We start from the raw sequence: 72,089 nt of genomic DNA on the forward strand, positions 1-72,089 counted from the left end.
ACCAAAGGCTGACAAGTGGTGCAATGTGTTCATGCTGCTGTACAGAACTGCTACATAATAAAGAGGGAGGGAAAGTTGCATTCACTGGAACAACAAAACAGAACCACGAATGGTAAATTCAACTCCAGGTTCCCTCTGATCTAGACAGCATAAAATGCAGTCAGTTCTTACCACATATATATGGAGAAAGTAGAGTTGATTTTTAAAAGAATGCTCCTGAAGCTGTGAATAAAGGTCTTGCTGTCACTAGTTTGTGGTATAACAGTAGGGTGGCCTGCGAAGGGAACACGTTGTATAGGAAGAAACATGTTGCTGTTGTTTTCAACAACAGAGGTTTCCCTCTGTATAACTCTTGATATTTAATAAAATCTCATGTCATAATGGAATAAATCTTCCAACAAAAAGCTTTACTAGTGCGTGAGAAAAACAAGCCAAAGAAAGTAGTTGCTCAGTCCCCCAGAAAAGTCCCACCATGTTGCAGCCTAGATTCCCATTCAAAACATCAAATAGGAAACATGATGACAGAGCTTATGGAAAAGTTCCAGCTTTATATTTTACCTTTTTACCTCTGAAACAACACAGACAGCCTCAAAGGAACAGAAAATATTACCTATTATTTTCAATAAAGTGAGGAATGCGCATGCCTTGAAAAAGATTATTGGACAAAGCCTGTTTTCAGTTATAACAACTTAAGACCCGAGTAACTTATCTTGTATCTTATAGAGGTGTTCAAATTTACATAGCTGTCACAACAAAGAATTTTTATATCACAGGAATTCCAACAATAGGTTAAAGTAGCATCCGGAGAGCTGTATTTAAGTTAGTTGCTGGCCATTTCATCAGTCTCAGATGTTATTTGCATGTCATACATCTCCTCTCCACACCTTTGACTCATGTTTTGGCAAAATGATTGGAAAAGTGTTCTTTAAAGTTGGTTCCCATCGTGGTCAACACTACAATTTTTCTGGGATGTTACTGAGCAAGACCCAGGTCTTTAGCATTATTATTTTACAGAGTTTGTCATGAGGAAAGATCATCCAGTTAGTGAATAAAATCTGTTCCTCAGTGGCAATTAACAAGTAATCCCACTTTTTAATCTCTTTTCTCCTCCATTACTTTGGTTTGCTCTGAAGTGCCATGGAAACTTACCACCCGCATGGAGCGGTATTTGTGAGCACCCACAGAATTAATGGGAAAATTGGACAATTAAGGGGAATCTATGAACCTTGCTGTGTTTTTCTGATATGTGAGTTTTATTATTATTTCTGACTCATTAAGCAATTAACCTATTCTTCCCGTTTTAAGTGAGGAAATGACTAACGATTTATCTAGTTTCAGAAGCAGGAGGGGAGGCTATTTTTAATGGCTGAAGAAAGCTGACAGCTGGGGATGGATAAGGCAAGGACAAAGAGTTCATTGGATCCTGGTGGCTCAGCAAGCTCGTACAACAAAATCTCCCGTTTCTCAAGTCAATAACAACCAAAGTGGCACGTGCCACTGGTAAAGCGACGAGATGTATTTAATTCTCTAGGTCCACAAGTTAATGCTCACACGGATTTAGATGGAATGGAAAATAGCCCAACTCCTAAGGGGAATGTGAATTAACACCTCTGGACCTAGGCCACCATAAAGCAGCTGCTATTTCCCACTAAACAATAAAACTCTGCAGCTCATGACTGTTCTACCAAACAGGGACAGTTCTGCCAGGCCAAGGCAAGGGCAATTACTTCCCCAGTGACCAGCACAGCCTGAATCCTAGGTATCCGAGAGGTCAGAATCTGAATTCGAGAGGTCAGAGTCAAGTATGAATTGACCAAAAATATTGAGTACAGCAGGAAAATGCAAACACTTCTTGGCACAGTGTCAATCCGTGGGAAAAATTACATTCAAAAGGACCTGGAATATTGCCACATTCTTATCAATTCTCTCCAGGAGAATCGCAACCTCTGGCTTTAATTTTAATTGCTAAAAGCCTTCCTGCCAACTGTGTGATTTGGGGAACTGAAAATCCACTTGTGATCACAAAATGTCACATGATGATTATCTGTGAACATATAGCCTCATCATAAACAGAAAGTCACATACAGCAAACTCCTTTCACCTGGGAAAGGCAAGGAAAACCACTTTCACTGTGTGAGATAGTAGCAACAATTATTATCGTTAAAAAGAATAAGTAAAACCTGATACAAAGAATAAGAATTCTGGTCCCTCCTTATGGTCTTCATTTCAATATTGTAATTCCAGCATCTTAGTAGTTATCCAATAGTGCAATATATGTCTGTTCAGCAACACCCGCATCTGAACAATTCCAAGTCCCAGTTTCAGAATGCCCTTCACCAGAAGCACTGGTAAATGTCCCCTGTGGGCAAACACTACCTCAATGCCCTCTGCAGCCCACAGCAAAAATATGGCTAGCCCTCAAAAAAACTATAGGAAGAAAAATCTGGGTGCAAGTTTCAGGATTTATTTTTAAGAGAGAATTTATTTTTTAATTGCTAGTAGAGATATATTGTTAACAGAAATTTTACTCAAAGAGCACAAAAGAGATTTCTAACAATATAGCTGAAATCAGTTTCCTGATTTGATTTATTTATATAGTACAAGGCCCTTTTTTTTCCAGTCTACTTCCATCTGCATTGGGATATTGGCAGCAAATTTACTATTTTTGTGTACGTATTTCCTACACTGCACTAGTAACAGTTTAGCATAGACAAAGACAAATGCCACCTTATACTGCTTTGATAGCACGAAGATGATCTGAGTGCAGTTTGTACCATCTTCAAGGCAAGATAAGCTTGCCATGGCAGGAGAGTAAATGAGACGAGCCAACTCCGGCAAAGGGAGGAAGAAAAAAATAAACAACAATACCAAAAAAAAAAACAGAATTGGATGGTCTGATAGGTCTGAAAAATTTGCACTATGCATACAAGAAATCATGTCTAATGGTTTTCCTTTTCCAAGCTCATGTCAGTCAGACCCAAAATTTGGAAACCAATGTTCGAAATACACAAATAGCAATAGCTATTTTGAGAATTAAAACTGTCTGCAGTACATTTTGAACACTCAACTAATGCCACATCTATTAAAAAAGATTAACAAATACAAATTTCTTTTATCTAGCTATGAAATATACCACCCAAACTATTGCAAATAAAATGACAACATTCATCACCTAAATGAAAAACCAATAAGTAGTCAGATCTGAGTTTGAAGATGCTTTCATTGCTCTCTCCCTTATCCATTTTCTACATTATTACACAATTGCCTTGTCATTCAGGCTTCCAATGTAGATAGATACAATTTAAATTAGCAGAGTTCACAGTATTCCTACAATTGCGTTTTTCAGAATACTGATTAATTACAAATAACACACATAAATTAAAACCCAACAGCAATGGTGCACTACTCCACCTTTATCAAGTCTTTTAGAGTACAATATAACTAATGAGGTATTTTTCTGAAACATAATGCAGACTACCATGTAGCAGATTGATTTTACTCTAATTCCCTATTTATTGCAAAGTGGTATTTCACAGTGACAGGCAAGGAAAAGCTCAACCCGGCACTCTAAAATGTACTTCACAGCACTGGGAGAACATGTGCATCTCCTTTCACTTAGAAAAGACTCCATTTGGGTCAGAGGGACCCAAGTGAAGAAAAAGTCCTCTCTTATTGACTTACTGCATATTGATTTTAGGAAAGGTGTATATCCTATTTCTGCAGGACAGAAAAGTGGCACTGCACACCTTTGGTTCAGTTCCTAGCTCTTCATGAACTTCTTTCACTGACTTTATGCATGGAACTGGCATCAGTTGCTTAGATTCCTGAATTTTTCTTACAATTCCAAATCTTCATTTTTATCCAGTCTTCCTAAAAGATAAGTGTGCTACACAGTCATGCTCCATAAACCTCTCTGCTCAGTCTTCTTCTCCCACCTCCATAACAACTGCTGGATTTGTCTATCAATTTAGATCGAGTCTGACAGAGTGCAAGGGTCTCAGAAATGTGATGTTACACTAAGATTCTCCCTCACACTCCCCCAAAAGCCCCAAAACAACCAAGCACAACAAAGAGCTCCAAATAATTGCTCCCTCAAGGAAAATGGCTCGCAAACTTGGACAATAAAGAATCAAAACAGGACTGATTTATTATGAACTCTTCAGAAGTTGCACTCTACCAGAAAAGGGGAAAAAAAAATGGAAAAAAAGGAAATTATTTCCTGTGGTTCACAAATGACTTGGTCTTTACGGTTTACTTTTTATTACTAATGCATTCTTTGAATGCAAATACAGAAATCTTAATTAATTGGTATTAACTTTATTGCTGCTACTTCAGTTCGTCTTTTCGGGTGTCTTCCTGTGTTTCTAATAGATTCGTCAACCTGTTTAGTGATTTCAGGAAAGAGAGTGTGTATAGTACACAGATAGAAAGTCTTTGCAGCATGTCACCAACATGTAATATCAAAGTGACAAGTTCCTTCTCCTTTTTTTGCAGAAATCTGTAAATGGAGACTTGTTTTAAGCAAAAGCTCCAGAGTATTCTCTTTAATCACTCTTAAAAAAATTACATAACGGTGCAAAAAGATGAAGAACGGAGCACTGACTTTCATTCTTCCCCCTCCATTTACAAAACAATGTTAAAATTACACAACCAAAGCTCTTCAAAGAGGAAGGTGCTCCCTCACAGAGAACTTGTAGCACAGCAGAGTGTTCCCTATCCTCAACCAAAAACAAATCTAACCCCGGACATCTCTTTTTAGGTCATCTAAATAGGCTCTGTGAAATCCTAGCCTGTGCAGCAAGAGATGTGCTGCACCTCTGACATTTCCTCAGGTATACATCAGTGCTCTACAGATTTATGTGAGTATTTCCATTCCTCTAGAGTAAACACCACATTCTTATTGATTTCAACTTACCTAAATGAAGATTAAAAACAGCAGCTTCATAGTATCTTCATAGCTTAGTGGCTGGCTGGGTGCTCTTACAGACCTTCCTTACAGTCCTGACAATGAACCTAATAAAAAAAAGTAACACCACCGACCTAAGTATTCCCCTCCCCAGGAACATTCCTGAGTGCAGATTTCTAAAACAGCCTAACAATGAAACACAGAAGATGCTAACATCATACTGGTTTCTTCTCACTTGAATTCTCATGTTTACTTCTTCTTGCCACATATTTTTATTAAAGTACAGGAATCAAGAATGACTGAAAAAAGTCTAAGATGGCAAGAGGCAAAGCAAAACCAATGTATTTCAAATAGAAATATAGATGGGATAAAGCATTTGTAAGCATTATTGAAATCTCTATGATTGCGCTTCTGCTGTTGTTTTGTTGTTTTTAAGAACGGCAAAGAGTAGAGTGATATGACAGATAGATAATCACTGCTCTCAGTTGTTGAGTATCTGGAAGAAATACTCCATGGGAAAAAATGTCTAATACAGTTTAAAAACTTTCTCATCTAGTGGTATGTTTATCATAGAACATATGCAGAATCATACCAACAAACAATCCCAATAAATTTGGGGTAGAAGGATTTTTTTTTTTTTTTTAGTAACACGGACTTCAATTGAGGTTCTCAGGCAAATCTCCTATGGAATGTGTTCTGTGATGCTTGAGGCGCAAGATCATGATGAGCTGCTCTACTCTAAAAGATCCATATCTACTGTGATTCCATTAAATTATGGCACCCACCAGATGCCTAAAAGAGAGCAGAGTTTTTCTGGAATCCTAATTTAGGAAAGAGTAATCTCTGAAAAGCCATTCACATCATCTTGAGATTCTGGATAATCTTTTCTGTTTGATTTTTAAAGGACAGGCCAGTACTTCTGCTTGACATTGTGAGCATTTTACATGAACACACCTCCAGCCTCACAGATTTAGGGAAGACTAAACTGCATTTTTAACACAGTTCATAGATGTTAAACATTTCAAAAATTCAGATTACTCCAGATACAGTAGCAGCACCTGCATTTCTTTGGGAGGAAATGCAGAAGTGCCTTTCTCTCTGCTTAAGCTCTGCAGTCTCATTTCACTGCATTACTTACTTACTTTAAAGGGCTAAGGAAGAAAATTTAAATTTTACTTTTAAAAACTTTAACTATACACCCAGCCACATAATCACCAACTTTCACAACACTGAACAGAGTGATTACATACAATACGGGTGCGATTCATGAGCTGAAGTGTCATCACACCCATAACGGGGGTCATTTAGAAGAGAGAGTTTTCCGTAGCAGTCAGAAGCCTCCAGGCCCCGAGGCTGTGATGAGCAAGGATGTGATCCAGCTCACACAGAAGTCACTGTGGATGTGTCCATTTCCTTAAAAACCCTCTCCTGGAGTAATAGTAACTACAAAAACGCTCAGCTGGCAATGACGGTTGTTTTGCTGCCGAAGTGATTTTGTAATAAGGTTTGGATAATCTTGTGAACCAACTCAAACTCTTGTGAACTAACTCCTTATCAGAGCTCTAAGGAAAACCAGAAAAAAAGATTAACACTTATCTCCAGCTGCTTAATCACCAACACTTGATATACAAGAACAGGGTGTCAAATTAACGTTTTCTCATTAGAGGAAATTGGGCATGGAAAAGTAAGTGGTGACAAGGATGCCACTGGTTTTACAGCATTCCACCGACTGCAGATAAAAAACTCAGCAGGATTTGAGGACACTGCATCCAGCTTCCTTCCCATGAGGCAGGGACCTCTCGGAAGCTAAGGAGCTACCAGCGTTGCAGGGAAATCACACCGGCTGTAACGAGGATGGAGACACTGCCAGTGATGCTGCCCATTTACAGCTCCACTCACAGATGCAGATGAGACAGCTGTGCAAATCGGGTCATCTGCCGGGAGGAGATCAGATCAAAGCAGTGCCAGGAGATGCTGTTCTCCTGGGCTTGCAAGTTTGTGCATTTTGTCCTTCCATACCTCAGAGAAGAGGAAATCCCTAAACTTGGCATATGGGAACGCAGGAGTGAAAGGACAATAATTCTGTAATTCATCGAGTGAGAGAGCGGAGAGATTCGCTCCATTTTCGCAACTTCGGCATCTAGTTAGAAAGTTTCTTCTAACGCACCGAAATAGTATCCCTGATTTATAAGACGAAGCAGAGAATGTTTTAAAACAACTATAAGGAACAGGAATTGGAAAGAAAAAAGCAAGCCTTGTGTTGTCCATATTTAGTGCAAGGAAATTCTCTTATCCAAAATGAAATGGATAAGAGACTCTTATCCAAGAGTCCCCAAATAAGAAAGTAAAACCCATGAAAGCAAAATGGTGAAAAAACTTAGATAAGGAAATATTGTCTCAAAAATAGGGTTTTTTACCCGACAAACAGAAGACACCTGGAGAGACGGATACAGAAAAATGATATTGCAATGACAAAACCACCCAATTTTTCATTTGTGGATTCATATTTCTTGGCTTTGTACATGAGACTTCTTTTGCAGGACACTATATTTAAATGGAACCTAAAGGACATGAAATGGAATCTACTTCATCTCACATCTGATGCTGTTGTGTTATCAATGGTGTACCAGTAGAATTAAAAGAAAAGGAAAAAAAAAGGGATGTGTAACGTACAAAAGAAAGTACTAATTTGGCTCTCTAATTACATGATAGCATGATTATAACAAGCCATATTAAGGGCAAATTCAAGAAAACGCATGCAAATACGTTTTAATAGGATGTAATAGGATGTGTAATAGGATGTGTAATAGGATGTGTAATAGGATGCAAACATGTAAAGAGAATTTGCTGGTCTGGGATCCTGTTTCTATCAGGAGCAAGTCCATGTGTTTCAGAAGGCATCAGAAAACTGGAAGTATTAGTATGCATACTTTTGTATGAAAAGCTTCTTTTTAGCTTCAGAGGTTGGCTGAAGGTTTTGACTTTCTACCTCTTCTGAGATTTTTAATCCTTTCTAAAATAACTGTGATGCTAGGCACAGAAACAAGTAATCCAATCTGCACATTTACTCCAAATTACTTTGATCAGAAAATCATAGAAATACAAGGCTGACAGAAACCCCCAGAGATTATCTAAGTCTAGTCCCTTTTACTGAGAAAGACTAAATCATCCTCAGACAGTGTTTGGCTAACTTGTCTTTAAATTTTTTCTAGTTATCTGTTCCAATAGTTCTCCACTCTTACAGATAGGAGGAAAAAAAAAAAAAGCTAATATCTAAAATAACATTTGTTGCTGTTTAAGCTGGCTTCTTCTGCTATAAGTCATGTTTAAAGGAGAAACTAGAATGACATCTCAGGAACATTTCAGGAACATCATCAGCTACAAACTTCTCTATCAACTCCAACAGCATGCCACATCTTAAAAAAGTCATACAGCCTATCATGTAGATAAAGTGATGCACAGGCCAAACCCCTGTGACTCTGTGCAGCCACTCACCACACTCACGAGCTCCACACATCCTGGCCTGACTTTGAGACAAGAGTTTGGACTGAGATTCCTGGGCAGAACTTCAAAAATTAAAACCATGTCATTATGTAAATGTTGCCCAAAATCTCACTAGCATTCAGCTTCATAAGTCTTACTTATGATTATGAGAGTCCTTCAAATAATATTTCAAGGCTGAAAAAATTCCACTAGATGATATTTGCTTAAAATCATGCCTAGAGACATTAAAAATCATTCCCCATTATTGCACAAAGTAAAAGCCAGTCTACTTGCCAAATGCCTACTTAAGGAGAGAAGATAAATGTTGGGAAGGAAAGAGGCAGAGGGGAGAGGACCGTGCTCCAGGTTGCAAGGCAAACTAATGGCAAAATTATGGCACCAAACCCCTTCCACTGCTACCCATTGGCACGTACCGCTCACATGCACTACAGCACAGCAATTTTCCTAAGACCAAACATTATTTAAACTATATAGCTAATTATACACTATCACAGCCCACTTCCCAGTATTAGCAAATACATCTTCACCTCCCAGTGCATGCTATTAAGACACAGAAATGAAGACAATTACTTTTTACTGTGCAGATAAAGAGTAAGCAGAGGTCAGGAAGAATCCTCCAAATTCGTTAAAAGTAGGAAAGTGCTCAGTTCAAGAGAAACAAAATATTTATTCTACATAAATAAAAAAAATCTAACTTATATTATAAAAATAATTTCACTTTAAATTTTAGATCAAACTCGTAATAGTCATAAAAATAAAATAATAATAATAATAATAATAAGGGTTTTTAAAGGCATCTGGAACGAGTGTCTGTACATACAGGAAAGAGAGGAGATTTACTTCATCACTGCCATCATATCAATTTCTATGCTATGTGTTCATAAGAGTAATTGTACATAAAGAAAAACATTTTGAACTTTAGGAATCTCTCCTGAAATCACTAAATAGTTTGATAAATCTTTAGGAAACCGAGGAATCTAAAGCACTTATTTTAAATCTCTTAATGATATCCTGGCTCCCCAGGATTGAAACCATCATGCTAACTAGCTGGCAAACTTTCATGAGCTTTGCATTTAATGGAAGGAGAGCAAGAGTATTTTAATTACACAAATGCAAATAAGAAAACAATGCTCATCTTTTATCCCAGCCTTTTCAAATCAACAGATCTATCAGGTATCTTTTAACACATTGGGAGGAACACCTGAAAGGAATTCTGTACAAAAGCGTCACTTTTCAGGACAGGATTATACATTTTTAAGAGTATTTATTCTTTATTTATATTACTATAATTGGGATATTTAACATTTGCTTTTCCTAGAGCCAACATCACTTCCTTTCTCAGCACCTACCCTCCAGGAAACCCAATAATCTTCTCTAAATCTACAGAAGGAAAATGGTCTATAAAAATCAAATGGCAATAAAAATCAAAAATTCAGAATAAAAATCAAAATGAAAATCAAAAGGGAAGGTTGTCTGCAGCGAAAAGTAGAGGAAGGAAAAACATCTAGAAACATGTTTGGAAGAATCAAAAAAATCAAATTAAAACAGGATTAGATATTTATTTAATGTGACTATATTACTTTGATCCAAATATAAAGTTTTCTTACACCTCTGGATGTTGAATAAAACAAAAAATGCAGGCAATTGTGCTTTAAAATCATTAAATATATATTAAGACACTGATTTTAATTAAAATGCAATGAGTAAGAGTATTAGGACGTGCCTGAGGAATTAAGGCCATATTGATACCGCACATCATTACTAATGTGGTGCCTGTTGATTCTGCACCTGCCTTTACCAACTTCCTCTATTCCCCAGCTGACAAAACCTGTTCTTCAGGTCTGAAGAACATTTTTGTTTATTGTTTGAGGAAGATAAACTCCTGCTATCCATTATTTCCACACACAGATTTTTGTAGATATCAGTAACTGTGGAAAATTAAAGGCTGAGTGTAGATCTTATGCAAAACACTCCCAGAATACGTGTCCATTTATAACCCAGCCTTTGCCAAAATTGCCTGTATTGTCCCTTAAATCTTTGCCAAGAGGGGTGCCTGATAGATAAAATACTGCTTAATAAGCAAATTAGGGTGAGAACTATATTAGAACAGAAGTTGCTCCATTTGCCACCGGTTTTGCTGGAGATGAAAATCCTCATAACATCGCCAGAGGAAAAATGAAACTCTGATGTCGATTACCTAGTTAATATAGGTAGGAGGCACCTGAGAATGGTTTTCTTGGTAAGTGCACCTTGTCCACAGGTCCACCACTTGTGCAGAATTTATCAGGGTGCCATGAATTTCCCTGTACTCAAGCCTCCTTTAAGCATCCCTAAGAGTTGACAGTCCATATAACCTGACCAGCTACTTCAAGACAGCCCCCAGCTTCCTGTGAACAGCAGCTGAATCAGCTTGCCCTGTGGTTCTTCTATGTGACATTTAGCAATGGGTGAAATCAGGAACAAAAGAGGGAAATATTACAACAGAATGAATCAAGTATTTAATCCCTTTTTCTTCTTCTGTTCTCCAATTTCTATTTTCCTATTCTCTTAACTGCTTTCCTTTGGCACCTCCAGTACGTTTCACACCATTTTTGTTTCACAGCCATCCTACCTTTATCCTTCATAAATGTTATTTGTTCTACAACAGCACCTAGATCTCTGCCTTTATGGTACACGCAGTGAATGAGAGAGTTGAGTCCCTGACTCAAGAGGGTCACAACAGCAGGGAAAGGAGGTTATGGACACGACCTAAGCTCACTGATTGAGTAGGACAAGCGCTGGTCCTCCATGGGCCAACCGCCCCTCCGCGCGGTCATGGCTACAAGACTGATCTCCAAAGTCCAGAACTTTATACACTAGCAGTCTAAGTGATGCGTATATAATTTCAATTCTATCCTTTTAAAACTCTATCATCAGATTTTCTGGTTAAAGAATGCAAACATTTCAGGCAATTAAACATGAATGTTATTTTTAATAACAGAGGCAGATGTGATACTGAAATATAATTTTAATGTCTGGAGTACAGCAAGCAAGTTGGACTCAATCTGCCACAACAAGTAACTTTATTGTTGCCTAAAGGCTTTTAGGATCTTAATATACAGCAGACGTCGTGGACTTCCCTCATAATTATGAGAAGAACTAATTCCCTCCTCCCTTGCACATATGCCTTTATGTGACCTGCTTTACTGCACTTGTGGTTACTTGGCCCATTTATCCACACAGTTCCTGAAGTTGTCACATTCTGAACCTTTTAAAATAGTTGTTGTACAGACAGTATTTAATCTATATTTTAGCTATAATGATTATTCATGTGCCTAAAGTGAAGCATTGGAGGAAGAATTTGGTATTTATGCTCATTGCATCTCACCAATGGATAGAACTACAGTCAGTGCCTATAGAAAGAATGTGCTTGCTCATACTAATCTTCCTGGCTGCAGGACAGACTCACCACCTGCAAAAGGAAAAAAACATGAAAAGAAAATGGAAAACCGAATATAAAAAAAATTATAAAGGCATCTCAGTTGAGAATGAGGATTTATTAGGGATATGGGGCTGTCTTAGAAGGAAGCATTAAAATAATCAGAAATAGTGAAAGCAACAGTGTAGCAAACTACAGTTGGCCAGAATCAGTCAAATTAACACAGAAAATTCAAAATCTGCCCAGCAAGCTCCATTAACAGGAAAAGAGGATTGCAGGGAAGATGATGATATCACATTGGACTTGGCAACAGAACTGTACCTACTTCAGATATCTGCAAGACAGAAAGCTCTAGAGTTTCTACCAAAACACTCAGGAGAAAGAAATATCAGCTAGTTTATATTTGCACAGCCTATGTTAATTAAAATGAAACCAAATCTAAAATTCTGAAGACAAAGAATTTTTAGAAAATGGATTCTGAGCTTTGTAACACTGCAACTGATCTCATTTCACTAAAAAGAAGCAATTTGTTTTACTTTAAAGTGTAGGGATATTAGGTTAGGTTTAAAATCAGATGAAGTAGCGTATCTTAGAGGCCTAACACTTAAAAGTCATACAGTGAGAGCAGGTAGGGGCACGTCCTCATTGCTTAATGACATCCATCAGCATCCTGCCAGCATTTAGCAAGACCTGACACAGAATTCCCTTTCCCCTTATCTGTAATAAATGACACACACGAACACACACACACACAAAACAAACAAACAAACAAAAAACACATAGACTTGCAAGAAGGAAATATGGATCAAGGAGACCATTTATCTCCATTTAAAGGGTTTTCATATTCATTGCTACTTATACTATTTTGGCAGCAAGAAGATGATATCCTTGTGAAGTATAGGTAGTCTGCAAGTATTTTTAGTTAATATAGACTGGAGAGCAGAGAAAGTGGATCCTGTTACTTACCTGTTAAATAAACCAATGTGCCCAGACAAATGAAAGACTAATGTGTATCAAATTAAAGCTCATTTGACTTGCATACTCTGTGGTTGCTCTCTTTGGTAGCAGGCAACTCAAGTCATAAAATATGAAGTGTATTTTAACGAGGCTTTGTGGGTGAAAAGTTATTTGGCTCTCAATTCTTTCAAGAAATTTTTATCTGTAGACAATAAGCAGCAAAAGATTAATAAAATATTGGTCATTTGAATACCCTGAGTAACACATTTTAAAAACAATCTCAAACTGATTACTTCTATTATATTTGGAAACATGTACATATATTGTAGAGCAAGGCAGGAAACTCTAGCTGTAAAGTTTCCATCTCAGTCACAATATCAAAAAACTGTTCTTTTTTGCATTACATGTAAAGATGCATTAATTTTTTCTCACCAACAATGATCACACTATATAAAACCTGGCAAAATTTAATGCCAGGTAACTAAGTGTCCATCGCCTGGCATCACTGTTCAGCATTTCCAATGAAGCACTAGAGCCAGCTCATCTTCAATAGGTATTGGTAGCAATGAAGAGCAATGCAACATAGCAGCATGACCACATCCATTACAGGCTTCACAACTGTGATCCAGGGCTCAGAAAAGCCCTGTAAGTAAAAATGGGAAAAAAAAAATGGTGAACACTAGTGTCATGTCAAATTTGCTCCTGGGAAATTGAGAGATACAACTTCTAAGGGAAGATAAACCTAGAACATTCCCTGCTGGTTTTGTTCACGCTGTGAAATTCCCCTCAGAGAAGCAATGCTCCAAAGTTGGTATGAAAAAAATACAGCAATGTTTCTGGGAACCCCAAAACCATGATTTAACTGCAGCACTCAGTATAAGAACTTCATATATGTACATTTACATGATATATATTTTAACTTGTTTACCTGTGGCTTGCTTGAAATTCTGTTCCATAAAAGCTTCTCAAATGAATAAATACAAGGTCATTTCAAGTGTTTCATCTCAGGGATGTTCCTGATTCCGAAAGCCTTGGCAGCCAACCCCACTCACGTTGTAATCACCCCTTTCTGCAAACGGACCCTGAATCCTTTTTGCTCTTTTCCCCCTGTATCCATTTTTCTACAACTAAACACCACAATTCACACACTTGATCAAATTCAGCATTATTTGGTTTTAGCTTAGCGTGATCATTTAATAAAGCTCTTTGCCAACATCGGGAGCTGTAATCATCAACCTGGCAAGGCTGTGAGACCAATCTGAAACCTGGAGGTAGCACGGGGCAGCATTTTTGGCATAAAAAAAGTGTTTCCTGGCACCCGTTGGGGAGGACCACGCCAGCTTGCTGGCTGCAGCACGGCTCTACATGCCCCCGCTTACCATGGTTCTCAGCTCACTTCTACATCCTGGTGCCAGCACTGAATTACGGGGACCCGCTCTCTTCTCTATTAACTATTTCATCTCTAGCTCACGGGGAAAATCCCTCCTGACCTCTGAAGCACAGAGATAACTGCAGCTTCCTCCGGCCTGCTTTGCTGCCTCAACTTGCTGCCCAAACAGTGAGCCCTAGGGACCATCCACTGCCCTGCTGAGAGGCAGGTCGCCCAGATCCAGATCCAAATGCACCCAACTCCAGCTCTGCTCTGGAAAGCAAGGCCGGGCTGCCAGGCAGAGATGAGCATGCTCAGGGTTTGGCTTTTTAAAGAGAGTCCAGACATCAACTACGACTAGCAGCATTCCACACATGCTATCCATGTATTTCACATGTGAACGGCAGGTTCTTATCTGCATTTTGGGTAGTCAAAACGCACTGAATTTATGAAGAATGCTTTACCCTGGCAAAATATGCATATAACAGTAACAGTATAATATTAGAGATCTGAGATTATATCTGAGATCAAAAGCAGGCACTCCAAGGCTTTTGTATTATCGTTAAAGGGAAGTGAGTTCTTTCTCTGTAGGCTGCTTAAAGACAGAAAAAAAATTATATCCATTAAGGCAATTTTATCAGGGGATAGAAGATCCTAAATTGTAATAGAACCTTAACTCTGCTATGTCACCAAATCCTGCTAAATTCCCAAGCTATTTTACAAATTGACAGTAGGTGAGGAAGCACGTGTAAGACCAACAGCTAGGGAAAAGAATCATAAGCTCATTAATATTTATAACAGCATACTGAAACGTATTAGAAGTATTTTAAAATATACACTGATATTACACAAGTACAGAATATTTTATAGAAAGGATTATGATATGGAGTTATCCACCTGCTACGCATGAAGTATTTGTTCGGCTAAATTAATTTGCAGATCAAAAAAGCCCAAAACCACAGGTAGACTGTTTATCTTATGCTGTCCATCATTTTAAAACAGCTGAATCATTGTTTTTTAACTTTCCTGACCATAAAGGAAACACTGTAAAATGTATTATTGTCCTGTTGAAATTTAACCCTCCGAAAGAGGAACCCAAGATTCAATTTATTTCATAGCCCTTTTACTTTATTGCATGGGTGGGCTCAGGAAGTTAGAAGGCTAATTAAAATGAATCGCCCTTGTGGCACCATTAAGCTTCAGGCTTCCAGCCAAGTTCTACCCCTTGTAAATGCTCTCCAGGAGCTCTGGTTTTAGCAGACGTGTGCATAGCTCAGAGCATGGTTGGGCTTCATGTGTTACTGCTACTTGTGCTTTTTCTCTCATATACACGTACATCTGTACATAGAGTTTCATGGAGCTGGAGTGAATATCTGATAAACTCCTTTCAAATTTGTGTTTTGACATAGAAGTTTCTTTGTCTTCTATTTATTACACCAAATGAGCTTTCAGTTGGGACTATACAAAAAGAACTGGGAAAATTATTTCTTTATTGGCACCAGCAAATTTGCTTTTGGCTCAGTTACCTGATTACTGAATTGATTTTGTAGCAGAACCAGGTATTACATTGTGTCCACCTCTGAATGGTATTTCTTTTTTTTTTCTTCCTCCACCTGTTTGGTCAGTCAATACATGTAGGAAAGTGTTCTGATGTTAACTATTAGATTAATGGTTTTCAATTATTAACCTTGTGACTCTAATCACCTTCAGAACGACTGCACTGGGAAAAACTTCACTCCAAAAAATCAACACAGAAACCACTGTGAGATCCCTGGCAAATGCCTGCATGCTCATGTGGCTCACTACTCAGGAGGGAAATAGTAAATTTTAGGAAAAAACAATAAAGCACGAGGCAACAGAAACTGGATTGGCTTTGTCTTCTATAAATATCCAGGTTTTTATCCAGCCTTTTTACCATCCAGACTCACTGTCCACATTAACAGAGGTCTTTCCAAAGATTTAGATGTGCTTTGGATCCATGTCATAAACCGACAAATTAAACTGCTTACATAAATCAACACCTTATATATAGTAGAGACCATAAAAAATAAGACAGTTAATTCATGCTACTATTCAGAGAATCTTTTATTCTGCTCTGTAAACTAATGATTCAATTACATGATGTTCCAGGTACTGTTTCTTTTTTATTTATTTATTTATTTTAATTAAGCTCCTACTCTGGATTTTGTTGTATTGGAATTTCTTAAGCTTAAAAAAAAAAAAAAATTCTTTGCAGGAATTAGTAATTACTAGTTAGCACAGAATGTGATTGGCAAAAAGCTGGCCTTCATGGTTGGTAATATAAATACTTCAGTGTAAAAAAAATATCATTAATTTTTAAATGCTTTCCAATTCTTTTAACATTATTAGCACAGCACAATTTCAGTTCATGTTTTCCTTTTAGAAAACTGTTCCTACAAGCATTCTTATACTGCATTAAATGTCCTTTCCATTACAATAACTTTCACTTGATTTCAACTTCCATATGCATAAAGTCACTGCAGGAATAAAAGCTGGCTGTCAGCGCTTCCACATTTTCATTTCAACTTTTTAATGAATAGCTCAATAAATATGTAGATGCCTGGTGTATTATTTACACTTAGAGCAAACATACCAATCCTACTTGAACTCCAGCCTTTTATTTAAAACTTATTCAGTCATGTGAGAAAACTCCTCTTACAGAGTGATGACAATTCTGGCTGCTTAACCAATATACAGAAGAAAATTGTTCCCTTTTACATTTGGGTGCAAACCCACTTGCATCAAGTTACTAAAGTAGTTCATGATGTGTTGCATTTCCTATCAATAATTATAGGTAAGCTCCAGGTTTTGAGGGAAATAAATTATCTGGATGTTGCTGAAAATTATTCAGTAATAATTTCATTTACTGTTTGATCTAATATTGCATTGAGACACTTTCATTTGCCAAAATGCAGAAATACCAGTAATGTGCATGGAATTGCATTCATGACATCAAGCTGGTCATGAGTTAGGGACATTTATGAGGATTCCAGTTATTGAACAGCACCGTATAAAATACGGAAAAGTAAAATACACAGTTGCCATTCTCTAATAGTTTGACTTATTATACACGTAGGATGTCTATATATGCTGGTGAAAATAGACTGAGATTTTCATCTGCTCTGAAAAGGAAAATGCCATGAAAGGCAAAATCTCTCACCTCGTGCTTAAGTAAAACCTAGATAGGTGGATTTTATAGTTATGGATATTCAAATCCATTCATTCTGACAGTGCTTGTTGCCCAGATAACATGACATTCAAGATTCAACATTCATAGCTCCCTGAGAACACAATATTTCATTCTGAACCACATAATAAACATTTATCCTTCCTTAGTCGCAGATGCGATTGGAATAGTATTTTCAAAAAAAAAAAAAAATACAACCTGATGTTTTGAAGGGCAACTAAAATCTATAATGTCATCTGAAAAAGCCTAGAAATTAGAAAGCCATTTACCTTATTCATGAAAATCATCACACTCTCAGAAAGAGAAGAATCAGACTTGTGCAAGAAGTACATTACATAAGACATATTAGACATATTTGCCAGATGTCAAATCATCTCTAAGCTGTTAAGGGGCACTATTTGTATTTATTAATAACATTGTAACATCCTTTTCACTGTAAGTCACATTACCTCATGTTAAGCGTTTCTGCACAAACACAGGTCATACACTTTGTTATGTTAACATCTGTTGCCAGTTTTATTTGCAGTTTTATGGGTGCTGTTTTAAAAGGTGGGTACACTTCTATTTTTGCAAAGGATTGTTTTTACATGGTAGTGCACTTGCTGGAACAACTTGTATTCTAAAAATGGGCATTTATTCCACGTGATTTATGCCAGTCCAATGTGACTGATGGAGGCTCTAATGACAGGTAATATTTCATATGATGCAGTGCATCCCGTATAAACACAGTGCACATTGCCTACACATTATGTGCTGTCGAAAGTGCAAAATAAAATTTGCTAGACTTGTCAGTGAAGAATGAAATAAAATTCCTCAGTGATGGCAGCTCAAACATTCTATTTAGTAAGTAAGCATTACTTATTTGGGAGCTATTTAGCAACACTTGTGTGCAGTATCAACAGGAATCAAGCTTTGAAGTTATTTGTTAGCTGCAGGGCAGGATACACAAAGGAGGCCAGAGTGCCTGCTCAGCAAAGCCTTACAGGGAGGGGAATAGCTAAATATCCTCAAGCATTCAGGCTGCACTGCTCCCATTTGTTACTGATCAATAGCTACTCTCCATATGCAGCAGTAGTTAAGAATTGGCAAGAGCTACACCTTTATTTATAAAGGCTTCACTCTTCTTCATTATGCAGCTAATGAACTGAGTAAGAGCTGGGAACCTTGAGACCGTGAGCCCAAACACTTGCCATGACTCTTAGAGAAGGTTATCCAACATTATACAACCTTTCAGTACTTGAATGACACAGATTTTTTCCCCACCTCAACAGACAATCGTCCTGATTATGGTTTTGCATCAGGGCCTCTATCAGTACTGATGGTTATCTTATAGCATTTTAAAATTATAATTGTTCAAACAAAGCTGTGCTTAAAAGCGAGAAAGCTTTGACTAACAGGACCAAACTTGAAAGATGTTAAAAAGGGGTTAAATAAAGGCAGGAAAGCATTCATCGATGGTACAAAAGTATCCAGGGTATTAAAAATAATTGCTGAGACAAACTGCAAAAGGGCCCTAAAGTACTGAGCAAGCAAGGAACAAAACAGCAGGTGAACCTGAATGTCAATAAACACCACAGGAAACATCTAGGGGAGAGGGAGCCCTAACTGCACACAGGGTGTGATAAGCTCGGAGAAAGGGGAAATACATGCATCTCGGAAAACACTTGGCAGTGCTCAAAAAGCCAAAGAATACACTATTTCTGCAAAGGAAGAGAAAACCAAGCAGAACCCTTATGACAATTCTGCACAAATCCACAGCATTTCTGATACTAGGCTCAGTTCTTTTCAAAATGACCTACTGAAACAAGAAAATACTGAGGAAATGGCAGCAAGGACAGTTAAATCAGACTAGGGCTGTAGCTTGAAAAAGAAATTTCTGTAGGAGTATATGATAGATACCTTCATGAGTAATATAATGTGAGTAGGGAATTTTAAATGACATGCTCAGATAGCAGATACAAAATAAACAAATAGAACTTAATCTCACCCATGGTAGATAAATATTGGAATTAATTGCCTCAACAAGTGGTGAAGATATTAACAGTTTACCTAGCTTTGAAGAGTGATTAGACAAACTGATGGAACAAAAATTCCACAAGGATCTATTAAACCCCGAGATAACACATTTGGATCAGAAAGTTTATATCAGACTCCCATTAGACCAAGGAATATGGATAAGATGATATGAGTCATTGGCAGGGGGGACATAGTGGGGGTAAAAATCTACGCAAAATAAAAAAAAAATCTTGACGTCAAAAGAAACTCAAGAAAAAAAAATCAAGGGCATCATATAGGAAAATACACTGAACACATCATAACAGAGAGACATATTAAGACTTAGTTTGCATCTGCTTTCAAAATGTCAGCTACGTGGGAACAGGTTCCTTTTTCTCTGAAGAAAGTTCTGAACAGTCTTCTAAGAGATCCCATCCTCTGGGATTGACACGACAATCACTACCTTAATTTGCTGTGCTTTGAATTGTGAATGTAGCAACAATATAATGAAGTATAGATTACTTAATCTAATTTTATGAGATGAGTAATTATAGTTGAAAGTCACCAAAATTTAAGAGAAATCTGTCTAAAGAATAGATCGTTTTATCGATCTCTACCGATTTGAACTGAGCCACTGGGTTTTCTAGGAAAAGCTACAATCTGTGTTTATCCGTCCATGAAGGTTATCTGAACACTCAGACGAATAAGTTACAGTAGTCAGTGAAAACAAAACATCACCTCCTTAAAGCCTTAAGCTATTAAAGGCAATGAACCCTCCCATTGGAATTCAGTGCATTAAGAGCTGGCACCTAAATAACCCTTGGTTGATATTTTCTCCTTTTTTAAGCATACAACCCTTATACTGTACTAGAGACAGCGCAGCACAAGTGTCTTGACACATCTAAATGATAAACCACCATCTGGCTAGTGGTACCCTACCCTTTTACATTTAAAAGTTGTAACACCTTTCTCCTTTGCAGTTCAAGTAAAGCAATGACAATCAATGCACATTAGGGCGAGCATAACTCTCCCCTTAGTATTTACCAGTGGTATTATGCTCTTCTAGAGCCAGGTACTAGAATATTACAGTAGATTATGAACATACATTAATTTGAATATACTGGGTTGTCCTCCATCTCACAAGCAGAACATGTTGTCAGTCACATGGCATTTGTTGGCTATCAAGAATCTATTTTTTTTCCCAGATAATGGTCAGAAGCCACTAAGGTTACAAAAATCTTGTTACTGCTACCTTGTTCCTTAGTTTTAAGCAGCTACCAAATTGCTTTAATTATTCACTTGGAAGAGCGTATCTAGGCAAGTTAATCATTTCTCCTCTCTTCTGTTACGGACCTGCTGTGTGTAGGTTCTCATTAGCAGATTTCACAGAACAATTTACAGCTTCTGGATTGTCCAGGAAATGGTTGACATTATTAATCACTTACATTTGAGAGGAATGATTTAGGACCAAAAATAGTATGGCATGCTTCCTGTTCTCAGATTATTTGACAGGAGCACTATAAAAAGAGGGCATTCTGAATGAACTGTAGATTTCTTTTTTTTTAATGGACAAAACTTAAAATAAATGTAGTTTTGAAGGGAATTATTTTTTGTTTCCACTTAACATTTAGTATATTGATTGAAGAATAACAGTATTAATTCCTTCTAGGTTGCAAAATCCAAGTTATTTTCTAAGGAAAAAACTGGTCTCATTGAAAATAAATGACAAATTACCTACTGATAATAAAATTACCGTGCTATTAAAGAAACAGTTGGGAAGGAACTTGAGCAAATTATTGCAATGCCTTCCCCTGTATAATGCATCTTTTCAGGCATCTACTTTAGATCACTCTCAAAAGGCAGGACACAACTAGGCCAATGTTTGGTTTGATCCAGCACACACAGCACCATCCTGATGGCCACTGTCCCATCTTATATAACCTTCCCTCAGAGTCCACGTGGATAATTTTTAGACCTTACATTAACAAAAAAAACCTCCACACAACTAATAATCCATAAACTAATAAAACCTTCTTTTACATCTCCCAGTGCTCTATGAAGTGAAATAAAGAATATGATGTGGGGATACAAAGAACTGGGATTCTGTACACGCTATACCAGCAACAATACCATATAATCCACAGCTGAGAAATGGTCAGGCCCTTAAAGTGAGGGTGATTCCCGTATAAAACATAAAAATGGAGAAAGATTAATCAGTGTCATGACATGAATGCAGATGAATTAATTAGTAACATTGATAAACACTTTAGAAATCTGATAAAAGTCTGAAGGGAGCACAGCAGTCTCTACAAGGGATACCAGGAGTCTGTGAGACTGACACCCAGGCATGCTGGATATCACACCCATGAGTTCAAGACTACCCCCAAGATCACTACAATGTCTAGGTGACACCTTTGCTTTGCAGTAGCTCTTGCAGGTACCCATACCACATAATAACAGGAGGGAAAAAAAAAAAGAAAAAAGAAAAAAGAAAAAAAAGAGCTAAAGAGTTTAATAGTCCCATTCTACTATTTTTCACACATATGTGTGCATTACAACCTGGGAATCAAGCAGCCACCTCATATGGGTTTCCTGAAAGGTAGGGTGCAATGGTATAGATGATCTTTGCAAAGATAATACAGTTACATATTCTGGTGGCCCGTGTCAAGTCCAGACACACACACTCATTGAAATTAAAGTCATTCATCACATTGATACAGCTCTGCCACTTAGATCAAAGAAAAAAATCTTTATATCTTCCTGGAAGAGGTAACAAGGCAAAACAGATAGAGCATTACCCAGAGAAATCTGTAGGAGGCTAATACATCTTACCTCTCCAGTCTAGGTTTCCATATGTATTAAAAAGGCATTTTTTGTGGCTGCAAGTATGCATGTAATTACCAGCAAGGAGCTGCCATCATCCTTCTTAGAGCAAAGACTGTTAATATTCCAGTAGTTTCTAAAGTGGAAAGAATGTTTACATTTTACTGTATTTCCAATAATCTGCATATATTACAGCCAGTATTGTAGCCAAGTAAAGCTCAATTTGAACTACACTATCTCATGGCAAATGACTGCTTGTTAAAAGCAGAAAAGTTACCACCCGGCCTGAGTGACAGGGTAATCTATATCTTTAATTGTTTTGCTCCACATATTAAACACATGGTGACAAGAACTTTAAAAACAGCTTTCGGGTTACTCCCTGGGGTGCTAATCACCTCTTCAGCATGATCAGGCAGGCCTCAGGCCACTCTATCCATCACCTAAGAGCCAATAAGTGTTGCTCATCCTTCATATTCACATGATATTCTTGACATTTCAAAAACCTGCCTGTGAGCAATCTGGTCACCCTCCTCCTCCGACGGAGGCAGCGGAGAGCAATATGTAAAATTTTGATCCAAGACATCTAAGTTCCATCAATGCATGATGCATTTTTTTGATGAGTTTTATTCTTCTTAAAAATCTTAATTTCTGTTCATATGTGCATGTGAGATATGCCAGTTTAGATGCCTTTGCACCAACAGTACTGCAGTATAGACTGCAATACATCAATTGATCACTATTGTAGGAATGATGTATGTCAATGCTGTATGGCTGTGGTCACATCACAGAGAGAAAGCCATAATCAGCAGCTGACCATATATTTTCATCACATTCTGTGGTGTAAACAGCATTCTCTCAAAGTCCCACTTCTTAAATTAAAAAAAGGCACTTACTAATTCTGTGTTTTGGGGAAGATAATTTTATATGTAGCTGACATATCTAAGGAAATATTCATTTCTTCTGCCCAACCCAAACAATGCAAACACAGAAGAATCTAACTAAATCCAATGGAAAATCATTGCATTTAAAGAGTGAAGGAAAATAATGTCTTCTGTATTGTGAATGAAATTTCATTAAAACTGTTTACATTCAGGAACTACATAAATAACTTATTCATATTTATAAAGCTCATGATGCAGATGCATCACTGTACCAAGATGATGGTAACGTAAATGGCACAAAGGTTTAAAGAACCTTATTCAAATGCATGTTAGACACTTTGACATTTTAAGCAGTTCACAGACATACTACTGGGAGCTCTCTAATTGACACAAATAGAATGTAGACATCAAGGAACATCTGTGCTTATGAAAATCTCCTCTTTTAGAGGAGTCCTCCACAAAACATCTTCCATAAAATGTTTGCAGTGCAAGACACAAAAAGAAGCTTTGTTTTTTAAGGTCTTGACTTTCATACATTACGTGGTTTATTCACATATCTGACCTGATTTCAGGTGTATGGTAACACTGCAAGTATTTAATATCTAAACAGGAATCTCCAGTCTTGCTGCAATGTACAGTCTTAGTAACAAGTAGGTAGTTCCAGTCACATCTACTTCCCATCTAAAGTATATTTAATATTTTTAAATCTCCTGTTAGAATTTTGATACAGGTTTACCTAAGAGTTCCCAAGTTTTGAAGAGTTTTACCAGTCTCTACAATACTTCCTTACAGAAAAAGTAGTCTAGTGGAGTATTTTTCAACAAAAAAACATCATTTCCTTTTTGATTTGACATGAACAATGTGAGTCAATCTCAAAATATCACAGTTTTTACATTGCAAATAGCTTAATAGCTAGAAGGAAAAATGCATGTGTGATGTCTATGAAAACGATGCTGAATATTAAAGGTCCTTGCTTCTAACCCAGGTATAATGTATTGGTTTCAGATGTGCCTAGGCACATTGCTACTGTCCCTTGTCCCTCAAAATTAACTTGTCTGTATTGCTAGCTAGGAAAGCAAGACTTAAATCAAGTAGTTAAACAAATAAGATACCTTTTATTTTTCAGATCAGGAACATCTTAATTGCTTGTTCAGTAGGTCACAAAGAGTCATCTCACAATAACATAGAAAAATCAGAATTTTGTTAGAACTTGGCAACTTGAGTGAGATTTGAGGCTTCCTGCAATCTCTTTGGGATCTGTATCTTGGCTGGTAAGCAGCTGATATTTTATTCTCTGTGTCATCTGAAGAGTTCCTGTGTGTGCTTTCCCCCTTTTCAATATTTATGCATATATTTCTTCTTTAAAACTTGGAATATTTTTATCAATGACAGCCATGGGACTACAGACATATGGATAGAGAACGGATGCCTACTTTCACAGCTCAGTGAACTGGCTAGTCAGCAGGCACTAAGTAGTAGAGCAGTAGTGCACTCATCTCCTGAGGACATCCTCAATGCGGACACTCATACACCCTGCAGGCTCTGATGGGATCCAGAAGCCTTATGCCATCAATAGTACCAAGAACTGATGGTTTTTCCTGCAAATTCCCAGAAGTGCGGCAATTGGAGTAGGCCAAAGGGAAGTAGAGAGATGACCTTCTCCTGCCTTTCAGCTCCTGTAGAGAAGGATCTGTCAAGAGGAGAACTCCTCTTTGCAAGGCTTGAGTGATACACTGTGAAAATGCCGAATTCAGCTGAAATGCTGAATACCCAGTTCTCGCTGATTTGCCAATCCATTAAAAGACTCATCTACCAAGGTCCTCCTTCACGTTGAGATTGTTTGACATGTATTCCTCAAAACCATGCGCTGCCGTTAGTGAGGAAAAGACCCTGTCACCTTTGTAATGCAACACAGAAGATATTCAGATATTCCTTAGTATTATTCTTTTCCAGACAGCAATTAACAGCTATGTTTCACAGTCCAAATTTCAAAAACACCCTGCAAAAGCAAACATTCAAGCACGACCTTTATTTCTCCTTATACCACTAGTAAACGACCTTTCCAGAAGTACTTACCCCAAAGGCATTCATTTTGTATCAGTCCTTGCTCATTTCAGCTTTTGAACACGTCTGAAGGGGTCCTTAAACAAATTTTTCAGCACTATTGACAGAACCTTTCTGACAGCTCATTAGGCCATGCCAGAGAACTCGCGAGCTTTTCCAAACAGCACCAGATTTCGGTGCCTCCGAGTTCAGCTCTAGCTAACAGATTGCTGCAGCTCTAATTAAAATGTAAAGGAATTCTAAGCACACAACCCTTGGCAAAGCAAATGCACCAAATGACTAAAAAAAAAAAAAAAAAACTTGCTTCTCTCGTAGTAACAGTTTATTAAAAGGGAATATGATGTTTGCACTTAATGAAAGGGAGGAACAATTTTATATCACAAGGTATCTAACAGCCCAATTTTTAAAAGGCATCCTAAGCAAATGACAGTATATGAAAGAGACTCCTTGTTGTGATGAAGAGATTATTAAGACACAGTTTTAATGCTAACTGCCATGACCTCTGTAGCACAGAAAAATGGAATTTCTAATGAGGTGCACATTATATCCTTCTGAGGGCATTATTGCTATTAACTGTATTTCAATAAAAACCCATAGAATACTAATAATTACATCACTTTACTAGGAAGTAATTTCCAAATCTGGATACTCAAATCAAGGTCAAAGGCCCACAGCATTCCCATTTATACCAGAAGCTCCTCTCAATATGATTTTCATGTTGCTGTGCACTTCCTATCCAATAGAAGCAGAGAGTATAAATTTAATAGACATTAACTTACGTGGAGATAGTTGTTCTATAAAAGTTTGTTGCACCTAAGATGTCGAAGAAAGCAGACAGAATACCAATACAGAGCTTTTAGGCAAGGTTTATGAAGTGTGGAATAGGGAAATGCTGTAAGTTTTCAGAGCAATAGCGGACTGACACACTTTGAATACTGTGAATCCTGAGTACTTGCAGTCCCCAGACTACGCATGCTGATAGACTAACTCAGCAGTAGTGGAGGACAGTACAGAGAGCTGTACAGATGCTTTTCTATAATATAAATACCACAAAAACTTGCCCCAAAGGATTAACCAACATAAAACACACACACACAAGGGGTATAAAGACAACGGCTAACACAAATATTGGAACCGATTTAAAGGTGCTGTGCAAAGGCAGAGCAGCGAATCTACCTCTCCTACAAGCACACAGTCAAAACTGCACGTGCCTGAATTTGTCTCATATCCTGAGCCAGTCACTCTGGAAGTAGATGCACAATATTTATTCGTTCTTGGAAAGTGCTGGTTATATGCAATCTCCCACTTTTACTAGACACGGTGCAAAAATATGCCACATATTTCAAAATACTCCAAAGTTTATTTCCAACACAAAAATACCTATAGTTCCTTCGGTGCTTATTTTTTTCTTCTCTGACAGCAGAGCACTCGATTGGTGATGCCAAACAAGCAGCAGAATTTAGTTGCTTTCTGCACCAGTGGCTCCTTCTCTCTCACAGGCTGGATGAATTAGGGCCTCATCAGCTCACAAGTATGAAGATGTAGAGGATGTCCAATAATGCATCACCTAAGAGCCAGTAGTACCATTTATTAGCAGCTGATGTGGAGAAGAGTTTGGACTTATCACAGCAGTAATAAAGTCTACAGGATTAGACCTCTGCAAGCGTCCCGTGCAAAGCTCCAGAGCTGAAGTTCTCTCATACGTATGTGTCAATGAACACAATGTAAAGCATATGTTTCCCTCCAAAAGCTTGAGATACAGCAGCCTACAGATAGAGAACTCCTTGTGTGCTGCTAACGTATGGCACAAGTACCAGCTGCTTGGCAGTGCACGCTTGAAGCAAGCAGTGGGAATCCCTGTCCTTAGTCCTACAACTAGCAAACAAGCTGACAAAGAAATTAAGGCTGATCTAAGGCCCTCACTCTCTTGGGATTGATGGCTAGAAACACATTGATCCTAGAACATTTAAGCACATGGTTAACTTTCAATGTGGTACTAAAATCCATAACCTTCAATGGGGCATGACCAAGAGCGTGGCCATGAAGTCTGCCTTGCTGCTAGATGTCTCTGTTTAGACGGTATCAGTCTTGGAAGTGATCAGTGCAACAAGCTTCACCTGCAAGAAAACTTCACAGAAAGTTTATTCCTAACCACACTCTGGCTACTAACTTCCTCTCTAACTAGATTGTAAAAAGATGAGGAAGTGTCTGTTTGTAACACACAAATTCTGTATGGAGAAAAATAGAACCAGCAAGAGGTTGCAAATGTCAGCCTTCACTATGGAAAGCAGCTAGAAACTTCAAATGAAATTTGTGCCTCGCTGAATTAGCAATCACCGTCTGGCTGACCTTAGCAGAGCCAGGGGATTTTGTGCACAATAGTAGAAGGAAGTTTCCAGTATCAGGAATACTGGCAGTACATTTTTACTGGGCCACGAAGGGCAGGGAAAGGTACTGTTCTGATGACACAGTCTCAGGAAGAAGCATAGAAATGTACAGGAATTCTCTTTCCAGTGACCAGAGAATAAAGGCTAAAGATGACCATGGAGAAAAATTCTTAGACTTCAAGATTTAAAGAGATGACTTCCTGCATCCAGAACCAACAGATTTTTTTTTTTCCTCCCTCTTCCATCTTTTATCACTTAGCCTGGTCCCTTCGCATTAAACCACAAAACTATGTTGCAGCTCCAGCACTGACCCCAGTCAGGCTCCTCCTGCAGTGGGGCTTCGGTTCTAACACCATTACCACCTTTCAACCCCTAAATGGGTGAATGAGGGTCTGTCCCAGCTCTAGCTGCCATTAGCAACCCTGACAGACAGACACTACTTACTCTTTTGTGTCAAATTCAAAAGATTCATTCCTGAAAGAAAGAAAGAAAGAAAGAAAGAAAGAAAGAAAGAAAGAAAGAAAGAAAGAAAGAAAGAAAGAAAGATTCCTTAAGTTTTCCCTCCCTTTTAAAGGTCTCCCATAAAAATGCCAGTCCTACACACCCAGGCAATATTCAAAGTGAATTTAGATAACACAGCGTCTTTCATCACCTGCTGATGATCTTCATCAATTTTTCACTATGAGGAATTTTTTTGTCCACCCCTAACAACACAGTTTTTCCTCTACTGCCAAATATGCTTTATCAAAACCCATGAACAACCTTGTACTCTGAAACACTCCACTGGATGTGTTACTCCACCATGATACATTTCTGCTCTCTTCTGCTATGAAAAGGCTTTATTTGCACCTCACATGTGTAGAAGGAGGAAAACAGAATTTCAGCGTGTGCCCCTGAGTATTCAGCTGTGGAAGAAGCTGTAAAAGCTCTCTAGGCACCAAAGCAGAGGTCAATTTGAGGGAAAGGTTGAATAATACAAGAGAGCAGAGACTAGATATCTATGCATGTCTTTTTAGATCCTTGTTGCTCTGCCTTCAACACCTACAACAGAAGAGAGAAAATACCCAGAACATGCCCAAAATTCAGCACTCCCCTGCCAGTACCGAGCTCTAGCCTTCAGAGCAGAGCATAGACTCCCATGTGGGGTGAGAACTGGGGCAGGGAATCCAGTACACCCAGTGTGGCAGAGAGCCTGACCCTTACAGCTGCATAGGCTCTCATTCCTTTTCCTTCCTCCTTTTATTTTCAAAAAGTTCACGGGAACATTCATTCCAGCCTCTGAACATAATCACTGAGTTTCATAAAGAACAAGATTCCCACAAGGCCTCATAAAAGTTATTCTCGGTGCTACAGCTCTACTTCAAAGGGCAAAAAAAGACATTTTACAATAACCTTACCGTCATAGAGTGCTTACAGCTTCAGTATTCATTGGGAATAATCCATAATAAAAAAAGATCCCTCTGGGATTATCTGTCCAATTGCCAGGGATAAAACAAAGCACAAAATAAAGTCCTGGATGCTTATCTGTACATTAAGCTACCTACATCCATAGCACCAAAAACCAAGGAAGAAAGCAAAGGGAATAAAAAGGATGGGCTAATTAGATAGCAATATCTAAATGCCTTTTAAAAAGTTTTTATTTTGTTTTGCATCACATCTTTTAGGTCTTTTTATTCTTTTTAGCTCAAGCTAGTATTACCCTACGTATTTCACACGAGTTTGCCACTGATAGAGATCCTTTGAACTCCATGTTAATTTGGCATGTGTAAACGCATCGTTTTTAAAACCATCAGAGTGATGCGCCCCAGACTGTTAGACCTATAGGATTTAGTCTCAAAAGTTTTAGGTGTATCCCTAAAGAGAAGGATCGTAACATCTGACACACATCTTATGCAGGTATCTCAAAGCAGGTAGGTATCTAAAGACCTACATGACCAAGACATGCATCTACAAAAGCTAGATCTACAGGGGGGTACAAAATGAAAAGTGATTAAAGCAACAATACTTTTCTCCCTGTCAGCTGGCAATTTCTTCTTAAATCTACCTTGTCCTGACTCCACATAATCCTCTCGAAAGCAGATATTTTGGTTATTTACCTAATAGGAAGCCTCCATCCTGCTGGCTCCCACCAAGGCAGCCTGCACGGCCTGACCTCTTGCACCTCTGCAAGGGCTTCCACAGCAAAAGCTCCCGTCGGACCAGGCTAAACCACATTCTGCCCATCAACACAGTCCGTGTTGCTCCTACCCTGTCAGATGTCTTTTGGGCACACAGTCAGACAGCTCTGAGCTCCAGCAACTTGGCAGCCAGCAGATGCACAGAGCATCCATCTAACACCGGTATAAGCAACATCAGAACCACCTTCACTCCCTTCTTCACATAGCCTGGGTTATGCATTGTGACTATCTAGGGTTTTTTTTTTTTTTAAAAAAAAAAAAAGATATCAGTATCTATGTACTATCTATCTATATAACACCTACATGGGATAAGAAGAAATAGGAACATAAATGGAATATATGGAAAGATGAAAATTGTACATCTTTCCAAATACAAACATATTTATATTCCATTTCATTTCCTCATTGTGAAAAGGCCATTTCTGAGAGATACCTTGCACAGCTCATCACTTAAATGAGATTGTTTTCCACTTTTGAAGACTTGCATTAGGACAAATACCATATATCTAATTTAGACTCCTAATTTTAGTCAGTTTATGTGCATTTTCTAAGCTGTTTCAGTTAAGAAGATTTATTGCTCCTGTCTTATTCTTACTTTTTCTTAAAATTAATAACCTAGATTGGAAGTATTTATCTCTTAGCACCTTACATCTAAGAGCATTCAGCTCTTTTATAAAGGAAGAAAATTTATATAAGAAGCTAACATGTACCAGAAAAAAAACTTTTGATCAAAGTCATACACCACAGATGAATTTCTCAAGTATTCTTGACCAAAATACAAATCTCCTGCTTCAAGAATTCCTGTTCTAGCCTCTTTTATCTAACTTTCTTTCATCATCTCTTTCTTTCTTTTTTGGTGGGAGTTCCTTAAGAGTACAAAAAATCTTACCACTTTATTAAATATGTAATTTTTAAGGATTAGTACAACTCCCTTAGTACTTTTTCTTTTTCCTCTCCCTCCTCCTACACAGAAAGTAGGATGCTTTCTGCTTCAATACGAGTTCCCTAACATAATCCAGAAAGAAACAGAAACCAGAATGAAAAAAACAGAATGAAAAAATAGACAGTCTGCTTTTAGGAATTTTCTTCTTCATGTTCTACTGGTCTCAGAGGGATGAGGAACAGACCACCACCTTTGATCTCACAGAAGAATCAATGCAGTGCAGCAGATGTCGTAGCCTCAGTTATTTTTAAGCAAAATCTATAGGTTCTGTTTCAGTCATTGACACGGGTAGTATAGTTGAGAATGATGTGAATGGGAACTGTCTATTTTCTCAACCCAGCAAATGAGACAGCTACTCCCAGAACAACTCTAGTGAGATCCACTAAAGCACTTTTAACCAGGTGCTCATCTATTCCCTTACGCATTCATAGTTCTAAAGAAAGGATCATCTGTCCCAAACAAAGATGTCAGACTATAGGTAAAAATATTTTCTCAACAATACCAAAAATAAATCAATAATAAAGCTCACAATGTTCTACCCGGTGACAGATGTCAGGGGAAAAATGAGATCTAAAGTACTTGATGAAAACTAAAACACTTGAGTCCTGCTCAAAATGGAACTTAGACTCCTGACGCTTGACACTAAACCCCCAGCCACACACACCTTTCTACAATTTAACATTTCTCTTTACCTGCTATGGTGATGAACGGCTACCTGCTACAGTCCCACAGTTATATTTCTGTGCAACCACAAATAAAACTGTGGGGCCTCGATAACTGATACAGATGAAATCTGCAACCTGACTGACTGCAAGATTGGCAATGAGAAGTGAGTTATCTAATTTAGCAGTGCCAGCCTCATTCAAATGGAGCAAATGAAGAGCTAAGACCTCCACGCTATCATCTGCATCTCAGTACCTACCATGAAGCCATGCCACAGCTCCAGCTCAGGTGGCTCCCAAGGAGATTCCAAATCCCACAAACAGTTAGAACAGTTACTTATCATATAGGATTTTAAGAAATATTAATTAGTTTTAGCTGTCAAATAAAATAATACATTATGAGTTTATAGTCTAGAATCTGTATAAAGTATATTATGGCAAAGGCATTCTTAAAGTAGCAGTCAATTGACAAATGAAGCCTACACATTGATCAGAGCTTGAGGATTACATTAAGGTATATAAGATGAATCATAATTAACTTAATCCATAGTATGTTTATTTCTATATAAGGTGATTATTACAAAAATACATAAGGATTATAGGCGGTTAAAGTCTCCTAGATTTTCTCTTGGCATATAAAGAGCAAGTATGTTTTTGGTCAAGATTATCCTGTAGATTCAAAGACCTCAAGGTAGAAATAGGTATACATAGCATGACTCTACTCTTTTTATCTTTATTACTGACTTCCTGTTCCATTTTAAACATTTTTTCTGACTTGGTTATATGCATATAGTACACTTTGTTGAACAAAAGACAGATTCATTATTTAAAAGTTGCTGAGTTTTGCTTAATGCAAAAATCATTTTAAAAGACCTAACAGACAAATCAGTTGGTAGGTTTTGGAAATATACACAATCTGTAACAACAGTTTTCACTGATAACCTTTTTCTCAATCAAAAGGAAAAAAAGTGACACTTTCAATCACTTCTATTGCTCATCGTGTAATGACACATTTCAATATTCAACTCATGCCATTTTCCTCTGAAGAAGGGAGCACTTGTAAAGTGTCCAGGGATTTGTTTCTGGGACACTTTAAAATAGAAGTTCTCTTAAAAATCTGACGCATCCCATAAGGATGAAATTATATAAGGACTAATAATTCCTTTTTAGCAAAGACCCAGCACCACAAGACAAGCCCCAGGGCTTAAGTGTATCATGTCCTGAACAAAGCAGTATGAAGCCAGACAAGTTGTCCTTGGAGATGCAAGATCACAAGTAACACACGTGCAGTTTTCATCAGACTTCAAAGCATTTTAACAGTCAGTGTGATTTTACATTTAAGGAAACTGAGGCACAGTGAGCAGAAAGGACTCACCCAAGGTCATCGAGCAGGACAGCGGCAAAGCCGGGAAAAGCACCCAAGCTTCTCCCTTTCTTCTCCTAACCCCCAAGAACTCTTCCTTTTTTTTTTTTTTTGGAGAGTCGGGAATGTTCTCTTATCCTATCTAGCCCTTCGGGAAGGAAACAGGTAATGGGAATCTTCCTCCCATCTAATATTGACGCATATGGTTCTGGCACAAAGTAATTTGGAAAGCTGAGGCAAGCACAGTTAGCAGCACCAAAAACATGCTAGAAGTGTAATCAGTGAGCCTTTTTCCAACCACCATTGGCCTTTGTAAGCTGCTCTGAATGCTTCCTGGGTATTTAAGCACCTGCAGCAGAGCTTCATGTGGATTATCAAAACAGTTGGGGAAGGCAAAAGGCAGGAGCACCAATCACACAGAAAAGAGGCGTGTGAAAAAGGGCAGCCTCTGACAGAGCCTAAGGTTTCTAAGAGCAGTTAGTTTCATTTTCCTTAAGTGGCTACTAGATTGTAAAACTTCAGGAAACACAGTTTGGTGTTAATGGTGCTAATGATGATTTCTGCACTCAAAACTATAATTTTTGTTTTGCGGGTGAATCTAGGACCAGAAATATCAAAATACTTTCCGGTAACATGCAATAGAAAATACACAGAAGTTATTTCAGAGTTTGAATGAAGATGTAATAATTCAAACAGTACTATTAGCACAACTTTGCTTTTGGCATCATTCTTAATCATGTTAGCTATAAATTGTTGTCTTACAATTCATGGCGCTTAAGAGATGATTAGAGCTTAATACCTGCAAGGCTTTTATTCAACTAGCTAAATATTTTCAGCACACTCTAGATTAATGCTTGGATTAAAAAGAATGAAGATAGGTACTTAAGAATTTTGGATAACGTAACTACCATTGCCGCCTTAACAGATCAGAGAACTGTAGAACAGAATGGGATTTACATTAAAAAAAACAAAACTCATCACTATTTAGCTTATCCATTTCTGAACAAGTGAATAAACAACATCTAAAAGACTACATGTAATAGTCTGTTGAGGCCTATTATAGAAATATTTTTCTAGTGGTTGGTAAGTGAAGCCTGCCAAAAAGCAGTTAACTTCACAGTCTGCCTGACTACAATATTCAAAACAAGAAAGTAAGTTAGAGAAGCCATCAAAACTCAGTTGGGCTGACCAGCATTAACTGAACTATTCCAAATTATAATCAGCAGAGCTTTTATGCTTGTGAGACTGTCACCAGTCTAAGGTCTTTCCAAAAGTTTTGGCTATTTGCTATTTGGTAAAAAATTAGCCTGAAAACAATGTTTCAAGGGTAAGCGGGTACATCCAGCAGGCTACAGAAATACAAGAAACAAAATTTGTATTTTTTGAAATAAGCTCAATTAAACCTTTCCTGGTGTAATTTAGGAATTGTACTGCTCGTCCCCTAAAGGGATGAGGAGCCTTCATGAATTATGTGCAGCCAGGAGGCTGTTGCTTATTATTTCTCATTGGTTCATGTCAGGAAACATCTCTAAGAACACAGCACAAAACTCAAGGAGGTCTACAAGCTGGAAACGACTGCAGTCTGCTAAAAATATTCTTTTAATTGAAGTTAGCACTTCTGTCAGGACCTGATCCAATTCTCAATGAAGCAATCCCACAGGCATTAAATCAAGCTACCTATGAGCGTTTTGAATAAAGGTGAAAAAGGAGAATTTCAATCAGGAGAGCAAGGCCTCTTGTTGGTTGTATACCATATTTATACAGTTACCTTAGGGCTGTATGAAGAGTCCTGCTTTCTCTTGAAGACTTCAGAAAGGACAAAAAAATCATAAGCACACTAAAAAATAAAATACAAATCACTATTTTCAATATTGAAGCACATTGCCACCAACCCAAATGACATGCTTCCGCTGAAAGACCTGCCCCCCATAGTTACAAGTGAGCAACGTACTTGCTGTAGTATTGTATTTAGAACCTTCAAGACAGCATAGGCTTTAAATACAAAATCTTTACCATTTGGCTGTAACAGGGCGCCCCGTATTTTAAACATGAGAAGAGGATGCCAAATAGGACACACAGGATCTTCTCAAGCCCTTGATGGCCAAATCACTCTGTCCTCCTTGGCCTGCTCCTTTGGGAATTCAGCACAAAGACTAGCAGGTTGTCTTAAAACTTCAGACTGCTTTTCCACCTAGAAGATATAATCCTGCCCTGTGAACTTTGGTTTTTGATAGCTTGTCCTCTTTCCTTTCTCCTTTGTCATGGGTTAAAAGTGTTTATTAACATTTCAGACTGTCTGTAAAATCTCTTTTTTTCTTTATTTACAATACCAAATTATTCTGCATTCTGCACTCAGGTGTAGGGCCTGTAGAACAAGGCACCATGTCCAAGCTGCAGGACATCTGGATTCATGACACCCTTGCTCCAACTCAGAACTGGAATCGAACCTAATCAAAAATCAAGCACTAAAAATTCAATATTAAATGAAGCTGCATAAAAGCGTCTATCAAAGGAAGCTGTGCTGTATTGGTGGTGAGAACAAGTTCCAAGTCTGAACTAATTCTTTACAAAACACCAGAATTTCAGCAAATTAACAAAGATCAGAGGAACGCGGCACACACGGAAGAAGTTTCTGCATTGGTCCTAGAATAATCACAAACTTGCCCTTAACAAGTGCTCTTAACAAGTATAATAGGTGTCATTCCAAGCCTTGTGTAGGACTTTTTATACTTACGACTTTCACTGCTATTCCTTACAGCATTGAGATGTCACTAAGTAGAATAACTAGGAAACCAAATGTCTTTTAAGGATTATTTTCAAAATTGAATTTAATCAAAATTGTCTGAAATGGTAAAAGAGAAAACAATGTCAAATTCTCATAAAGCAATCAAGCATCTTTTCTTTCTATCACAAAATTTTTCTTTTTTTTTCAATTTCTTTCATGTTAGGTTAAGAGAATTTAAATGGAAGATATCTATATAGAGGATATGTAAAAGTATAATTAATGTAACTAGGCTTATGATAATGTTCCGTGTCTCAAACTATGATACATTGAATAAATTCCTGTTATTCCAGCCTCATTTGTTATTCTACAGAAAGTTGTGTCTTCATTAATCATGCTGAAGTGCAGCAATTATTTTTTAAATGTTTCCTGTGCAATAAAATTGTTTTTACAGTTCATGATATTTCCTTCTTACATTTAACCTATTTTTTATCACTACAGCCACAACCTTTGCTCACAATTGCAAACAGTCAAATAATTTCCCAGTCACGGCTATGGCACCGAGTCATCATTTGTGTCATAGTGTATTGAGCTTATTTTCAAATAATTGAATCATATTGAGCCTCCCATTATAGTGTACTCGTGGTCTCATTTGAATTGCCTGCACTTGAGATTTTCTTGATAACTCTCTAGTGAGAATTTCCCCCCTATTTCACAACGCAAGTTCCTTTTCGCAACATTCTGCAACTATTCAAGGCAATATCAAGGTTTTTGCCTCACACGCATGTAGAGCCTTAGCTCATCTAATCAAAATATGAAAGAAAACTCTGTCCACACAATCCACCACCATGCAGAGCTGGCTACTGACTCACAAGACAACATGCTGGAAATACAGTATTAATATATATACAGAAATACAGTATTTTACTTTACTTGGAAATGGCAGCTATCAGGTGATCCTCAAGGTATGACTTGCACCAGGAGTCCTTTCTCCCATGTTACTCCCCTGGCTTTTGCTCCTATTCGCTCATATTCACCTAATACAATGGTAAGAGGTGACTCACAGAACTACTGGAAATGGTCTAAACTGAACGGCACCTCCGTATCCGAAGAAATTCGGCACTCTCATGGCTGCAGAAGGGTGTGCTAGCAGCGTAGGGGAATACAGGATTCCCAGCAGAGACCAGCACATGACAACAGCAGTATGACAGTATCAACACTGGGTAAAAATACCTCCACTTGGTGTTAAATACACCCAAAGAAACAGGATTTATCGATAAACCAAACATCAAAAGGTCTGGCATGATTTAAAAACACTAAACAGATCCAAAAAAAATAGGTATGTTAAAGAGTAAATGAATGCTACTTACATTCTACATCATAACTCTCTCCTTCCCTGCTCTGATAGCTCTGCTGTATGTCTTTTTTTCGCTGTAGAAGTACACATTGCCAAAGAAACCAGAATTCACAATTGCAGCTGACTTACAAAGTTACAGCAGCGGTTTGGAGCATTGTATTTGTGACATTATTTCCAAGGCCACTGACCCAGCAATCCTCTGCCCCCTTTTTTTTTCTGCTTATCTACCTTCCAGAGTGCAGATTAAGCCAAGTTCTTCATCTTCTGTGACCAAAGTGCAATAAAAAGCAACAACTGAATTTAAAATATTTATTAGAAGTGCAGAAAATGAGAAGAGAAAAGCAACCAAGGGAAAAGGAGCAGCAAGAGAGCATTGGACAAGGTTATTTTAACTGCCAATTAATGTTCAAAAATAACTGCAGCAACAAGCGCAAACATGACAGTCGTGAAAAAGAAAGAGGCTGCAGTATTAATAAATGCTTGCTATGAACTGCTGCATCTAGAAAGGAAGTTTTTCCTCTGAATTTCCTGTATTGAACGATGTATTTGCCCTCACTTTCCCCAAACAGACACTAAACATCCAAGGTGCAAAGCTCCAAGGAACCATCCATGCTCGAGCGCTGGGCGGGGTGGCATGAGCCCTACGAGGGCTGCTTACTTGCCCACTGCTGGGCTACCAAAAAGGACCTAGGTCCTACAAATGCTGTAAAAACAACAGAAACATCAATTTCCCTGCACCCTGGGATCTCTACAGTTACTCTGGTGAACTACACTGAAAAGACTGACATGCCCTGTGATTTCCGCAGGCCAAACTGCTGCAGAAATAGAGTAGGAAGAACCCAGCGCTCCCTCTGCCAAACCTTTACGTATTTTACTTGAAATTTGAGTTTAATTAAATCTGCTTTCTCCTATGTAACCTGATTAATTATATGCCTTTCTCCCTCCTCCCCTCATCAGCGCCTTGTGTTTAAATGCTGGGTTTAATCGTGACTTTATCTAATGAGCCATAAACACTGTCTTTTATAATATATCAGCTTCTGCCTTTGGGCTTCTGTTACCCAACACAAACTTGTCCCATTGATCTCCCGGTGAAGTCCTTCACAGTTTACAGCATTCTTCCAACCTTTCAGTAGCGTTTCTGTATTTTCAATGGCTTATAGTCATAGTTATGATTCAACTTGTATTTTAAAACATGCTTCAAGTTCCAAGTTCCATTCTAGTGTTTTTTTTTTTTTTATAAACATTTAAACAGTAAAATCACGTAAGTGGCAGATATTTGTGCTGAATTTTAAAACAAAAAAAATAGACTTGGAACATTAAAAAATCCCTGTGCTTCAGACAAGCATCAAGCAATTCACGAGCTGTATATTATTTTTTGTGTTAATAAATGTTTCACAAGTACTTTTTCACCTAAAGATACAGCAGAATTTTCAACCTGCTGCCCCAAACACTTGTCTCTCTGGAATTGGCATCTGAATCTTGCCCGAGGGCTCCAATTCACTCTTTATAGTATCACAGTATTGAAGAGAATATCAATAGCTTATTAGGGAGCTTTAAGTTGCAGAGTGTATATAAGTTGCAATTAAAGACAAAGAGGTTAACGACATTTAATCTGTGTTTATGAGGTTGTCGCTTGGCAGACAGAAAATGCCATGCCTAAGGAGCTTGCTCAGAACAAGCGCGTGAGCAGATGGAGGCGATGGAAACAATAAAGGGGAATGTGCTCCATTTGAAACAATTCCAGGCATTCGAAATCCCCTCTTTACTCAGAAATATACTGTTGAATCACTTTTGATTACGTTTCTGCTTCTATCATGTAATTTGGGCAGTAACCCTTATTTCTTGCTCTGCACATACTGAATGCTCCCAAGAAGCTTACATAGATGGTTGTTTTTCCACAGTGGATTTCCAGAACCAGCACCCCACTGTGCTCCACGCAGACTTCAGATTTCCAGGAAAGAATAGGACAAATTTTCCAGGGCCATGTGCCCTTGAACCTTTTTTTTTTTTTTTGTGGGTGAAGCTTTCAGCTGTTATTCCTTACTGCAATTTCCTTTATACTGCACATATTAAATAGTATATTTAATAAAATATAAATACTAAAGCATTAAGTACTGAATGAACACAAGAGATTTCTATTTATAAAAGGTATTGTAAAGTCACAGTATCTCAACTTGGAATTATTTTGGGTATAATATCTAATTTATTATACAAGTTTTACTCCCATTAACCCTTACAAAAAGGCAGAGCAGGCCTGTCTCCTGACATCTCATCCTACAGTTCTCTACATTATCAGTGTGACAGAATGAGTCCAAAGCTGAGCAGTCACTCACGTTATGTATCCCAGGATGAACTCCTAATGAGCTGAGGATGACGAGCTTCCCTTTGCCTTGCCTTAAAAGGAACTTTTCACTAATTTTGAGTTTTGCTCTTCTCTTGGATGGAGAGACAGGAAAAAAAAAAAAAAAGAAAGGGAAAAAAAAGAAAAGAGAGATTCTTTCTTTGAGCAAAGTAATTGAGCATTTAATTTAATACTGGAGACAGTTTTACAACACCTAATAACAAACTAAGCTAATTGAGAGTCAAGTTATCTGGTAAAGGTGCAAGGGTAAATGAAAATAAGCATCTATACTCCATGTCTCTTTAGCTGTAGCTGAAAGGCAGCAGAAGGAAATGTGGTGGAGCATAAAGACAGTGGCAAAAAGAAGGCAAAGAAATAATAGTGTTCAGTCTAATATCACAAAGAAGTGATACCAGTATCACAAAAACTGGTATCCAGTTTTAGAAATGCAATACAAAAGCAGTATTTGGGCAAGGGTCAGTCTTCACGGCTGGATTTAGCAGAACTGTTCTGTTTTCTCCCTGCAGACTCAGTGACTGTGTGTTTATAGCAGCCACGCACTGTGCTCTGGGAGAAAAGCACTCCTAACGCCGATGCACAGCCTTGGTGCACGTACGAGCACCCGGGACGTGCTCTTAGTCCCCATTTCGACTCCAGCTTCCAGGTAGCTGAAAGCAGAACGGGCACTGAGCCCGTGCCCATTGCCCGGCCGGGCAGCTCTTCTGACGCGCAGTGTGGGACCTGCACCATCAACCACCACACACCCCGGGCAAGGCTCAGTGATGAAAAAGGAGAAATGTGAGAAACACGAAAAAAAAAGGAAACCCAAGCAAAACATGTGTTTTAGGTAACTCTATTGCCTCTTCGCTCCTAGAGCCGCATACTTTACTGAGCACCAAAATCACTTCGAGTTTTCTGCATCCTGAGGACTTCTCTCAAAACTTCCATTCCCCTGCTATTCGCTACCCATGATTGATTCCAGTGGATTTGATATAAAATTTGTATTTTGCACATAGGAGACCAGGTAAGCCTGTAATTTTGACTACTAGCACAACTGGAAATGAACAGTGTGACAGCAGTCAGGAAAATTGAATTCTCTAATGGACGGCATAGGGATAACTGGTTATTCAAACACAACTTTCCCATTTCTTTGAGAGCAAAGGGTGAATGGGGGGAAATCTACCTCCAGTGAGAATACGCTAAACAAGTTGCAGCTCTTTGCAATAAGTAATGTGGTAGTTGAGAGCTAAGAGTACAAATTTCTGAAGCAAATAGGACCAGAAACTTACACTCATGTGTATTACTTCCCATATATTTTGAGTTAGATTTCATAGATACAATAGAAACAGTGAAATTTCTAGTCTCGGACCTTATTTTTCGCTGAGTTTCAAGAATTCATATATTTAATCTTACACTAACTATACTGCCTTGCTAGGCAATGCAGTAAGTATCCAGGGCAGTATACTCCATGATGACTGTAAGCCAGTATGGTGATCCTTTTAAGTACATGTACGGTAAGGTGAAGGACCTACTAAATTCAGAGTTACTGCACTGTGGTTTGGACCCGTACTACCACTATAAAGAACACTGGGAATTGATCTGATCTCTCTTTTTTTTTTCTGGTTGAGAAAATTGCTTACCTTTTGAATGTGAAATCACAATTTTAAAATAATAGTATTTAAGAAAAAAAAAAAAAAAAAGGCAAGACTTTCAGTCTATAATACCATAATTTCAACAGCAATTCAAATATCCTTACTCTTGCTCTTTGCACAGACAACCCTAAACATTTGTGATTCCCAGTATTTTAGAGGTCCCTAACTCACAGCTTGAACTTATAAAACTGTCTGTGAGACCTTTCAGGAAAATTTAAAGCTAACGAAGCCTGCAGTATCTCAGCAGCTGCTCGGTACCTCTGCAGCCAGGACCCCCCGAACACCGGCCTGACAACAAATAAAGAGAAAATACTGACAAAACTGCTTCTGCTGCAGCAAAATCCCGCTGGATCTAAAACATTTCTATTTCAATAGCACGTATGGATTGGTGCTCTCAAAAGGAAGAAACCCACTGTAAAAGATAAAATATGGCCTGGGCTGGGTGAAAGCCAGCTTCAAGTTCTTTATTTGGAATGATTTAGATGACACGGATGAAATGCCCTCCTGCACCGCAGCCACACAACCCGCTTCCAAGTCAACGCTTCAGTCCACAGCTCTCCTGTCCACAGGCAATTTTCCATTCACACCTTCCCTCAGCTAACCACCATCTTCACAGCAAAGCATCAAAAACAAAAAAGAATTCAGTTCTGTGTGAACAGAAAGGAGACTTCCAAGCTGCAGAGAACACTGCAAAGCTGCAGAATAACTCACCCTTCTTGGGCGCACCGCATCCCAGCATGCCAGCTTGCCATTGGAAACGGGATCCACGGCTCGGCTTCGCACCTTGCAGGAGCCAGGCAAGCAAGAGCCTATGACCTACCCAGCTAGGGCATGTCAAAGATGGGACATGCACAGGGTGCAGAGTCCAGAAAAAACGTAGACTGCGCATTAAAGATAGCGAAGTGTGATGGTCCACATTGCTATTTGGATCCAAACAGCTGCAAGCTCCCAAGGAGGCCTTCTAAAATATTTCCTCTATACACAGTTATGTTATGGTTAGTCTGCTCACAACTGAGGCAACATCTTGTTGTTGGGGTTTCTATCAAATCACAGGGACAGACGAGGCACACGCGCTGATTCTTATCGCCACGGGTCCCTCTGGGCAGCAATAAACCCTTCTGTTTTACAAGTAATCACCCCCTAGCAGGTTTTCCAGGGTTTGCTCGGAGCAAGAACCACCCTCCCCTATGCACATAAGCAATACTTTTAAATTAGTTCCCAAAGTAAAGGAGGACTTAAATGCATATATTCATTCCTAATCCCAGACCACATAAACATTTTGAAAACTTCAGATAACACCACAAAGATGCTTTCCCAAATTAGGCTGCCTTGGCAAGCAAGAATGTGCTCAAAACAGACAATGATTACATATACTTTTAAAGATGCCTTGAACTCTGCTGAGTCAGTATTGGCTGCAAACAAACTGTCCTTGAGGATTTTGATTGTTCCATAAACTATCGCTATGACTTACAGTAACACCGCGCACTTTCCCTACCATTAAATGAAATGATACATTGCATACTGCATGAAAAATGATGAAAAATTGGCTTGGGTTGGAGGTAGATGCTGGTACAAGTCTGGAAAATTGAGCAATCTTGAAAATCCATAGTAACAAATGGATTGTCTAAACTGAGCAATAGAGAATGCATCTGAGCTAAAGACCCACACTGAGATAAAAGTCCCTTCTTCATATAGGAAACAAAACATCCCAAATCACACGATACCAAGAACTTCCAGCTATTTACTCTTCCAAAGTAAAAACTGGATCAAAATTTAAAAATGGTGGTAAATACTGCTTAGATTTAAAAAGTTAAAGCTCAAGTCCAAATGACAAACATTTTATGAATATTCAAAGAATCCACTTTTGTGGGAAGACAATAATTCATGTTTTGGTGTTTTATTAAAAGAAGAAAGTCTAAAATATGTTCATGATTGCATTTACTTCTCAGCTATTCATGAAAGAGTGAAGGGAGATGTTGCCTTTCCACTTCCCTTTAAAATGCAGCCGTAGTTACTATTAGATCAAAGATGAATTTCAGTATCTGCAATTTCCCCAACAATGTGGTATCTTTGTTCCCAAAGATAACTATAAAATTTGGAAACCATTTAAGTCCCTTGTAGGGCTCACCTTGAGCATTTAAATGACTTGTACATTAATGCCTGCATAAAATGGGATGTACATGCATAACACGATATACATAATACATGCATGTAAACCTCTGAGGAAGTAAATGAGTCATCTGTTTAAGTAGTTGTGCATTAGAGAACAGATGATTATTAGCCCACAAGGTTAAAAGAGAGGAGAAGAAGAAAAAGAAGATATGAATTATCTGGTGAAAAAAAAATACATATATATATATTGGGATAAATTAGATGAATCCAAGTGGACAGGATTCGAGCAATTCACCTCCCATGGTAGAAGGGGAGTAGCTGATGCAATTTCCTGCATTAATGATTATTTTTCAGAATTTGTTGAGTAGGTAAAGAGAAGTTCTAAAGAACTGGCAAAGGACAAACTTTGTAAGTATTTCCAAGAAGGAAAAGGCCTTGGAAATTATAGATCAGTCAGGCCTACCTTCAATGTTCAGAAAGATACTAGAATGAACCACTTAGGAGTCTATTTGAAAGCACCTACAGGATAATAAAGGTGATAAAAAGCAGTCAACATGGATCCTTCAAGAACAAATCACACCAGAATGATCCAATTTCCTTTCATGACAAGATAATGGGCCTAGCAGATAAGGGGAAGGCATTAGAGACCATCTATCTCAACTTCAGTAATGCACTTGATGCTGTCCCTTGGGACCTTCTCAAGAGTAAACTAGGAAATTTAGTTAAGATTAAGATAAAAGAAGATGGGCACAAAACTTCACATAAGTGTAGTAATCAACAGTTACTGCTGGCTGGAAAAGCATTTTAAGAAGAGTTTAAAGACTTCCAGAGGAATCTATCCTGGATCCAGTCCTACACATATTTTCAATTATGCCTTGAATGATAGGCTAGAGATAATACTTGAAGTGTTCACTGAAACAAACCGAGAGGCATTGCAAACAACTGAGTAACGAATCAGAATCCCAAATTGTCAAAATAATCAGTCTTAGTAAGTTTAAAGCCAAAATGATTGATTTTCACTAGGAGGATGCCCAAAACATCATTTTGCAACAAAACAATATAAAATAATTTGTCACAACATTTCAAAATGTAAGGCTGGTGTGACTATAAGGACTGGAAGAGCATACACGAAACCTTCTACTTTTTTCCTTAGGTGTTCACTTTGAATTTGCATATTTTATTCAATATTTATTACATCTTTCTATTGTCCATACAAATACTCTTCTCTGTCCCTCGTTTTAGCAAAATCATAAACTGAAATATACTTTTATGCTTACTGTAAGGAGAAATATATTAAAGTAGATCATGTGAATTTCCATACTAACTCTGGCAAGGCATTACATTCCAGAAGAAATCTTCTCCCCACAAGAAAGGTGCAAATTTGCACCTGCTTTTACCCCTGCTCCCTGTGGAGCTTGATCAAGTTGCTTCAGCTTTCTTTCTATTCCAAGGACAGAAGCAATTCATCCTCATTTACTTCCCTGGGATGAATAATTAGTTGATCTCTGTGAAATGCTTTCAAAGATGCATAAAGTGCTAAATATTTTTATTAGCATAACTCATGCTGGGTGAGACACAGAGAAGATACTGTTGAATATATTTTATCAAGCCCAACTGTTACACCTTGCAGTAAAAAAACTGGCAGGCTTAAAGTGAGCTGCAATAGAGGAAAGAAGAAGCTGAGCAAGTGCTAAAAATGGAAACCTTTAGGAAGCGAATGGAGACATCAACACAGAACTGACAGCTTGTCAGGACAGGAGGAAAAAAATAGGCATGACCCAGTCAGCAAGACAACCACACCTCCAAGCCAAAGACAGCTCAGCTGGAAACAGATCAAAGCCTTTAACAAATGCTCTGAGTAATCTCAGTCATTCAAGCCAGGATTCCCTAAACCCACAATCTGCAGCTATTTGTAGCAGGTAAGTCTCAATAAAAGCTTGGAAATTGCAGAATTGCAGAGATTCCTGTAGAATGGGGAGGGAAGGGGGATGCTTAAGGGACCAAACCCCCCCCCCCCAAAAAAAATCCAGCTTCACAATGTAAGTGTAAAAAATCGACAATTTTTCTGCTGTTACTACCATGTTCTATAGTGCCTGACAGATCAGCTACCTTGTCCATTCTTTACTTTTCACAGTCTAAGACGAGGAGAGGGGAGACAGAAGGATGAATTAAATAGCAAATATATTGGAAAGGCAAAAATTCTTCAGTTGGATACACCTTAAAATCTCAGTTGATTGAAGAACACCATGCCAGGAGGCTGCTTCTGGAGCGGCTAGTGGGTGAGCAGTGACTGCGTTGACACGACATGTGCAGTCCCCGTGTTCGTGCACACAGATGTTTTCTGCAATGCCATTACAAGCCTAGGCCCTTTGTATTCAGCAAGATGTGTAGCAGACATTGATTTACAAAGGCACAGTGTTCTGCTACAAAGTCAGATTGCCCCAGGTATGGCAGCAAAACATCCTGCTGACTGAGTTAAACAGATCGGTAATTGTTCAGCCAGCCATGGGATGAGGGATGGTCAATCATCAGAGGAATATAGGGATCTGGAGATTACATTGCATTACACTAAGTTGTTTCTTTAAACATTAGTGACAACTTGCTCTTTAGCGTAGCCAAAGGTGTTTTTTCTATTTTATAGCAATCAATAAAATGCTAATGCTCATTGTCTTTTGCACTACCTGAGAGGAAGCTTTATTTCAGGTAGGTGCTAATAACTACAGCTAAAAATTCCATAGAGATTCTGTGTTTATTTTCACTGCTGGAGCTATCAACTTGACAACTTGTGCAAGGAACATCAGTACTGGTAGGGCTGAAACAGGCTTGTTCTCCAAGGGCAAGCATGAGTGACAGCAGCAGAGATGTCGGGGGCTGAAGGAAAAAAAGTCAACAAAAAAGGGCCTGTGGGTGACCCAAGAATACACCAACCATCAGTTAACTTATTCAGATATGTACACACTGTATGTACACCCCAGGCTAGGTCACCAATAGACTTTGGTAGGACAAGACAACAAGCACTTAAACATGGATTTGGGTTTTGAATGTCTATGAAGAATCTCTTTGGACTTGTGTCTCAGGGTTTAGCGTTGTCCCTTCCCCCTGTTCATCCAGGAGGAGATGCCAACCAGAGCTTTAGCCTGAGGAAGTCCTAAGCTATCTAAGCATGTGAAAACCTGCTGCTTCCCACCATCCCTCTTCAAGCAAAGCATTGATGCCTCTAGCGAAGAGAATCAGCATAAGAAAACAGTCTCACACACTCCACAGGTTTAAATTCTCTCCTTCCAGTCCCTAAAGTACAAACTACAGCATCACCCAACATTAGCAAAAATGTGCTTTTCTTCTTGCTAGCTGATTAATGACTCAAAATACTTCTGCTACAATTTCTACCAAGCTGTATTGTATTATTTTAATTATGAACATTGTGGCTTTCACTCTCCCCTTCCACAGATCCTTCTTCAAATTTCAGAGCCTTTCACGTCATTTTAAACACTACTACATGAGCTGAACCCCCAAATACACTTCAGAAGTCAAAGCCTTCATGACAAAACTGTACTCTTTCCCTAAAGAAAAAGTGAAATTAAAAACTAAAGTATAAATCTTTTGTTTCCTTGACCACTGGCCTGTCCGGGAGGGGAATCCAGTGGTCATCCTATGAACATGCTGATAGTCACTGGCTGAGTCATTCTACAAGACAAGAACCACAGAGCCATAACAGGGTTGCTTTGCTGCATTCAGGACAAAAAAATAGAAGATGGTGATTTCCTTTCACCATCAATTTTCATCACTTCAATTTAAAAATCATAAGGTAAAAAAAAATATTTTTCAACTCAGACACGTGGGTTTTCATCTTCATAGATATGCTAAATTCCAGTGCGTTATCTACCTAAAGAGAACAGGTTTCTACACACAGTCCTGAAGCGAAGACGATACAGCTGAATCCATGCTATGGCAAAAGCATGAATGTTCCTATCTGGGACAGCTGAAAAGGCACTGCTAAGCCCACTGCAATGATGCCCAACAAGCTGAAGAACAGGAGGACTCTGCAGTAGAAAGGTTACGTCCAAGCTTATTTACATTATTAAGATGACATCAGAAGCAAACTATTCATTTTCAGTACAAAAATATTTTCTCATACAAAACCAAACCTATTTCAAGATGAGGCTGTTTATTTCCAGAAGTAACAATAAGTTCATAACACTTAGTCTTGCATTCCAGAGATATATTCTCAAATTAGAGGGAAATCTTTCTGTAAAGAAATGGATTCAGAAATGAATTCAGACGCTCAAATATTTAGATGCTAATCAGAAACCAAGCCACGGAAAGCACCTGCAGCCCAGCATTTTGTGCCACCAAGTGTTTTTAAAGCACTCGTCCTGGTATTCAGTGTACTGTGGCAAGACAGACAACCAGACAGAGAAATTTTTGTTTTCCATTTCCTAACATGCAATGAAGTAATCTTTCTGAGGTAGGTAAGCCTTTAATACTGTTTAGGGTCTTATATGTGCTAGACAGATGTCTTTAGAAAAAGATTTCAGACACTTTCCAATAAGAATAGACTTACTGCCTTGCAGCATTTTTTTTTACTCTAAAAGAGGAATTAGGAGAAATGTGCTCTGACTGGGAGAGCCATAAAAAACATCTGAGCTTGTTTTTGATGTCAGAGTAGCCTCTCTGTCCAGATACCACTGCTCCAGCACTACTGACCCTATGAACAGCTTATACTTTAAAATATCTGCACCACATCCTGTGTTTTAGCCAGGCTATACAACCTCTTTGGGAGAATATCCCACCCTTGTAAATGAGTTATTTCACAACCAATCTCCTGCCTTGCAGCAGATTCCAAGATGACAGAGTTTTCCTTCCAAAGTTCCAGGTAACTTGGATAAGATAAATGCTTGTTTCAGTAGAAGTAAATGTACTTTAAACATATGAATGCTCATACCAAGTAAAACCACAGATCCCTGTAATTTAGTTCATTCTGCTCTCTCCGGCAATACCTAAGCAGATGAGGAAGAGGCCCACAAGACTGCTAAAACCTACGTGCTGCTTCCTCCAAGTCTTCTCAGATCTGTTTGTCCCGCAGCAGCTGCCTGACCTGGAGTTGTCTCTATGGATTTAGCAGCCATTAAGGAATTCCAGGCCAAACACTCCTGCACTCTCTCCATGAAGCTGTGAAGATTATTTTTTTTGGTCCTCTGCAGCATTCTATGGCAAGCAATTGCGAGGCTGGCTCATGGCACAGAAAATTAGTGATATTTTTGTTGGATTTAGAACCATTCCCTGCTAGCCTCACTTAGTAAAAACAGAGCAACAAGTCTGTTAAATCTAATTAGAAACAAAGGCATCTGAAGAAGTTAAGAATTTTGATAGCGGGCACGGCAGAAAAACAGATACATGCTTTGCAACGTTGTTTGGGCACAATTTGCCATTGGAAGCTATCTCATCATTGCAAAAAGGCAGAAAAAAGCTAGCTCTACCAGCTGTATATGTCTCTAGTTAGGCCCATCTGCTGGATAGCATGTTCTGTCAGTACAGTATAAAGCTAGAATGCAAGTAGAAAGAATAAAGATATTTTGGAGTTTGAAAACAGAAGCTTTATCTCTGCAGATAATAGCTTCTCTACTTACACCAACAACATATTAGGTTCCAATTATCTTAGTGCTTTTTTCAGGGAAATTAAACCTTTTTTTTAAATAATAAATTACATGAAATATTGAAGTGTTACTTAAATATAGAGAAGAGTAATTAATGGTTAGGCTTGGGTTTCTATAACAAATGCGCTGATAGAACCATAACACACAGGTCCATCTACAAAGAAATATCCTTCTTAATGATCAAGCAGTACAATACCATTCTCCGTAAAGTCAAAGGTTGAATGGCACATATCATTACCTGCAAAATTAAACCACTTAGCCCTGTTTTACAGGAACAGCAGGTAAGTGCATCAAAACAGTCCTGGAGAGTCTGAATTAATGCCAGGGAAAATAGAATGGACAAACATCCCAACATGGTTAATGCTTTTGACCATGTGAAATTATTCATAATTTGTAGACACATAAATCAAACAATCCTTATACAAATCTGTCTCCTGATCAGCTGTCTGCTGAGCTGTCTTTTGCATCAGAATCTGAATTTAGATTATATTTGCTTTCAGATCCTGTCTGGAAGTCTGCCAAATTGGAAGGGGAAGACTTCTATTTATTTCTTTTTCAAAAATACTGAAAATATTTAAAAGAAAATATATGAAATAACTGTCCTCTCATTCCCCCACTCTGCTAGAAAGATTCAATGGTAAGACATGTTCACAGGCCCATTTTAAAGTGATATCACATAGGTTCCTTGAAAGAAAAAATTGACTAAATATTTTTCAAACATGAATATATGCTGAGAAAGCTTCTATATCAACTCACCTACACAATTATCTCATGCATCTTTATCATATACCCTTTTGTTCTTTCTGTTTAGGTCAATCTTTGCCATTTCCTTCTTTTCTAGTCTATACCCATAAACATTTTATTTATCGTTTTGTTCAACCTTTGCTCTTCTAATGTTATATTTTCAGTTTTTAGTTTGCTCTCCACCACCTGAAGTAGCAAAACAAAAACTAAATTATACAATTACTGAGAAAGAAAACACCAATTTACACAAGCATATTAGAGGACAAGGCATCAAAACACATTTCCTTCTTAAGCAGAGTTCAGAATTTTATTCTCTACTATAGTGAACTTTTAGAAGTCTGTGTTAGTCTCTCCACAGTAATCCTTATATGTGCTGAAGAGAAATGCCCTTGAGGAAAGAGACATTCATTCTGCAAACAGCCCCATGCTTTCCTCTGTTTCTGTTTTCCAATATCACTGTAGCAATCCAGCAAGGGATCAGCTCCTCTTTCTGATCCACAGGCAATCCACTGTTCCTCTATATCTCCCAAGAACGGGGGAGAATCAAAAGGAAAACCCCATCCCATGGCCATTGCACACGGCTGTCTCAGCCCTGATCCATAGGAGAGTCAGGTCCTCATCAAGTACAGCTTTTATCTCCTCACACACCAGCGTTAAAATTCCTGTCCAAATGAAAACGAGAGAAAGCAACCAAGCCCCAGAAGATACTCTCCAAGGAATAATTCTTTTTGCTGTTCATATCCAATAAAAGTAGGAAACTATTCTAGTCGTAATTATTTTAATTAATATTTTACGGATTGCAAATGAAAGGTTTTTTTCTGCTTCATTGCTTTTGTGTAATTGAGTTTCAGTATTAGCTGATTAATCTCTGCTTTTCTCTTTTAGATTATTATACTTGTTCAAAATCAGAGTTTAGCTCAAAATGGCACATAAGAAAAACCTAAGGAAAAGTGAATCCTCATAGATAATAGCTTGCACTTTTGCTAAAGGGAAAATGAAGCAAATGAAAAAACAACTTTTTTCCCCCCTTCTCTCCAGTAATGCATTTCTAAGAAATACTGCAGCAATATAGAGTTACCTGGTTAATTGATTATTTATTGAATCACAAGTGCTCTCTTGTCAAATTGAGGCTTACTTTACTGCATGTCCTTAGCACTTGCGACGTCCAAATTTCTCAAGTTTAGGAACCTGCAAGCGGCTACATTTAAGCTTACTGGTGGCTGCTTGACCCTCAAATTTTAATCTCCTTATCTTTCCATAAGCATATATATATATACTTTTATATACAAATGCACTGTAATCAACACTCTTCCCTTTTCTGTTGAACTAAATCCAAACATGATAGCATGATCTGCTGCTGTCTCCTCTCTCTGGGCTAACGGTCCATGTGATCTGCCTCCCTCAAGCTACAAAGTGCCCTATGGAAGGCAAGGAATGTGCTCCAGAAAGAGCGATGACAGTCGTGCTGTCAGGCTGGAGGGAGGAATAATGGGGATTTCACAGGGAAAAGAAGGGCATGGAGATGATTCTTACTCCTCCTGTCTGTCCTTTGGGAACCTTTGTGTGACACAAAGTAGAGCGTCTCACGTACATGAGTTCTTGCTTGTGGTTGGCTGCAGTTAAACCAGACACAGTGCCAAAATGATGCACTCCTCAAAACCCAAAGGAAGGAGCTTTCAGGATAGGATAGGCCCAATACATAAAGAGTAAAATACGTTTTCCCCCATTTGATAGATATACAGAGAGAGGAAAAAAAATGAGGGAAGAGACATCAATTCTGTCAGATTAGAAGAAAACTGGCTGCAAAGAATAGTAAAAAAGGCTTGTTTGAAGGTCTCAGATCTCCTATAGGTAAGTTTGAACAACTAAGAGGAAATCTCTCCCCATTCTCCTCCCTCCTTTCTAGTTTAAAACTAAGATCCTTTGAGCAAGACAGAAAATAGAACCTAAACACACAGAAGGGCAACAAATCAATAGGAAGGCTGGGGTCAAGGTGGAAGCATGAAGGGGATCAGAGAATAAAGGAAGAGTCATGGACAAGTACCAGGGGAAAAATGAAAAGCAAAGAAGATCAAATAGGATGAATAAAATTTAATGTTAAAACTGAACCTTTTGTATCTATTTCTAGAATTCCACTGCTTAAAATATAGGGATGAATTTAGTCTTGATTCCAGTATCATTAATATTTCTTGTAGTCACTATAGCGATTTTTGGTTGACTTTAACACACGTGATAGACATGTCACCTCTGTTGTTCGGCGCAAAAAACAAAGAACAAATGCAAACTCCTTAACATCCTTAAGAGGATGGGGATTCATTTCAAGCAACTCTGCAGCAATCAGAAAAAAGAATCTGCCAGATAATCCGAGGAGTTCCAGGGCTGAATGAGATCCCTGTTGTATGTTATTCTATTAAATTCATAGATACCTCTAAGAAAAGGAAGGAAAACTCCATTTTGACACACCATAGGATCTGTTGGCAGTTCAGTCAAATTAACAGTTGTTAGGTAACTAACACTTGGGATCTTGTGCCAGGAAAATAAGTTAATTTTTAATGTATATTGTGTATGTTCACAGTCAACAGAACATGGGAAAAAAGATCATTTTAGAAAATGCATTAATTTTATATTACCTATATGAATAGTCTTTCAGGAAGTTTTTCTAATGATATTTCAACTTATACTTCAAATTCAATTACTCCTTAGCTAATCTGACTACAGGAAAATAATACATTAAACTCAAGCCACTTGCGCTTCAGGAACACATATGCACCTTTTTTATTCTGTCTGTAAAACAACAGAGCACCAGGATCTTCTAACCACACTTCAGTTACACTATCCATGCTAATGAGCTACATAGAATTTCAATAATTGATAAAATAAGTTTAAAGTATTGGCAAAACATACATCATAAATATTGGAGAAAAAAAAATACAGATTTAATCTATTTCTTTAAATTCTGAGAAATAAAATGCCTTCAAAAACCATCATAAAAAGAATACCAGGTGTTAAATAAGGTCATCTCCATTTTGATTTTTTTAATTTGGATTGACAAACACTGAGACAAACCTTTTGGTCTCTTTGTCTCAGGGAACTTTTATAGGCAGTTACTTAGGAGTTCTACCTGAGATGTGTGTTAAGAATGAAAACTATCCCAGCAAGCAACTTCAAGGAAGAGGTAAAATGCTATTCAGACACTTTCAACAAGAAAGAGGTTTTCCTGAAGATTCAGCTAAGGTTCAGGCTCATTTTTAATCCCTATAAATGTAGAGGAAAAAAACAAAAAACTCATACCACACCGATTTGATTAAGAATCTCCTTGAAAAGTCTTCAAGGACTTCAGATGCAGCAGATTAAACTAGAAATTCTAGATGTCCTACTTGGATACATTTTTTTGCCCTGAATGCTTTCTTTTAGAAGAAGCATGGGCATAAAGCAGAAAGTCATTTTCTCCTTTTAGGATACCACTGAAATAAACATATTGTTATTTTTTTTTGTTGTTACACTTGATAAATCTCTGGAGCTAAACTGTAAAGCAGCAAGACCATTGTTTCATTTAATAAACTACATTCAAATGGAAGATCACGTGAAAAAGGAAAAGTCATTTCTCTTTAATAGCCACTGAATCTCATGCAGTAAAAATTTTATGCTATACGTATGACAATATATTGTCACCTGTAAGACAGGCTAATATATTTATTTTTGCAGGTCTAAACACAGCCTCCAAAAATAAAAAACTACTGTCATTTGCTTTATAGCATTTCCCCATGATTTGTTACAGTGCTAGAACGGTGGTACACAAAGATAGCGATGTAATTTCCATGTAAATTAAAGAACATTTTACCATTTTAGCACAACTGCTGCACAAATAATTGCAAAATGCTAATTAGATAATCACTAATGGTGGAAGATAACTCCATTTATTGCAGACAGAAGAGATAGGCCTGCAGTATTATGTGGGGCATATCTGAAATCTATAGTAGGGAACGCAGTAGATTTTACAGTAGCTACACTTTGCACTCAAGAAGTTTCATCTTTTGAGCTAGTTACACTGCATGTTACACCTGGGGGACTTGGTTTGCTATGAAGCTTCCAATTACCTTGAAAACTTGCTTTGGACTTACTCTCAGACGATATTTTCTTCCCTGTTGGCTTCCATCCACACCAAGTACAGTAAGCATTAAAAAAAATTCATCTACAGTATTAAATCCTGGTGATGACTCATCAAAAGAACAGCCATACTTCTCATGACTTCTCCTCTCAGCGTCTTTGTTGTTCATCTTTTAAGTTTTTGCTTTGCCTTAGGGTTTTCTGCTTTTTAGCCATTCTGACTGGGCTAGGCTTGGAATTGCTGAGCTTCCCATTTTACCAGGTGTCATCGATCTTCCCTCGCAGTCAGATTTGCCTAGATAGGCAATTGCTCACCGTGTGCTCACGCTGCTACTTGAGATGTTATGTCCCAGTTTAATTTCTGTGCATCATGTTGGAAGCCAGGGACAGGAAGTGGTGATGACAGGAAGGGGATGCCCAGCTCTGTTATTGCAGTAATGATGCCTCAATCTCCTCAGCTGGGTCACAATTTCCAGTCTTTCTCAGTAGGGCTTTCCACACATTACTTCTTACGTTTCCACATGAAATTAGCTCATGTACTCATCTCAAAGCAGAAGTCAACCTCAGGATATTACAGCAAAGGAAACAGCATATTGGGGTAGGCTGTGCGCACAATTATCTCCATTGTCTTTAATAGATTGGATTCTGCTCAACGCTTGAACTAAAAAAAACTAGAGGGCATAGAGTGTATTTTCGTCAAAACTTTGGGAGAGAAAAAATAATGGGCTGGTCTAACTTCTAAAACATACATGACAAATTCTGTGACAGGAGACAGAGTCATTATATCTTTTATATATATGCATGTATATATATATATTTAGATCTTATATACAGAACTGAAAATGCTGCCCATAATGAATCCTGAAGGATGCTCCAGAACAAGTGATACAGAATCTGTGTATCATTCAATTAGTGCCTGGGGACAAGCTATCTTATAATCATTTACCTTAAAAGGTTAAATTTTCTACCAACAGACAGATTACTGCAAGCACACAGAGCAAAAGAGGATTTTGCGTAACTTCTAATGGTCAGTAAGTTCCATAAAGAAAAAGACTTGGTTCCTCATCATCACTTTTGGAAAAGTTCACAGCATATCCATGTTTGGTTCATCTCTCCAGCGCTAAAGAAACCAACATATTGCCAGGCTCCCCACAAGTTTTCAAGTTTACATAGCTTTGCTCTTTCAAAACCAACCATTTCAAACACAGCAAAGCACAGAGTTCTCGTAATTGTCTCATGCTGAGCTTGATGTTTTGAAAGAGAGGATTTCAGACTTATACAAGCACGAAAAAGTGCCCAAATCTTCTAAATAGCTGAAGATATACTTTCAACCCCATTCATTCTTATGCTGTAAATCACAGGCATTGCTGAAAGATTTTTGTGGAACTTTCTAAAGCAACTTGAGTTGGGACCACACAACTGAAAATTCAGTACATCAGTAGTCAGTAACAATAGGCGGGTAAAGGGTCTTCGCAGCTGAGCATTCACAGTGCTAAGCAAGTACTCCTGGATGTCCTAATTCCATACTGAATTAAGGATCTGAATGCATAAAGCTAGATTTACTACACAAAAAATAGAACTGTAAAGGTTATTTTTCTGACAATATCAGAGTCTATCAGGAAGAACATTCGGGCATCAAAAAGGACTGTTCAAAAAAGACACAGTCTTCAGAGACGAAGGATGCCTCTCCATGGAAGGCTTTTATGCTTTGTATTCATGAATTACCCCCAAAAAGATAAAAGAGCAAGAAAGCTCCACATACACCCAGGCCTCGAATTGCCTTGGAAGCTTAAGTTAGATGCCAAGCACGGCTAGCACGATTTAGAAGACCAAACCATTAACTGCTTTTGGTTTTCAATTTTAGAGAGTCCTCACTCATGAATATTTTACTTACTCTTATTAAAACCTACGTTGAAAAAAGTATTAAGTTTTGTACCCGAGAAAGAAAATACCTTGCTTTGGGCTGAGTAGCAGCAACAAAACACCAGCTTCAAGTAAATGGAGACCAATTTTCCACTTAAAACAATGATTCATATCTCAGGAGAAATTCAGGATTCAGGCCCTACTTGGAAGCTTGGTAGTAGGTGAAGTTTATATAAATTAAAAAAAAATACAAAATATCAGCATACTTGGCCAGTTATTATTTTTTCTTGCCTCTGCATTACCTTACTGTCATGAAGATGTGATTCAAAAAGTTAAGGCAATAAATATGTACTGATCACCCCGAAATCCTTTCAATTTCTAAAGGAAGACAGCCGTTTCCAGGATTTAGATTTCTAAGCAGTTTTGTTTCTGATATTGTACCAGACAGGCAATAGTTGTAAGCCAAGTCTAACACACTCAAATCACAAACGAAATGACTGTTGCTAGAGCACAGCAGTTTAACAGCATTTGTTAGAGGGGTCTTTGCTCGTGGCAGGTCCACAGAGCTCTATCTGCCGGCCTTTTCTAAACACCTGGTTAGTGATGGCCAAGAATTATTCTGCCTCCTCCCCAGGCACTTAGCGCTGGGGTTGCCTTTTACCAGCCAGCTGTGCAATCTACAATAACTGGAAATGAAAGCCAGTAAGTGGCAAATTCAGGGGAAGCAGAATCACCATCCACTAGCATGTGGGATACAACCTAGATAAGCGGCATGAATCACCAAACGTGTGCCTGTGCTCAGCCAGTTAACGTTGTAATTGCTGTTTTTATTGCAATGAACTCAGCACAACTCAAAGACTGCCATTGTAGTGCAAATTTTGAATGAAAAACTGTGAAAATAATATGATAAAATTACCAATAATAAGTGGCCCTGAATCACGTGTACTTTTCCATCAGTCGGGCAAACACGAAGCTGGGATGAACGATGAGCCGATGGTATCACTGACACGTAGCTGTAGCATGATGGAGTGCCTGAAGCCATTCCCTCCACTAATTAACACATGCAGCTAATTGCTTTGGAAAGACAGGATGTAGCAATATGCCATAAAACCCTAGAAATGCGACCTTCTGATTTTATGCAAGGCATGCACTGCATACGTGTCTCCCGCTGCCATTTCCAACCTGTGCTTCTGCAGGGGCATTTCTTTTCCTCCAGCACCAGAAAACATATAGAGCAGAGTTGCTGTAGGTCAGACTCTGGTGGAATCCTACCTTAGAGTACCCTCTTTATGTAACAGAGATAATGCAGGTGCTTTATCATGGCCCAGCAGCAATTTGGTAATAGGAAAAAGGATAGGGAAGTAGAAACTTTCAGGAGATGCCCCAGGGTAAGCTCTATTCTCTTTCCTCCAAGCCAGCCAAGGCTAAGACAGCATTGTAGTTTGGCTTAGTTCATTCCTTTTTAAATTCATACTATAATAGCACAAAGAAAAACATAAGCAAAAGAATGTGAAGAAATCTCACGGTAAAAATCTAAAAGAAGTCCTGGTGGGGTAGCTATGGGCTGCACCTTCCTTGTCACTTACGTGGGAGCAATTCTACAAATCCACCTTTCACACCGAAAAAATCTACATCCTGGCAAGGTAAAAAGAAGAAAAAACCAAACAAGCACACATAAAACAAACAGTTCTTCAGTGGATAAAAGCCTGAACTAGATGTATGGCAACTATCCAAACTGAGGCTCTTCCCACCAAATCTGGTAGACAGGGGCATGCTTCAGACTTCATATAAACAAGCCATATGTATAAAACCCCTCCCAGCCTTTCTCCTCTAAGGAAAACCCTATGCTCCAAGCCCACAGGCATTTATCTTTTCTAGCACTGATCATTCTTCTGCTTGGCTGAGACTATTGCAAGACATGATGGAAGAGCAGCATCTTCTTAATGGACTTGGCAGTGCAGAGGCTGGGACTGCTCTGCCATCTAAATCATGCTGTTTAGGCAGAATCTCTGTTGCTACTTTGAAACATCTGGCCGAATTAAAGCAGGACCGTGTGCTAACTCATCTGAATGGCAGCGGAAGGTTAATGTTATACACCCCAAAGGCAAAAATCTGTTACAGCAGCATGCAGGATGTCCTCACCTATTAGAGATTTTGGCTAGCTGAGGAAAGTTTGTCAAACAGGGTAAGAAAATTAAGGGAAGGAAGGAAGGAAGAAAAGGAGGTTTCCAGTTTAGCACAAAAACGTGTTCATAGGTAAACTTCTGTCTGAGTCCAGTATAACAGCACAATAAATTGACCAAATCTAAAATGGCAAGAAGAGAATCCTTTACAAATTCCCTCACTTCCTTGACAGATTTTTTTTGAGCCCCAAGATAATACTGTGCATCTCAAGGAAGACACAATATGCTGGAAAAGCAGAAAAACATTCCTCTTCTAAAGCAATAAAATACGAGCAACCTCCCCAGCCCCAGCAATCCCCTAACTGCCCCCTCCCCCTGCCCCACAGGGTAAATCAATTCCTGTTTGTAAGCATGAAGAACCTCTATGAAGAGGAGAGAAAAAGCCCGCATTAGGTAAATCAGAACCCATGCACTAAATGCTTCCTAGGCGAACACTGACTGGATTTTTCTGCGTTTTGTGACACCAGAGGAGAGAGAAAAGAGATTCAACAGACACAATCTCCAGCCGTCCAGTGTTATTTTTTCTTGTGTTTTGGATAAGGAATCTCAAGGTATTCAGGAAGGACAACCACCACCTTGTAAACTGCTTGACTGCAGTTTAACCTCATCCTTCATTTGCTTCTCCATCTGCAATATCTACACGTCATCCTGGCTACTCGCCACGTTATGGTCGCATCGTATACAGAAGTTATGGTGAGAATTGTTACTAACTCGCTTCAGAACAGACTGGTTCTTATTTCTGGTGAGAAAGGCAGAGACGCACAGCTCCAATTAGCTCTGGATTGCAGCTGTAATTATTCAGTACTTATTCTTGTCCAAAGTGGACTTTATTTATTTATTTCCAGTACTCATCACTGACGGCCACTGCCCTTTGGCTATTCACTTCTGAATAACTAACCAGAACTATGATTCACTTTTTAAATAAATGCATTTGCTTATAATGCCCGTTGTACTCCATTGTAGCCTCACTCAGGAAGAGCTGTACACTAATAAACTCTTAATGAAATAAAGCAACTGCTGTGGGAATCTCTTTCATTTTCCACTGACTGCTTCTGTGGTCTGTTTCTGATATAAATGAACGGAGACAGAGTGTATAGAACATAATCATAGAACGCTTAAGGTTGGAAGGGATCTGGTCCAAACCCCCTGCACACGCAGGGTCACCTAGAGTACATGGCACAGGACTGCGTCCAAGCAGGTTTTAAAGATCTCCAGAGAAGGAGATGGGACTAATAAGCAAAGTCTATGGAAAACTGATCCCTGTTGAGGTGTATGCTATATCTTCCAGATTATTTCATCTCTCCAAAAAACTAGTTTGGCTATTATTTGTGTTAGTAGCCATGCTCTAGAAACCCACCCTGTGAGGGCCAATATAAACCAGCCAAAAGTGTCACGCCAGTTCCAGATTCCTATCTCAGTCGTATGCTGAATTCTGTTTCTCTTCAATTTCATGTGATACGGGTCAGCATTTGTGTTGCAGCAACTACACGGACCTCTTATTCCATGACTTCAGTTAAAAAATAGTGCAATAAACCCTCTTCCTGGAGGGACTCTGGCCAGCTGGCTCTGCCGCAAGGCCTCAGCCAGGCGCTCCCCAAGACTGACCTCAGCAGACCTGAGCAGGTCTCAACATGGAGACTCAGGGCTGGGCACGCCACCAAGCAGAGGCTGCATCGGCCTCTTCTCCGTGGCACGTTCCTGGAGGAGGCTGTGCTGGGAAGTGCCTGCAGCGCGGTGCTGCGGCACGCTTGCTCCGACGCACCACAGGAATCCTGCAGCCTTTCCGACAGGAAACCTGGAGGGGAACTCAAAGTCACAACAGGAAAATGTGGGAGAAAGAGATTTAGAAGGCATGCACCCTGGAGGTTACACTTTGGAATTAGGAGGTGAAGACAGTTAAACTGTTGATTAATTCTAATAAACTTTAATATCACCACTAACTCAGATGAAAAAGAAATTATATCCTGTGGCAGAAGACTTCAGTGCAGCTTTCTGAAGGGATCTGGAAATACATCGCGACCTGATTCCACAACCTGTAAGATCCTAATCTTAGGCTTGGTTCAGTCCTAGTTGGGCTTCTGTGTAATTCCAAACAAGCCTATGTAATCTTAACCTCATCTATAAAACATAGATGGTTTCTTTTCCCTCTATCCTTTGGTCTGCCTTTTCTGCTTAATTTGTAATCCTCTTACATTGCCATTTCTGTTTATGCTCAGTGTGATACAGCATGGCTCAGAACTTGCCTGTGCAGCACAGATCGCCACCACCACAAAATAATAGACTTGAGATACCAAATTTAATTTAGAATCATTATCTGTGGAGCCAAGACCTGTATTCAAAGTACTTTCCATATCGATTTCACAGCTCTACCTGTTGTTAGAGATTTTCTTCTGACTGCATGCAGATACAGTTAGAGCAGATTGTGTTTACTTTTAACAAAAACCAAGTCATTCAGAATCTTCAGAGTTCACATATGCCTGGTAAAATCCCTTTCCTCCCTCTTTCTTGCCAAAAGGCATGCGGACTTTGTGTTTTCTCCATTAATCTCTGCTTCAAAAAAGTAAATTTTTGTGAAACCACTCCATTCCCACCCATAAAAACAGCTGTGCTTGACATCACCCCTCACCAAAGTGTTAGAGCTTACTAGTAAGGACACATATGTCATTAGGACTACACTACTCAAAGATATATTTCTTTATCCTCTTTTTGCCTTATGTAACACTGATCCATAAAAGAGCTGAACTGTCTCAAGACCACATATCAAAGCAAAAGGAAAATGAACAACAGAACTTTGATTTCTCGGTCCCCATCTTTATTCACTGGGCGTGAGAATACGTTCAGCTCAAATATGCACAGATCTGTGGCGTAGACATCTTTCCGTGGAGTCAAGTGCTAAAACACAGAAAAATACAATAGAAAAAACACAGAAAAATACAGATGATTATAAAGGTGCAGTGGCTGCAATTAAGTCTTCTTTCCTGCTCTCAAAGCACCAACTGTGCTGAACCTCTCTGTAGATTACAGTGAGCAGTTCTCCTGGAGGAAAAGGAGAGAGGGGTTAGTGAGCAACAGGAAAATGCCTTCTCAAGATGAGAACCACTTCAGGCCAAGCCAGCATTTATCCATATGTTTACCATTAAGCAGACTAATACATTCCTATCGACTTCAATAGCCTTCAGTAGTTTCAACCTCATCGCTCTGTGGGCAGGTACTTAATTTTTTGGATTTGTGCCAAGCTATACTGCATTATGTGCCTAAAATTAAGTCCACATCTGAGTGCTTTGCTGGAGAAGGTCCAGTGCCCTCTATACTCTCCAGAGATGAGCACTTAATACCAAACATTGCAACTGGCATGCAAGGGTTTTTAAGGATGTTTCCGAGCATTACGCATGTTCTGCCATCATCCTATATGAAGAAATCCCACTGTAGACAACTGGAGCTCTGTATTAAAAATAACGGATGACAGGCATATATTGAGCCAAAGCCTGCAACGGCCCAAGACATCCTACTGCTTGCAAGATAAGCACAGTATGTGCTAAACTGTGCAACTGCGAGTGGCTGTTTCATCTGGTGCAGATTTTATTAAGTTCTTCCAGAGAGGAAACCATTAGGCAAAAGCTGTATTCAATCTGCAGGAGCAGAGAGTGCAGATGGCCAATGTATTACTTTCCAACAGAAGAGCTAAGCGCCCTTCTGGTTTCACATGAAGCTCTGGAATGAGAATATACGAACATGATGATTTGGACCAGTCAGCTCTGGCCACAGAACAAACTGCCAGCAGTGACCAAGTTTCCAGGGCAGTTGCATTCCAAAGCAGAACCCTGCACAGCTTTCACTGCTCATTTATATATGTGAAATAGTTGGGTATCGGAGCATCCTCACTGCCACACAGTATATTTAAAGGTGATTTCCCCCCTCCCTGCAACTGAATCCTGAGTGAGTCATCAATCACTGAACTGTTCCAGGATGTTTTGTTTCCTAATGCAAGTAACACAGACTTGGTCTAACCACTTATGACAATATTTCTCCAACTTTTTTTTTTTAAATGCAACCCCTTTGGCTTCATCCATCTTCCTGCCACCTTCCTTCCCTCCTGCCCTGCTCCTCCCCTGGTGTCAGCATCACTCTCTGCTCGGCAGGAGGACAAATCCAGCCTGTCATTGCTGCATCCCAGGGCTCACTCACTCCCACGTCTTAGTGGAGCTGAACTGCTTTTTGCAGCCTTAAAATAAATCTCAATCCTCAGCTGAACAAAACTATGGGTTTAGTAAACAAGGCGGGTTCCAAACATTCCACTGCAGCTCCATCCCACTCTGCTCAGCACTGTGCCAACAAGTTAAACATATTTGGAGGCTTATCTTCAATATCAGAGCAGCTTTCGCTTACCCTGGGCTCTGAAGCATCCCCAAGCTTAGGTCTATATTACCCGACACGGCACAGTAGGCTCATTGCCTGAAATATTCCACCTTGATTTTGCTGTTAAAGTTGCACAGAAAATGCATTTACTATAGCAAAACATGATTAATTCCAGATACTGCTTAGATATTTCCCTTCAGCTGTGGTCTAGCAGCATGAAGAGCCATTTTACTTCTGATTTCACTGTATATTTGAATAAAACTCTCTCTGTGTGTGGAGGTGGGTGGAATGGGGAATGGAAAGGCAGGAAAGGCTCCTCTTCTGGAGCAGACAGAATGTGAAAGCTGTTTTTTGGCTAGCAGTGGGTTTCCTTCCCAAGTGAGGGAAGGAAACTGAGCAGCGCAGGCAGGTACCGCATTTCCAAAGCCCTTCAGACTCGCTGCCTCAAGGATACAGGGAGCAGGAGGGTGGCACAATATCCTCTTGCCTCTGAAAGGAAGTCCTTGACTCTGTGCCATCTAAACCTGACTGGCCATTAAAGCATGACCAACGTGGAACGCGCTTCAATGCCATTTCACATCTGCAATGAGCCCGAGAGATGCTAGGCAGGGAGCCATCCAATCCAACTGCTCCCATGATGTACCTGCTACTCACAGTGGAAAAAGGACCTCAGCCAAATGATATATATTGGAAGTCAATTACTTTGATTCTAGGAATACATTTAGAAAATGAGTATGGTACAATTCACAAGAAAGGAACAAGTCGTAATTAGTCACTGAATCAATCTCTAGTATATAGACCCTTCTCCAATCAGACATAGTCGATCTGTAGTCAGCAAACTGCATATTTAATAGAGAAGAGTGAACTTGGTTGGCCTGAGGTCCTATTGGCTTGACAATCTTGCCTCAGAAATAAAACAATTATAGAAAATAAAAATTATTTTTATTTGTAACTGCTGGTTATCCCAACATCAGCTATAGACTTGGTCAGACAATATATTTTTAAGGTCACCTTTCTGCGCTTCCTTAGAACCACCCCAGCCACCACACACCACGTCTGAACTGGGTCTACCATAGGCAACATAGCTCAAAGAAACTTAAGGAATTGTTCGTTCACGTCTCCCATTTTGTCATAAATAAAATAAAATAAATGTCAAAATTTCAAACACGAGTGAAATAGCTATCTTCTTTAATATCTTACTAATTTATAGTTCCATGATGCAATATCCATCTGCCTAACAGTATTTTCCAGAAGACAAGACACTCTTGGTCTAATCTGCTGGCAGAAACTACTTGTGCAAATGGTCCCTCAATTCACCTAATTCAGTCAAGTAATTAATGAGCTAAATCAGACCAGCAGTTTCAATTGTTTAAACCAACTCATTTAAAGGGAATGTTGGAGTACATTCATGTGAGCAGCTCTTGTAGCAAGTGCCTTCCAGAAGGGTGGGGACAAGTACCTCTGACCATGGTGACCTCCTGCCAACAGCACCGCACAGAACCCCTATCTATTTATCCAAGGACTAGGGCAAATGAATTTTTATCTACACTAGGGATATGCACTACATTAGTCTAGTTTTAAAGCAGTTCAGACAAATTTTTTACTCTTCAAAACAGGCCTAGTAGAAAGACCACTTATAGATAGAACAGCTACGGATAACAAAGTGTTTTACCTTCCTGTTACTCTTCCTTAAAAAAGATCATACTCCCCATAGGAGCTGTACACATCACACTTAGGACAGAGTGTCTTCTGTAGCAGGAAGTGAGGGAAAGACAGCATAGATTTTCAGGGGACGTTAATGTGAACACCAGTGCAAGAGTGAATTCCTAGAAGTTTGTGTTACCACAGCTGATACAAAGGGTTGAAGGCAACTGCTACCACCCCAGAGCAACGGGGCTGCTCAGCAGAGCCCCAGGCTGTTCCAGGTCCAGGTGGGACCTCCCTGTCATCCACATTACCCACAGGGACAAAAATCTGATGAGCAAAACACCCACATGATCCTTGGAACCCAACTGAGCATATATATTCTGTAAAGGAACACAACCCAAAAGGCAACAAGTCATTACAAACCTGACTGGGAAGAAATTTCTTCCACATATTTCATCTGGCAACTGATTTACCTCTGTATAAATAACCTTTACCAAGAAGTCCTATTTCTCTTGCAACCACTTCCCAGGATTCTCAGAAACGCTCAGCAGAAAACTTCATACAGATTCTTCTCTTCCCAGCAAGACTTTGTTTGGTGAAAGTTGCAGGCAAGCTCATGGTAAAATAAATAAGAACAGGAGTTTCAGACGGGCCATTCTAATAAGTCATTATATGCCTATCTAATATGTGCAAGACAAGCACTTCTTTACTCCCTCTCTTCCCCCATAAAACAATTGCAGTTAAACATGTGGCTCGATTAATCTCATTTTAATATCTCTGCTTTCTCTGGTCCTATTTCCTACACCCTTGTGAGATTGCACGTCATCCCACACATTCATCATTTGAGTTAGAATCATTAATCTTTGCCTCTCCTTCAAAAGATAATCCACGTTTAATGGCTGCCTTATATTATGCGCACCAGAAGGCTGAAGGACTATTTTGAAAACTTGGGGAGGGCAATGTAGCTACGCCAGGTTCAGCTGCACCTCCGAACATAACTTTTAGGATGCAGAAGTTCTCTTGCTACCAGGGAGGACTAGGGATACCTTACAAACAAACTCTTATAAACAAGTTTTGGGAGAAATAAGAGAACAGTCAGTTCCCAGCATCCCTCTCCCCCAGCCGAATAAATACATTATCTTTATACAATAAAGATAAAGAGACAGTTTCAAAAAAGAGCGTTGGCAGTGATAAATATTTACTAACCCCAAAGCATCCTCCTTGAAGAAGCAGGACACTTACAGAAGATTAGATTTTCAAGTGAATAAATGAACCTGATGCGGCACTCCCTGAGCACCAGCATGGCCCTCCATAAGCAGCATGTCATCAAAGGCTCCCCCAGCTGCACGTCCCTACTCGTTTTCCTCATTAGTGACAGCACAGCCTGAACACTACCACCACACACTAGGGCACAGGACCCACTTTGTTTTCATAAATTAGCACATATAACAGCTTTGTCTTTTATAACACCACTTAACGCTTTACAGAGATTTTCCTCTGGGTTCGGTCTTTTTCACTTGATGTTCGAGCTGACTAGTGCACCCAGATGCTACTGCTTTCTGCTACACCACCAGCCAGGCTGCAGATTCCTGCACACACACTGAAAGGACCCACATGGTAAAGGAATGAGTCAAGTGGGAACTTGCCCTGACCTATGGGTAAATGTCTCTTTCCCTGTCCAAAAGGGCTCAGTAAGCTTGGAAAGGGGCTCTTCATAATGGACAATCATTCCTTATTTCGCTGGAAAAACAGGCTAAAAGAAGACTCTTCCACTGAAGTTACCCCACTGCACACGCCACGGGGCAATAAGGTAATACAACAGTTCACAAACCACCTCATCACAGCAATGGCCTCAGAGTGAGCAATACTCCAAACCAAGCCTCGTTTCTATATGGCCTATAATTAAGAGACCAATGGCTCTGGCTAGCCTAGTTTTTTTTTTTGAAAGACCACTAAGAAACCTCAAAGGAGAACAACTCTAAGAAAGTATTGAATGAACTTTCTATATGAAAAGTACACACATACAACACAAGCCATCACAAAAATCACAAATCAAGCCAAGAAACACAGCACTCCAAAATTTATTGGGGCTTTAGAAAATTTAAGCAAGGAAGGGATCAAGTTCAGGAGAACCTAACATTACATTAAATAAGGATGGGTTTTAAGCCACGTGGTTGCTTCTCTTATTCCAGAATTCATATGTTAAACTCAAGTGAGATTATTTCCTAGGTTTGTTAAACATGTCCCAGTACCTAGTTGTACCTAAGAGCTCAAAAACTAAAAGAGAAATAAAAGGCAATAAACATTTATGGTTTTATTTAAAATCTCATTATGTTTTAAGGCAAATTTAGAAGGTAAGGAACTAAACAAAAACAGGCAAATACGGGGTTTTACCTGCCTGAGGTTAAAGGACAAAAAAAAAAAGAAAGAAACAAAATAAACACACAAGTAGGATTCTACAATCTTTGCTACAGACGTGATATTTAAGAATCACATTTATCATTAATCCCTCAAAACATGTCGATGCCCTTGTCTCACATTTATTTTCACGAAATATCATAGTACCCCTTCTTTAGGGTTTCCTTTTTGTATATTATTCTAAATGGCCCTGGCATAACTGCATCTCTTGAAGATTTTGTGAAAAAGAAGGTCCTGCACAATCTCAAACACAGAAGACGTTAACCATGAATAGCAATGCTAAAGCTCCCTTTTAAAATAACGCATAACATCAATAATGCAACCAAGGCTATAAGGATTACATAGACACCACTGCACTCCTCAGTTTCATATGGGGATTTATAGGCTGATTTTGACTTCTCAGGACTGGATTTATAGCCCCTCTGTGCATAGTTTTGTATCTCCTTCTCTGCTGCCTTCCATTTATATTCTCCTCTCCCTCCAAGGCCATTCTCATCACCTTATCTCCAAAGTTGGATGCTCAAAACCTTTTCCCTAGCAACATTTGCAAGACTTAATGTGAAAAAGTCTTTCCTTTGGAAGATGTGTTTTCATCTTTCCATGACCCTACTTGGTTGAAATCCCACTCTGCTGAGGTTTTCCACTGATTTTAAGGGCCCGTTACTTTGGAAACTCCATTTTCTTTTAGCAAAAGAAGAGACAGTGTCTTTAAGGCCCACTGACTCAGCACCCACTGCTCGATAGGTCTGAGCAGCTTCACATGGGCCTCAGCTCACACTCCTCAACAGCTCAATGAGCAGCCACCACATATCTAAACAAAACCCTTGCTGCCTTCAGAAAGACAGTGATAAAGTTACAGCAGTTTGCATAACACATTACAAAAAATGATTCAGTTATGCTATTTTATTGGAAGTTCAGCTGATGTAAATACACACACCCACCGGGTTCTCAATTCTCCTAGAAGGGGATGTCTAAGCCAGGAGTCAATGGGTTTTTTTGTTATTTTTTTCTGTCTTCTTTTTTCCCCCTTACAAAAAAGTGTCCATTGAGCATGGCCAAGGGACCAGCTGCTGGGGACTCGCGCCCACCCTGCCATTGAGGTGCTCTGGACAGCACCTCAAGGTGCAGCTTCACCCTCGACTTCAACACCAGTCCTTACATGTGTGCACTGCAGTTAGGCTTTATGCCATGTGTCCCCTACAGCACCAGGCTCTTCCGACAGCGTGTCCAGAAACTATTCAATTCAAAACATCCCGGGAAGTTTTAGCTTCTATGCAATGAAAGGCAACCATTTGGGCTTAGACAACCCAATCCATGAGCAGACAGACAATAACATGTCTCCTCATTAAGCCTTGGCAATCAAGTGCTGCGTGTCCTACTGATGGTTAGTACAATGAGCAGTATTTAGGCCAGGACGCTGAAGAGCTCCACTTTTTGGAAGATTTGCACTGTGAAACCAGCAAAATTCCATTAAACATATTTGTGCTAGTAAACTCCCTGGATTATAATTAAGTAATCCAGGCAAGAAGTGGAATCCAGATCCTGAGCATGACATCCTTAGAAAACTGTAGGGGAGAGCAGATATCAGGGCCAGAATTACTGCATTTAAGGATTCTTACACCAAGGCTTTCAGTTTTACCAGCAAGTATCACCAAAAAACTTTGCCAATTCATACAGCTTCTTAGGGAAGAATAAACCTCATATTCATTGATGAATCATATGGGAAAAGAGTTCAGACTAGGAGCGAAAATGGAAAGGAAGATGGATGGGGAGTCAGAGGCAGCTTAGCCACTTTCCAAGATTAAAACAAATGCTGAAGTTTGTAAGAGAACTTATTTCTTCTAAAATAATTTACCACAAGTGATTATCAAAATGCATTTAACCAGCAAAGATATTATTCCCCTTTACACTCTTTCCAGTAGATTAAATTGCATTTATCAAAAGCTATCCACTCTATCTGGGGGGGAAAAGGGGAGGAAGGAAGAGTGAGGACTGATTTAAATCAAGTATCTCTAGTGCTTCTACAAATTAGACTTCCTTTAAAGTTACACCGTGCAACTCTCCAGCTCTCATCCACAAGGAACAATGTTCCTAAGCCATTAAAAACACTCTTATCAAGCTGTTTCAGTGCAATTATTCAGTTTGCAAACACTGAGAAAATAAAATCTATTATATAACCTTGTGGTAGAGCTTTTACTAGTCAAGCACTATAGTAACTCTTAAATAACTGTGCTAGTCTTGAAAATGTCAAGCCTATTTTCTATGCTCTCGAAGAATCTCTGCGATGTATAGACTCTTGAGCCCAGTTTTACAGAGGGGCGGCACCAAAGTCCAAGGGCATAACTGCAAACCAGCAAGACTGCTGGATCCCTCTCCCCCTCTTTTGCTAGAAACACTCTGCTAGGAAATATTATTTCCTGTCAAATAATGCTTAAATCTCATGAATGAAATGCTGGAAGTCTGCAGAGCATTGGGTGTTTACAATTAACACATCCTTCATCTGAAAGGACATCTTAAGCTATGCAGATGCTTCAGGGTACGTGTTTGTCTTGCAGCAACTAGTCGGCAAAAATACAGCTGTGAAGAAGTTACATAAAGTAGCTCAACATAAATTAGTTACATAAAGTAGCTCCAACACGGATTTACTAAAAGTTCATAAAAAATACAATGAATTGCAAAAAACAAAACAAGACAAACAAGCAAACAAACAAAAAACACAACAGAAGGTTCCATTCATTTAATATTGCAACTAGGTCTAACTGTTTCTAATGAGATAAATCCTTACACAAGGAAGCCCAATGCTCCGTAACAGTAGCCAAAACAACCACATGACAAAGTCATGGCTATCTCTTCTAGTACTAAAAGCTATAAACCACACAATCCAGTCAATGTAAGGCCACAGTTGAGTTGCCAAAACTTGAACATACACTTCAGGATAATTAAACTTATAATGCAAACCATTTGATCAAGTTTAAGCTTTTCAGATGGAAAAAGGTTGACATTAGTATTCACCAGATCCATATTGTAGGTTTACCAATTCAGAACAGGAGAACTATGCATGTGTACCCAACAAAATAAATAAATAAATAAAAGGACCAGCGTGTTCTTGTATGACATACGAGATCTCTGTTGGTTTTTCCACCTTGGAAAAGGTGGACCAGAAAAAGAACTCGCCTTCCCAGGTGTCCACGAGTTGCTGCAGCTTCAAAATCCCTTCAAAATCTCCTTCCTTTTAAGTATTTTCAATATATTTTTAACACTTTTAAACCCAAACATTAGATTGTTTTTTTAAATGACACGTACGCATCCTAAGATTGCCTTAAAAAACATGGAACTTCATTTGAAGAAAAAATAAAGTTTCTTTCACTTTATTTCTGCTTTTCTGAGCTTATTGGGTGTCCTTGCTTCATACTTTCAAGGCTCTCTCCGAGGACAATGATCAAAAATCATTTCACTGAAAATAAACTCCCAAATTCTCATGCAATCTACTGGCTACAGAAAACAAAGCATGAAGAGAAGTGATGTAGAACCACAAGAAACCCTAACATTTTATCACCTGTGTATTTTCCTTCTAACCGCTGGCACACTTAGTTGGTTTCACTTCTATTTTGTATGTGCGCGTGTGTGTTCACCTGGGTCTCCTGACAGATTTTGATGTTACCCTTGAGGTTATTTAACCTTCTTTCCCTGTAGAGAGGCTCCGGGGATGTGCTCCGCCTCTTGCACGTTGCTTCAGAACGCATCCAAAAAGCCAAGCAAGCGCCTGAAACCAGCACCCATCCTGGAGGCCCGTTGGCTTCCAGAGCATCGACGCACCCCGAGTAAGAGCTCAACCCGCAGGACAGAGGGAAGAGCCAGCCCTGATGTCACTGCCCTTGAGGCCTCCCCGCGCAGGGCACCCCAGCGCTCCTGACTGGGCTCCCAAGCTCATACTCTTAAGAAACATCTGACTAACAGCTTGAAAATAAGTTTCTGAAGTAGGCTGAGGCCCTCTGTTTATGAAATGGAATACTGAGAAATACGACATTTTACTTCCCCTAAGCAGTTCTCGCCCTCGCGCTGTGACAGCTGTTGCTGGTCTCTGCCTTCCACAGGTTTTTCCAGTGCACTTGATATTCTGCACTGCTGTCAGATTGCCCGTTCAGAAAGCCAGAGTGCGCACAGAGCGGAAAAAACGTATTTTATTACCTAGCCAAAAAGCCGGTTATCAGCAGATAATACAGTCATGCAGTGAGGACAGAGGCATCGTCTCCCTCTCTCCATAGGACTGAACATGCTTTAAGAATTTTACATTTCATTGATTTGTTTAACCAGAGCTTCAAAATAAATCATCAGGCCCAAAGCCCTTCTGCAAGGGCAGCCTTTTGCTGCAGCAAGTTTTCCAGAGCTGCTGCAAGGAAGACGCAGCCGCTCCCCCTTGAATACTGATAAAACTGAACCCCTCATTGCATCTAAGAAGCACAGAATGAGTCCAATCGACACAGGTGTTGAGGAGCATCTTTCTATTAATAACTTTGCTGTTGTCACTAGAGTATTCAGAGTAAGAGCCTGTTCAGTGTAAGTTTAAAGTGCCTATGTATTTCTTGTATGTAGAAATTTATTCTTTTATAGAGAAATGGCTGAGAGCTGTCTCAAAATACACATTACAGTTACCCAGAGGTCACACTTAAATGAAAGAAAACATAGTTCAGCTCACCTTTAAGAAAATTTTCAAAATACATCAATGCATTTTGTTTCTTAAATGTAGTTTTCATTAACACTGTCAGCTGAACAATTTCCCAAGTTGTTGGGAAAATATGCCCATTTATAATAGCAGACATAGCAATAGAGATGTGCCCACCCCCCTAAATTCATGACCACTGTTTCCAGAGCAATATAGTATATACAATATACAGAAATACAAAACAAGCGAGTTTTGTGTATGTATTTGCATAGCCATTAACAATTTTCCTCTGCTTATTGAAACAAAAATTGTTCTCCTAAACTTCATTACTTTACATGCAATATTATGTTCTCATAAATAGGAAAACTATTTAAGATTCAGGTGCCATTTGACTTGAACATTTATCTGGAATTTACATTCCTGATTAGGATTTGCACATTGCATTCTGTGTGCATTTAAATATATGATTTTTGTACTCTGCATGAAATATAAACGAATGGTTCGGAGCAATGTCACTCAGTGCTACTTCTCCCCTACAAACACAGGGGAAACACAGCTCACTTTCCTCTCAAAAATGCACATATCTGGCTAGAGGCAAAAACGTAACTAAATTAGAAAATGTTACATAGGCCGACTTTCTGAAAATCCTCCCCCAGAATGGCTCCAAGTAAAGCTTTGCTACCTGCGCTGCTAGCAACAAGGAGATAAAAAATCCTTGTTTATGAGATTTAACCAGCTGCCTATTACAGGAACAACTAATAAAAAGAGCACCCCCTAGCTGAGCAGTGTTCAGAGCTACTGATGGCTGCTCCCAGCTCTTCCCTGGGGGGAGTTCTGATGCTTACAGCCCCTTTCAACAGGGCAAATTGCACCTAACAAGAATGCTACATTTCTTGCTGGGAGGAAGGGAAGTGGGCCCCAAACTCTTATTATAAAGCATATTTGAACTGTGTAACCCTTACTGTCACCTGGCTTTGGGCCTCACAAGGACATGTCAAGTCTCTGCAATACACTTTTTTTGAAGAGGTCTCCAATTTCCAGTTTCCATCACTGCTTCTTGGGGGAGGCCCATGTACCAGTCTGCATCAAAGCAGGAGAAGGCTGAGACTCCTTCTGTGCAACTGCGCCTGCTGGCAGCTCTTGCCGTTACTTGGGGGGTGCTTCGGAGTCCTCCTACCTTCTCGTTGGTGCTGAATCCTTTGCAATCTGCTTCACTGAGCTGGAGCTCATTGCCTAAACAGTCAGCGTCAGCCACCTTTCACACTGCAACACACACTTTCAGTTTTCTAATCACAGCACTCATCTGAGTGACGATTTATCTTTCAGAAATGGGAAAAGTAATGTTCCAAGACAGTTTCCATCATTAAAAGAGAACAAAGAGGGAAAGACTGGGCTCCGAGTAGAGCTTTATGGGACTGGGCAATCTCCTGCCACTATTTTTTACACAACTCATGATGTTTTACTATGCCCTTAGGGATTCATAGCCACCAGATCTCCTCCTCCCCAATTCCTCTTCCTCCTGACCAGCTCTTACATCTACCAGCACTGTCCAGTTTACACTACACGCCAACATGCAACCACAGATTGCTCACCTCGATGCCAGCATGGGAAGC

This window comes from Tinamus guttatus, unplaced genomic scaffold (assembly GCF_059628265.1).
Source record: "Tinamus guttatus ecotype Peru unplaced genomic scaffold, ASM5962826v1 Tinamus_guttatus_pri_ptg000287l, whole genome shotgun sequence".
Classification (NCBI taxonomy): Eukaryota; Metazoa; Chordata; class Aves; order Tinamiformes; family Tinamidae; genus Tinamus; species Tinamus guttatus.